This window comes from Silene latifolia, chromosome Y, assembly GCF_048544455.1.
Source record: "Silene latifolia isolate original U9 population chromosome Y, ASM4854445v1, whole genome shotgun sequence".
Taxonomy (NCBI): domain Eukaryota; kingdom Viridiplantae; phylum Streptophyta; class Magnoliopsida; order Caryophyllales; family Caryophyllaceae; genus Silene; species Silene latifolia.
Window position 1 is genome coordinate 439430044 of NC_133538.1, and position 72089 is coordinate 439502132.

The 72089-nt window shown below is 36.6% G+C and overlaps 3 protein-coding genes and 1 non-coding gene across 4 annotated transcripts; 3 read left to right on the forward strand and 1 right to left on the reverse strand.

Annotated features, from left to right (window-relative positions):
* The first annotated feature begins 1537 nt into the window (after nucleotides 1-1537).
* Nucleotides 1538-3685, forward strand: LOC141632660 (protein FAR1-RELATED SEQUENCE 5-like). The gene is made up of 2 exons (XM_074445185.1): nucleotides 1538-1655; nucleotides 1713-3685. Exons 1-2 carry the CDS (start codon nucleotides 1538-1540, stop codon nucleotides 3683-3685), a joined length of 2091 nt encoding a protein of 696 aa, XP_074301286.1.
* Nucleotides 3686-7000: 3315 nt separating this feature from the next.
* On the forward strand, nucleotides 7001-29502 carry LOC141626856 (B3 domain-containing transcription factor FUS3-like). Its single transcript, XM_074440459.1, has 6 exons — nucleotides 7001-7324; nucleotides 27850-27939; nucleotides 28102-28202; nucleotides 28612-28658; nucleotides 28745-28821; nucleotides 28908-29502. Exons 1-6 carry the CDS (start codon nucleotides 7088-7090, stop codon nucleotides 29220-29222), a joined length of 867 nt encoding a protein of 288 aa, XP_074296560.1. The 5' UTR covers nucleotides 7001-7087; the 3' UTR covers nucleotides 29223-29502.
* A 37633-nt stretch (nucleotides 29503-67135) lies between these two features.
* Nucleotides 67136-68125, forward strand: LOC141632661 (uncharacterized). Its single transcript, XM_074445186.1, has one exon. The coding sequence runs from the start codon at nucleotides 67136-67138 to the stop codon at nucleotides 68123-68125; it is 990 nt and encodes a 329-aa protein (XP_074301287.1).
* Nucleotides 68126-71777: 3652 nt separating this feature from the next.
* On the reverse strand, nucleotides 71778-71884 carry LOC141635172 (small nucleolar RNA R71). The gene has a single exon (XR_012539876.1). It is a non-coding gene; the product is annotated as a small nucleolar RNA R71 (small nucleolar RNA).
* Nucleotides 71885-72089: the final 205 nt, after the last annotated feature.

Genomic DNA, 72089 nt, shown 5'->3' on the forward strand with positions numbered 1-72089 from the left:
CTATACTATGAACGAAATATATAAGCAATAAAACTGAATAAGAACAGAGGGAATACCGAATGAAATTGCAGAGAAAGGATCCAGAACCGAATGCAAAAAAAAGTAAATTGTATTGGAGATCAGATAAACGTAAAACCCTAAATTACTGATGATAGAACTAATAAAATCTCCCTCTTTTCTCCTAATATCAAGTTACGTTATATAGGAATATAACGCAACTCTTTATTCCAAAATCTAACGTACAATGGGCTTCCTTTTCCTCGATCTTTTAATTCACGTCTGAATTACGGCTTGGTCGATCGACCATGCAAGGCAGTCGATCGACTGGACTGCAGTGTACAGTAGCTCCTGTAAGTCGTGGCTGGTCGATCGACTAAGGGTAGCGGTCGATCGACTGAAGTAGCTGATACTTGACTTCTAAGTTCTCGTGGATTTGTCTTTCGGGCCTCGGAATGCGCACCAAGCTCGTTCCTTGAGTAAATACTTCACGTCAAATGCAGTGCAAGATACTCGAGGACAGATTTAGCTCAATATCTACTCATTTCCGCATAAATCTGCAGTATTACATAAAAATGCGAAAGTAGACGAAACGGGGCAAATAGTAGCCTTAAACTACATAAATGAGCTCTGAAATGCGTGTAAAATAGGGTGTAAAATATCATATAAATGACACGCATCAGCTAGTAATCATAACAATTCTTGAATATTATTTGATCGAATTAAACATTTTACACAAGAAAGCACCATAGGTGATTTGGAATTACGCCAGTTCTAATGATATAATCCCTCTCTATCTCCCAATAGTTCCTCTATTCACCTTCTACGTCGCGATCATCAATCTCATAATAATCTAGAATAACTTGAATGTCGAGTAAGACAGTTGCTGCTTCTGAAGTAAGTTGGATACGCCCAGTAGACAATTTAGATGTCATTTTCCTTGTAAGAGGCCTTCTTGGCCTAGGAACGACTGGGTAAGTGTCACAACCAGGTAAAAAACCCAACCTAGCGCCTGCAAGATCAATAAATTTCTGACGATTGATCATCACCCTTTCCATGAACTCCTCCCCAATTAGAGCGTCGGATCTCTACTGAGCAACTTGTCATAGCTTTCTAGGATTGTTACAAATGAGGGGTCGCAATATGGTGACGACAAGACACCCATAATCTTAATATTTGAAAGATTTTGTAGTTGAAAAAAAAAAGTACAATATGAGTAAATCGTAGGGTTTTATAGGGAGTATGGATAATCGTAGGATTAGGTTGGCGGGAGAATTAGGCGGGAATTTTTCAACAAAGTTGCTTTAAATTAAAACTAATTAAAAGTAAATTAGGGAGAAAACCTTCCAACTTCCACCGTAAATAGTAGGTTTTATTTTTAAAATTAAAAATAAAATATGAGTAAAAATTAAAAATAATTAAAAGTAAATTGAGACTAACCTTTCAACTTCCACAGTCAAAGTTGTTCAACACAGCAAACTCTAAGTTATCATCAATTCCATCGCCTTCATCTTCTCAAAACAACCTTCATCATTTTAAAATGTCGAATAGTTTTGATTTAAATGCTCTGTATATCGAGGAGGAGGGAGAAAACGAAATCATTGACGAGAATGACACAACCACTGAATCGTTATGGCATGCAGCACATGTTCTGGAAGGTAATGAAGACAATCAACCAGCTATTGAGCCTACGGTTGGTGCGTAATTTGATTCAGGGAAACAGTTTGCCGCTTTCTGTTTTACTTACGCTTATAAGACGGGGTTTGAACTTCATGTTCGTAGTAGCCAACTTTTGGCTCCCTTCAAGGAGCAGGGGGTACGTCGAAACGGAGTTAGGGATAAAGAACCGCGATTCCACATGATGAACAAGATTAGGCTTATGTGTTCAGAGGGCAATACGATGAAGAAAAGCTGGTGTATAACACTATGTAAAATGTATGTGTTTGGGAAATTAAATCACGACACTGGGAAATTTGTAATTTATACTTGTGATTTGGTACATAATCACGATTTGAATCCTGAAGTTAGTCGGCATGTTGTCAATTATAGGCACATAAGCGAATATTTCAAGACCAGGTTGATGTTGAACGATAGAGCTGGCATACCAATTACCCGGAACTTCAACACATTAGTTAGGGAGGTTGCAGGGATTCATAATCCACATTTCAATGGGCAGGACGCGAGAAACTTCATCAACAGTGAACGTCGCAAAAGTAGGTTTCGTGGTGACGCTAAAGAGGTCTTAATTTATTTCGAGGGCTTGAAAGCGCAGAATCCAGATTTTTACTACACTGTTGAAAGAAACGCGGATAATAAGCTGTTGAACATTTTATGGTCTGATGCACGATGTCGTGCTATGTACAAGGCTTTTGGTGACCCATCGTCGTTCGATAGTACATTCCAAAGCAACAGGTACCAGATGCCTTTCTGTCCATTCGTTGGAGTTAATCATCATGGCAGTACAATATTATATGCAGCGGCTTTAATTTCATACGAAGACACCGAGTCATTCGAATGGGTGTTTGAGAAGTGGATGGAATGTATGGGGAGAGCTCCGATCGTCTTATTAACTGATCAATGTAAAGCAATGGAGGGGGCAATCAAGAAAATGTTCCCGGAGACTAAACATAGATTATGCCATTGGCATATTCTTCAAAACGCGGATAAGAATTTAAAAGACCACCCACAATTTCCTCAGATTGATAGATATTTGCGTACGCTTGTGCACGAGAGTATCACGGAGGAGGAACTGCAGGATATGTGGGACGATTTCATGGAAAAATACAACTTGCGACGTAACAAATGGTTGATGGGTGCATGGGATATGAGACAGCGGTGGATGCCTGGTTTTTGGAAAGGCACTTTCTGTGCGGGTATGTCTTCTACTCAGAGGAGTGAACAAACAAACAGATTTATTAAAACGTACATGAGCATAGAAACCGGCCTGATGCAGTTCATGAAGCAGTACGAGGATGCCATAGAGAAAAAGGTGGAGGACGAGAAGGTCAATAACGCCAAAGATATTAAGAGCCCACTTAAATGGGATCCCCTAATATTATTCGAGGATATCTTTAGTAAGGTCTACACAAACAGTAAATTCGGAGAGGTGAAAACTGAGGTATATGGTTGTATAAGCACCAACGTCGAAACTCTTCCAAATAGTTTGGGTTTCGTCAAGAAGTTTAGGGCCACATCAAAAGTGACAGAAGTATTTTGGAAGAAAGATCAAAGACATTTTGAAGTGAATATTGACACAATAACTGGTGAGTATAAATGTGGTTGTAAGATGTTTGAATTTAGAGGTATCTTATGTCGCCATATCATGAAGTGTCTTGATGTGTTGGACGTAAAAGGTATCCCAGACAAATACATATTGGATCGCTGGCGCAAGGATTTGGTTAGAGGATACGAAAACATTCGGGTTGGCTATTATAACTCGGATGAGTCAGAACGTGTTAAAAGGTCTCTTGAGATAACGGTGAAAAATGATTACATTAAGAGGTTGGCTATGCAAAGTGAAGGGTCTCCTGCCATTTATAATAGCAGAACCGATGAACTAATCAAAGAGTTGGAGGCTCATGCTGGGATACAGTCTATAGATTCCTTTGCGGCAGGTGGAGTTTTCTCAAAAATGTGGGGTCGTAGGAGAATACGACCTAGGGAGACTATCATAAACACACCTCAATAAGAAGGTGACATTAGAGACCCCCCCGACAAGCGAGGGAATGGCAGAAGACGTATCGTAAGACAGACAAAGAGAAGGAGAAAGTCAAATGACGATGATCCGACGACCACTACGCTCCCCCCAAATACGAACTCAACCCGACATGTTGCAAACGATGATGGTTCATCCTTTCTGAGTGGCTTTAGTGGTACACAAAATACTCCACGTTTTACAGCGTCACAAAATACTCCGACGTTCTCCCAATCACAACAGACTCCACAATTTAGGTCACAATATTCAAATTCTCAATATTCTCAATATATATATATATATATATATATATATATATATATATATATATATATATATATATATATATATATATATATAAAAAATCTGGTTGAAACGTTGTGGATGCGCCACGTGTCAACTCAACCTTAAATACACATATTAATTACAGCTGAAATTAAATACAAACATAATAAATGTTGTATAAATCTCAGCAAAATATTAATTATAATTTAATAAATTCTATTATAAAATTATATTAAATAATTACGGTGATTTGATTCTAAATTTACTAAAAAGTTATTTTGATAAAAATTCTAAAATGTAAATAATTACGTTCATTGTGAAAAATGCTTTCAATTGAGTATAATTTTCATTATATTTATTGAAATATTTATTTTGATGTATAGAGATGATTAAAGTGAGTGTCTCACAATGTTTTACATTTACGTAAAAAAATATTTTGAGAAAGTTATAAAACTTAGACTATTAAATCCATTAAGAAAAATATATTTGGAAGAGTCGTTGTATATATTAAAAACACAACTTTAAAAAACTACTAAGAGATAAGTTTTTATAGTCTGGGAATGAAAAATAATTATATTGGACAAATTGAATACATATGAGATTTTGATAGGTTTCAATAGTGTGATAACGAGTATGTGTACGAGTGTGTATGTACATAGTGATCGTGAGTGCATTTGAATAATCAAAACAAAAGTAATGATTATTAAGTAATATAGTATTGAAAAAGTAGAAAACACGTTACATTTTTCTTTAATATCTTTAATTAAATATGTATAAGTCAAATGTAAAATATTGATTATGACTAACCAAATACTCCGTATTACTTTTAGTTAAATATTTTATATATTATCTTTTAAATACTTTGAAGTTAAATATCAAAAAATAATATTTGAGAAAGTTCAACCTATTATATTTACAGGTAATAAACTCTTAAACATCATTATATATAATTGTTTAACAAAACAAAAGGTACAAATTTCTCTTAGATATGTTTGACACATATCACATGCAAGACACAATCAAAACATTTGAATAAGTTGAGGTTGAACTCTATATGTTTGATAGATAAATGTCACATGTTATACATAAAAAATTAAAAATTACATAAAATTATGTTCACATCATTGTGAATAAATATTAATTGATTTGAGACATAAAGTATCGTGAAATGATATAATTTGAGAACTTATTGTTGATTGTTGTACTATTCGAATAAATTTTATTTTGATTAATATGATATTTCACGAGTCACAAATTTATTTATAAAACGCTGATCATGCATAATTAATTATCACTTATTAGTTTTAATTAAAACTCTTATGTATTTTATTTTAAAACATTGAAATTGAACCTGAAAATATTAAATTTGAGAAAAAATTATTTATAAGAGAAAATATCGAAGGTTATATGAATTATATAATTTTTCTTCAATTATAATCATAAAATATTAAAACAGGCCGCGCGAAACGCGGGATACTACCTAGTACTAATTATAGTCATAGGTTGTAAATAGGAAGTATGAATATTTTTTTGTATATCATTTGATTTCTTTAAACAAATAATGTATGATCAATCAAAATCAATGACTATTTTTCTTAATTCATTTTCACAGTATTGAGTTTATGTTTTCAAGTATTAGAATAGCATTCGGTTAACTTGTGCAAAATTATGCCAAAAAACAAAAAGAAAAATCCACAAGAGGATTCGAACACAAGACACTTAGTAAGGAAAGCATCAACTAAACCACTACACCCCCTAACTTATCCTGTCATATGTCCATCCTATATATATATATATATATATATATATATATATATATATATATATATATATATATATATAAGGGCCTTTTCACTTCTCGTCATGGATATTAGCAAATATAAATTAAAAAAATAAAATATTAATCAATTTAATTAAAATTTTAAAATAATGTGTATTAAAAAAAACATAACTTATTCATACCCACATAAGCAAAAAAAAAAAAGTACAATGAAAATTAATCATAAAAAAAAATTAATTTAAAATTTAAAATTTTAATAAAAAAATTTAATTTAAACAAATTAAATATTAAAACCAGTGTGTATAAAACAAAACATTAAGCAAAAAAAAAATTGCAAACGAAATTTAGATATAATTTAAAATAATAAATTTTAATAAAAATGTTAAATTTTAAACAAAATTTAAATATAAGACAAAAGAAAAGGTATTATATGAAAAAATATTAATTGAAAAAATTATTAAAAAAATTAACGCAAATAATGTATTTTCGTAAATACATAAACATACATATAAGGAATAATCATACCGTATAAAGAAATTAATACATTACGTATACTAAACCGTAGCGTATACAGGAGTGTGTACGTATATTAGAGGTATACATTAATATACGAAATATTTAAGGTATATATAAATACTAAAAATAATAAAAGGTATTAGTAATAAATAAGAGTTAAAAAAAAATTAGGAGAAAAGTTTTTTTAATTAATAAAATATATGTGATTACCGAGATACAATTAATATCGAGTAATTAATGAAGGAATTGAAGGATTAATTAGATTAAATCAGATTCTTTAACTTAGATAAGTGGCGCGTTATTATTGGTGGTGTATGAGGACCTCATACACTTGGTGTAACTCTAATATCTTCTATTGTTGTAAGTCAGTTCAGTAACTTAATGTAATAAGATTATCTTTTACTGGGAAACATCACAAGGTTGATGATCAACAGCCATGCAACAAATGTCATACTTCTCCCCAGAACTTTAGTGCCATGCAACAACTGTCACTCTTCTCTCTGAATTACGCACCATTATTACATTATTTCATACACTCCCACATTTCAAAATCCATCCCAGAGCAAAAAGTAGCTACTCTCTTCCTTCCGATCATTTATTTACATATAAAAAAGAGAAATAAATGAACAGGACGGAGTTAGTGTGTTATTAGTGGATTTTTATTATAGGACATTGCTATTTTTAGCACTCAATCTTTTACTAACTTTGTAACCTTCACATTATTTTTCAGTGTTGTACTCTGTCACTCGTCTATACCCTTTCCTTCTCTCTCTAACCCTTTCTTCTCTCTCTAAAAAAAAAAAAGGAAAAAAAAAATGATGATGGTGAAGGAGGAAATAAACGGGGAGCAGGGGAAGATGGGGGGAAACGGAACTCGAAGCGAAACAAATCGGGCGAGTCGGACCGTGTTACTGGGTTGTTCATTTGGTGAGCATAAGATACAAAGGAAAAAAAGGAGTATGGCTAGACAAAGAAGGTCATCTACTACTAATCTCTTGCGATTTTCATCTCCTCTCTCGCACGTGCCGACTCCTCTTTCTCTCCCCGCACGTGTAAGCCTCCCCCCACATTTTAACTATTTCATTTTAAATTATTATTTTTTAAATTGTTTTGAGTCATATTAAATGAAGGTCCGCGAGAGCCAAACAACTTACGCAAAATCAGAACGGATATGGGCTGGATAGGGATAGGGGGGATTTTAGTTTTACTTGGTTAGTTACTTGTATGTTAGATTACCTTTAGCGTGTTGGAATTGGGTGCAGATCTTTGGTACAAGCCGCAAGGACATTTCTAGCCGTTGGGAATTTCTTTTAAGGAAAAAAATTAAATTAGTAAAAAAGTTGGTATTCATTCCATTTTAGGAATTTATAGATTTGGGTGGTGTGTTGGATTTGATACTGTACTTTTTTGGGAGGGTGATTGGTGAGAAGAGACATTTTTATTGGAAATTACCTGTCTTAACTCTTAGTTAGTAACATTTGACTAGATTAATGTCATAAATTAAATTAAGAAAAGATTTAATTGAACTTTCTTGTTTAGATTTTTATTTTCTTTATAGGATCTTGATAACAAGCACCCCGGGGCGCTCGATAGAAAGATTCGGACATTTCATTTCTGTCCAAAAGCAATAAAATAATACTTTCAACAATTAACAATAAATATTAATTCCTCCACCGCTTTGTGCATGTTATCAAATAACTAGCTGCTCACATCTCCGTTCCGATAGCACATCCATCACGGACCAGAGCCACCTACCTCCCCCCAGCATATTCCAATAACACCTTACAACCAATCTTAAAAACTGACCGTTGTCACTACTATCAGCGCACCTGAAACCACTAAATCTACCCCGGCCATCAATCTCCGACTTTCCTGAAACATACCATAAACTTCATCGGGGTGACTTTACCACTGCATCTAAAACCAACTAACACCCTAGGAAGGGAATTGTGAACCCGTTTGGGTAAATTGTCAAGTCCTTACCATCATTATTTGCTAGTGAAAACCTTCCTATAAAATGGAGATTAGAAAAAAAATTCCGATGATGGAAGAAACTGAGATAGAGCCAATGAAGGGCCAGTGTAGAAGCAAAAATGAGAGAAATGTTGGAGGCTAAGTTACCGAATTGCCAAGGAAGCGGAAGTGAACAAGTAGTCCGGTCAAAAAAAAAAATACTCCGTAATTAATTAATAATGTCGTGGTGGGGTCAGCACTTAGCAAGTCTTTAGGAAATTAGGGGCACATTCGTAAACTCGCGTTGCCTAAACAAACTCCCCAGGGCCTTGTATAACTTTTGCCTTCTTTATATACTCCGTATGTATTATCTAATTATATAAACCAAATTAGGTACAATTTCTAATCATTAGCAAGATTAGTTAATTAGATGTGATTTAATTAATTAGATTTGATCATTAATTAGATGATTTTGTTCTATGATTTTTTGCTTTTTCACTTGTTATTATCCATTTTGATTGTATTGAAAGGGTAATTAAACAGATTGGATCATAAGTTGATTGTTTTGATCGAATAGTTGTATACCACGCCACCAATACAAATTTATTTACCTTTGATTAATGTCCATCACGAAGAATTACTTAGGTGAAGTATATACTGTACTGTAATTCACAAGGATTGTAGTCGACTTTAAATTGAAAGGTAGAGAAATGACTTAAGAGTCTTAGACACGGAATAGAATAGATAAATAAATGATTGAGATTTGTGGATTACCCGAAGAGTCGTAGAGTTGTACTCCGTAGTGTTTATATCGTGTGCCGGATATTAATAAATTAATCGATATGGAAAGGATCTAGTTACATTGTACCATAAATTTGCGGGTTTGTTGTTGCAGTTTTTTTCCCCTTACATTTAAACGTATATTTATTGACGTAATAAAAGAGAAGTACAGGGTAGAAAAGTGACGTTGACCCTCAGACGGCAAGGTGTGTTTGGTAGTGGCTATTGCTTAGCTCATACTTCAGCATTGACTGTTACTCTAACTGTCTATGGCTTTCTTTTCTCTTTTAACTTTGAAACTTTTTAAATTTTCATATGTAAGGTAATTCTGACTTGTGACGGACATTATCCGGTATAACCTTGTGACGGGTCAAATAAAACTCCTTTGGGTAGATTAAAAAAAAATCATTCGTGGCTCCCTAGGCACACTAATTTTGTCTTATCTACCCATAGAGGTGGCAATCGGATCACTCAGGCCGGTTACGGGTCGGGTCGAAGCGGTTCAGGTCATATCGGGTTCGGGTTGTGCCGGGTTAGCGTCGGGTCGGTTACGGTTCATGTCGGGTAATCTTCGGGTCGGGTCATCAGCGGGTGGCAAGTCGGGTCGGGTCAGTATCGGGTCAGATTATAAGCATATATTTTCTCTTACGTATTTAGTTTTAGATGGTTAATTTTATGTTTAAACAACGCGTAGGTGTATTAATTGTAATTTTAAGTGTAAACAATTAAGATTAATGTCAATTTGGTCTTATTTTCACCATTATTAAGCTAATTCATTATCGGGTCATCTATCGGGTTGAGTCAATATCGGATCACGGGTCTGGTTTGGTCGGTTCGGGTTGGAAAAAATAAGGATGTTATCGGTTATCGGGTCGGGTTGGGTCGGGTCCGTTCGGTTTCGGGTCACCTAATTTTCAGGTTGTACCGGGTTGGGTTCGGGCGTTTCGGGTCGGGTCGGCTTTTGCCAGCTCTATCTACCCATGTGGGTAATACTTAACCCGTCACAAGGTCACGAGGAAGACTTACTGATAATATTATGTCATTAAATTGTGCTCCGTAAATTATAAAATACTATTTTTACTTCTTATTAACACGATTTTTTGACCAAAATAAAAAAGGGACATGCTGAATCTCGCGTACAATTTCACTAATAAATCCCGCGCATATAGTCACCTTATTACGAATTTACCCCTTTTATTTCTCTCACCCACCCATTCAAGAGAGAGACAAATTAAAACGAAAGAAAAAAATTCTCCGATTGACAACTGCAAGTCTGCAAATCCCTGTGTCTTTTGCAGATTCATAAATCATAATCATCATTCATGTTTTTAATTATTCAAATTCAGTTAGGATTCATAATCATCATCCACGTTCTAATTATTTGCATAAATTGACGACATGGAGGCTGTGAATGGTAATACCACAATCCGACGACCCGCGCCTACCGTGACTTCGACCACCATCGTCGCCCGCGCTGACCACCGTGCTCTCCGATCACCCTTCTCCGGCATATTCGATGATACCACAACCACCCCTTCAACAACTCAACATTAATCGTAATTGACGATCAATCAAAAACCTAATTGTAAAAAAAACCCTTTTAAAAAGAAAAACATTAATTAAATCGATTAAAAGACGGATGTTGATAAAATTGTTGATAAAACGTGGATATATACGAATTACGATTCATAATTGTCAAACTATTAACGAATTGGTTAGGTTTTGAGAGGTAAGGAGAAAAATCTTTTTAATTCTTTGTTAAGACAAAGGGTAGTTATGGAATGAGGGGTAAAATGCGTGGGATATAGTAAATTTGTGCGCGGGATTTAGCAATTACGTAAAAATATATGGGGTGTCAAATATGAATTGGCTAGTGACAGAAAAAGGAAAAAGATGATAAATCCCAAATTAGTTTGCTCGTCGATAAATAAATAAATAAACCGTGATATATCCATATAAGAGCAAGAGGATTTTTAATGAATAACAATAATTTTAAATCAAAATTTGGGACGAAAAACATCTTGAAAACTAGAATTGGTTATACGAGCTATCCTATTTATTAAAAGAACAACCATACTGCTTAGTTGTTAAGTCATCCTTAAAAAAAGGAATTTCAAAGGGACGACTTTGTTGAGGGAATTAATTAATTACTTTGTAAATAACCACTCATAAAAATTACATTGGATGTAGGAACTTGAATTCATGTGGAACTCCCACCTACCTAGGAGGGCTAGGTCAGTGACCTTCCTACATTATGTAGGAATTGGAGTTTATCTAGGAATTGGAGTTCCATAGAAGTTCTACTTCCCATGAATTGGGCAACCAAACAAACCTTCATTTACCTACTTCCCATTATTTTTCAATTTCTATGAATTTGGAAGGCAACCAAACAACCCCAAAGTATAACAATAAGCTTTACCTTGTAATTTTAATTATCATGTCACAAAAAGTAACGTCTAATTACATTATGATATTATTGTTTAAATATTCATTAGATCTATTGGCTTAATATCCAACATACATGAAAACCAAAAAAAAAATACTACAGTATTTTATTGATGATTAATAAAAAAAAAAACTTTCATTCAATATTTAATGGACCCAGAAATTTAAAAGCTCATTGTTTCGAGAAAACAGCATCATTCTTTAAAAAAATTGTAGAAAAAGACATTTAGAGGTCAGACAAAATTTGCACAAATTGCAAGTAAATTGTTGTGTGTGGTCAGAGATACATATATATAAGGAGGCTCATAAATTGCAATGGTCGGAGTAAATGAAAAACAGGTATAACAATTTGTACGAGTTTGCAACTATTTAGACCCGTTTAATTTCACTTATTTTGTATTAATTTTTATCCAAATACTTTTGTTTCATCTTATACAAGTTATTTTTTTTTGAAGCCGCTAATTAATAAGACAGGGAAGAAACTCTAGATAACATGAGGCCATAACGTGCCCATTAACGTCCTACAACGGTCTTCGTGTACTCGGCCAATTGACACATGAAAAACATTATACACTCTATCCAAAGCTGGAGGTAATGCTAAACGGTAAGCTACCTCTCCAACTCTGTCTAAGATCTCATATGGCCCAATGTACTTCTGACTCAGCTTCCCTTTCTTCCCAAACCTCATCACACCTTTCATAGGAGACACTTTGAGCAACACTTTATCTCCTACGACAAATTCTATATCACTCCTTTTCAAATCTGCATAGCTTTTCAGTCTATCCTGGGACGCACGCATCTTCTGACGAATAATGTGCACTTGCTCCACTATTTCCTGTATCATCTCAGGTCCCAACACAACTGCATCTGCCCTGTCATCCCAACACACTAGACTCCTGCACTTCCTTCCATACAGTGCCTCAAAAGGTGCCATGCCAATACTAACATGATAACTGTTATTATATGAAAACTCAATCAAATCCAACCTCTCCTCCCATAATCCACCAAACTCCATTACACAAACTCTCAACATATCCTCCAAAGTCTGAATAGTTCTCTCAGTCTGACCATCTCTAGCTGGATGAAATGATGTACTCATCTTCAACTGGGTCCCCATCAAAGATTGCAATTCTTGTCAGAACTTAGATATAAACCTTAAATCACGATCAGAAACAATATCCTTTGGCACACCATAAAGCTTCACCACATTTTTGACATAAGCTTTAGCCAACTCAGCTTTACTCCAAGTATCTTTCATAGAAAGAAGTAAGCTGACTTAGTCAATCGATCCACAATAACCCATATCATATTATTTCCTCTCTAAGTCTTAGGCAACCCCACAATGAAATCCATCGAAATGCTTTCCCACTTCCACCTAGGTACATCCATGGATTGAACTTTACCTTGTGGTCTCTTGTGCTCTCCCTTTACTCTTTGACAAACCAAACATCTAGCAACGAACTCAGAAACCTCTTTCTTCATCTTGGCCACCAAAAAGTCTTCTTCAAATCTTTATATAGCTTATCTCCTTCAGGATGAACAAAATATGGAGTAGCATGAGCTTCAGTTAAAATCTTTCTTTTTAATTCTTCATCATCAGGTACACACCATCTCCCATCAAATCTCAAACTACCATCATTGCCCACATGAAACCGCTTCCTCACGCCCTCCTCTACGGCATCACCCACGGTGCCTTGCCACCGTGCCACACGAGCATCTCCCTCTTGCTTCTCTCTGATCTCAGTATACAACTCTGGCTCAATGGTCAAATCTCCAATTGTATCTCCTTTTTTAATCATAGAAATGCCCATCTTCTCCACCTCTTCATGCAACCTCACCCTAGACATGGCAGTACACAAAGCATGGACAGATTTTCTACTAAGTGCATCTGCCACCACATTAGCCTTCCCTTCATGGTAAATGATCTCCATATCATAATCCCCAATTAACTCTATCCATCTCCTCTGTCTCATATTTAGTTCCTTCTGAGTATAGATGTACTTTAAGCTCTTGTGATCAGAAAATACCTTAAAAGTAGCTCCATAAAGATAATGGCGCCACAATTTCAAGGCAAAAATCACTTCTCCTAATTCCAAATCACTCCTTGGATAATTTGCTTCATACTGCTTTAGCTGTCTCGAGGCATAAGCTATTACTTTCCCATTCTGCATAAGCACACATCCCAAACCATTCCTCGAAGCATCTGTATAAACTTCAAAATTCTCACTCCCTTCAGGTAAGGCTAAAATAGGAGTTGTAGTCAGGCGCTCCTTTAAGGTTAGGAATGCCGTCTCACAACTCTCATCCCACTGAAACTTATTCTCCTTCCTCATCAAGGTAGTCAAAGGCTTAGCTATTTTTGATAAGTCTTTTACAAACCTCCTATAATAGCCAGCCAACCAACCCCAGAAAACTTCTAATATCCCCCGCATTCTTGGGTCTCTCCCACTTGAACACTGCCTCAATCTTGCTTGGATCCACTGACACTCTCTCCTTAGACACCACATGCCCCAGAAATGCAACTTTCTCTAACCAAAATTCACACTTGCTCAACTTAGCATAAAGATTATTTTCCCTTAAGGTTTGCAACACAATCCTCAAATGCTTCTCATGCTCTTATTTATTCTTAGAATACACCAGGATATCATCGATAAAGACAACTACAAACTGATCCAAATAGGGGCTAAACACACGGTTCATCAAGTCCATAAAGACCGCTGGTGCATTAGTTAATCCAAATGGCATAACAACAAATTCGTAGTGTCCGTATCTTGTCCTGAATGCAGTCTTAAGAATATCTTTATCCTTAATTCTCAACTGATGGTATCCCGACCTCAAATCAATCTTAGAAAATATTCCAGACCCACTTAGCTGGTTAAATAAATCATCAATCCGCGGCAAAGGGTAACGATTTTTGATAGTCACATTATTCATCTCTCTATAGTCAATACACAACCTCATGCTCCCGTCTTTCTTTTTTACAAATAACACAAGTGCTCCCCAAGGTGACACACTCGGTCTCACATAGCCCTTATCCAACAACTCCTCCAACTGCTTTTTAAGCTCCTCTAACTCCTTAGGTCTCATCCTATAAGGTGCTTTAGAAATTGGTCCTGCCCCAGGTTTTAAGTCAATACCGAAATCAATATCCCTCTGAGGTGGTAACCCTGGAATCTCATCTGGAAACACATCCTGAATGTCTTGCACAATAGGTATAGATACCGTCCCAGGCACCTCCTCCCGCGTGTCCCTCATGTGACATAAGATCAACTCACCTCCCTTCCTCAAACAAGATTTTAAGGTAACTGTTGAGATAAGTTTTATTTTTGGTTTAACCACAAATCCCTTGTAAGACACTTCTATTCCCTTAGGTACACTCAAAGTTACTTTCTTTTGATGACAATCTATAAAGGCTTTATATACACACAGCTACAAGGTATGGAATCCCCCGAAGGTATATCAACTAGGTCTTTTATTTTATTATATACTTTCAATTTTAAAGCCCTAGCATACTCACTTGAAATAAAAGAGTGGGTAGCTCCCGAATCGAATAAAATAAAGGTAGGCTCAGAATTAACAAGAAATGTACCCGTAACAACATGAGCATCCTCCTCAGCAGCTTCCTTTCCCATCATAAAAAATTTCCCACTACTCTTAGCTCCACTCTGGCTAGCTGATGCTGACCCATTCTGCTGATTTCCACCATTCATTATTTTCTGAAAATTATTGCTTTGATTGTTCTTGAAACGATTCTGATTAGAATAATTGTTGTTGTAGCTTCTCTGATAATTGCCACCTCCAGATCTTTGATTATAATTCCCATAGTTCTGCATAGGAGTGCGATAGCCTCCACTCTGGTTCACATTTACAAAACCCTTTCCCTGACTTCCCACATTAGCTCTACATTAGCTCTGCAATCAGCAATCTTATGACCCACTCTCCCACACCTGAAGCACGTGATACCGCCGCTACACATTGGCCCAACTCGACCGAAGTCTCCACGGCCCACACTCCCGTTCTGCCCACTGTTTAAGAAAAAGGATCGGTATGGATTCACATTTTGTTTCTTATTCCCAGCACTCTGACTTGCATCCTCAGTCTTTCTTTTCTCACCCTTTTCTTTCTTTTTTTCCTTGAGCATATATACAATTCTCTCAGCATGTCTAGCTCTCTGATACACATCATCCATGTTACTTGGCTGACCAGCTGCCAGCCTCTTCTTAATAGTTGTGGTCAACCCCTTCTCGAATCTAAATGCCAATATCTCATCACTGAAGTTTAAGTCTGCCACATACTCAGATAGTTCCATAAACCTATTGTAGTAGGTCTCCACTGTCATCTCATCTGTCATTTTGAAAGAGTCAAATTCTGCTCTCATTCTGCTTTTAATGTGCTCCGGAACGAATACAACTATCATAATCTTCTTGAATCTAGACCACTTCACATAATCACTCCCATTATTTGCAGCAGCCTCTCTCACAGCCTCTTTGATTCTTGTCCACCACATACCAGCTTTCCCTCTCAGATAATAAACAGCCTGATCTACTTGCATTTCCGCAGGACACTTCAGTAGCTCAAAAAGATGATCAAATTCTCGGTGTCAATCTCCTAATAAAGAAGGTGCTCCCAAACCGTCATACTTTTTCGGATTGTGCCTCGCAATAGAAGCACTCACTTTAGCTGAAACTTGCACTGACCCCTTTGCTTTCAAAGCAGCTGTCAAGGCCTCATTCATAGCAATCAGACGATCAATCTCCTCTTGAGACATAGAAGTCGGTGTAGGTGTAGATGTAGCTTTATTTGGAGGCATGGTTCTGATATTAAAGAAAAATGCACACATAAGCTTTTGCTCAGGAATTTAGGCATAAGGTTTTAAATAACACACCTGCAAACAAAACATGTGGTTGACTGGACTGGCCTAAAGCCAGCCAACCACGTAACCCACGACCGCCAAGAACCGCCACACCCCACGACTGTTAGCCGTTCTAATGACCATCACCCATAAAAAAAAATTATTTCTTTTATCGTCAAATTACTACACTAATCATGGCTCAGGGATCACATAACCGCATATCACTAGACATAATATTTGTAATTCACATAACATCCATTTATGTAATATTAATAATTCATGCTATTAATTAATTCAAACAAATTTATATAATTTCAACCAAATAATCCAATTCACTATTTGATGCATATTATCGTCCAATTTTTCAAATTAATTCCCAACAATTACTCCAATTCACACGACCCTAGGCCAAAATAATACCGTCACATATTACTTAACTCAATCCGCATCCTGCAATAAGGTTAGAAATTCTATCTTAAGACAAACAATTGACCCTTAAGACAGAAAACGCTTTCTAATTACCCTACTCGTTCAATTCTCTCAAAGGTGACCGGTTCAAAACTGAAAGGGCCAGAAGTTTGGTGTGAGGGGGCCCCTATTTCTCATCCCAAGCCTTAAGGGGGCTCCTAACAGTTTCTACCAGGGTTCATTTTATTAGACTCATCCTAAATTCATTGAGTTCATTTGTTTTAGGCCTGAGGAACCTGGCTCTGATACCACTTTGTAACATCCCCATTTATTTAAGAGCCTTTACTAGGCATTCCTAGATAAATAAAAGTGTTACCATCTCAGTTTCCTGAGGTAGTGAATACAAAGGTAAACGAAACCGCAGTACTTTAAATAAATATAATGTTTAAATGGCCTTATTACATAATCCAAAATAAATAACTTAAATTAATAAATACAACTGCAGCGGAAAACTAAATAATATGAATAAGAAATATTGTTTGTTCTTCTAAGGTGATCTAGACAGCTAAGTAAATGCCATATCCTCTCGCCCTTCAGCTCCCCTTCTAAGCCTGCTCAATTATCTAAAATCAATCTGCTCCCCAATTATTGGTTCATCACAAGTGTTTAACGAATACACGTTCAACCCAACGGTTGAGTAGGAATATCTAAACAACAAGAATATTACAACAATAAAACAAATCAATTATTCAAAAACTCAATTCCGTTCACAATTCCAATAATCACACATCCCCGAGACACCCATAAGATGGCAACTCCGAGACACCCTTGTATAAATCGCTACCCCTGGTCCGGTTTATACAGCCATAATAAACTCCGAGACACCCTTTTATATACCGCCACCCCTGGTCCGGTTCTTCTCATATAACCCGCCACCCCTGGTCCGGGTATTCAAACAACAACAATACCAATATGCAATACGGATAATAATATATTTCAACGGATAACAAATATTCATTAACCATCCAACAATCAACATCCAATTCCCTATTGTTATTCAATTAATAAATCACCAATACACATTTAAGTTGAATAGATAACCTACCTCAGCGGCAAATCCAATAAAGCAGTCCAATAAAATAATTAGAAGTACTCCACTTCAAAACCGTCACCTAAACGAGATATTATAATTTAATTATTAATTATTGAATTCAATATATTAATTTAATTAATTACAATTTAATTTAATTAATTATTTTCCCATGAAAATGATTACGTAAACCCGACTTAATAATTAAATGAAACAACCCTATGCACAACCACACAATCCCGTGGATAAAACACAAACACCAACCATACATCACGGCAAAACCGTGTTCAACCCCTCACCAAAACCCACCTATCACGACACCCCTAGCCACGGTCGGCACCACCCAAACATGCCACACCCTAGCCCGCACCATGGCCAATCCCGACGACCATTAACCACCTCCTGAACCGTCCTAACCAGGCCACAAAACCACGCCCTAAACAGTCCCCCGAAAACCCGACAGAAACCAACACAATATGCACACTCACCACTCTACCACCACCGTGACACCTTGTGGCCACCACCATGACACCTTGTGGCCACCACCGTGGTCTCCCTTGACCCACGAAGGTCCCACCACCAGCCACGACCCCACGCAACAACCCATCACCCCCCCAGAACGACACACAAATCCGTATAAAACCCACAACCCATACAAACACCATAACCCGACAACCCACCGTACCAACCACCACCTGCGGCCACCCCGACACCACCATTAGGATCGCCCTTAGCCGACTTAGCCAACTACCCAGGTCCCACGTTTATTCACCAAACATATAAGTCACAATTCTCATCTTAAATCCGCGACACCCCCCCCCCCCAGACACCAATTACGCCATCCACGGTGGTCGACAAAGTCCACGATTGGTCCCACTAGCTTCACCACGGTCAAGGGCAACTATTGAGGGTAACGACACTGTTCACGATTGTCAATACGGTGTTTAAACAATAATTTAATTGAATATGACGATATAAATATAAATTAAGACTGTCTTACCTTGAGACGATAATAATTGGATGAATTCTCTTATTTTTCTCCCTTATATTTTTCTCTCTTGCCTTAGATCAATTATTTGTGTTTTTATGTTGTTATATGATTATGGGTAGGTAGAATAGACTATTTATATAAGTGTATGGAGGAAAGAGGGAGGAAGTTTCCTTTAAAACAATTCTCTTTTATTTTTCCTTTTCTTTTAATTACTCCATATCAGTAGTATACAATTATAATTCTGACAACATACCCAATAAACACGTCTTACACGTGTAACACGGCCCAACATTATTTTCGTCTCAAGCATTATTTAATTATTTTATTTCCGTCTTACAACTTAATTATTCAATTAATTAAATTATTAAATATCATCTAAAACACATTTTAATATAATTTTACAATCTAAAATATGAGGTATTTCATAAGTACCATTTATGCTCATTGCAAGTGAAATTTATAACTCAAATCTAAAAGCTTAAGTATGACTTTACAGCTCCTTGATTACATTTGCAAATTAAAACTGTAAATTGTTACACAAAAAGTAAGGCGAGTTTACTGCTTTACTTTAAAATTTTAGTTCTTAAACTAATTAAATTTAAAAAGAGATAATTAATTAATATTTAATATACAACTTAATCCACATTATTTATATTTCCTTTTAACATAACAAATTCTTAAAGAACATACCCGTGCAATTTGCATGGGTTTAAGACTAGTTATGATCATTTATACGACCACACTTCGTAATGTAATGGTGTCCTTGTTATTTTATACAATGAAGATTGCGTCACAGAAAACAAGTCGATTCTAGATGGGCTCTATAATCGAATCCTGAACTTGGATTTAAGCTTGTGTAGGTTGATGGCTAATCTGTTAGATTTAATCCGAATAGAGACCATAACTTCATACTAAATTACTCGGTATAAACTGTAGAGCGGAAGCGTACCTGATTACATGTCGAATGGTTGGGATGAACCGCCTGAAGGGACGGTCTTCGGGGTTAAGTCTTCTAGTATACACACATACCAATATGATCTCTCTACTGATAGGATGCATGGAGATTAGGTTATTGTATGCTACTAGGGACCATAACCCAAGTGACTTATATATAGTCTCCTTAGTCTAATGCGTCCATCATGCATTAGCAAACCTAATGGGTATCTACACTTAGATAATAGACTGACCCATACTTTTTAAGACGTAAATAAGCCCGTATTTAATACACCGTAGTGGATCACTTTATATTTGGGCTTAACTTAATAGATAGCACATAAATACAATTAATACCGAATTAATAATACGTCCACATATATTATTGTATTAGGCACATATTTCTTATAATCTCCTACTTGGGCCAAATACATCCATATATGTTTGACACCTGATAATTGTATTTACAATATAACCTTATGAGCTCAAAAATGCTATCAAACATTCCAACCGTCTTAAGCAATTCGGTCCATCAATCATACCAACATAGGATCAAAGCGGCATTTGCTCCAGTTTGTCGTAGCAGGACCCTCAATGGTCACATATGTCAATATAACCAACGACATAAATCGAGCATGGGAGTGCATCATGAAAATAGCATCCGAATGTGATCCCTATATGCATATTTTCAACTGGTCCACCTTCGTGAGATCAACCAAAATAAGACAGAGTGAAATCGAATACCGAAAACCTTATTTATGCAGAACTTAATAACCGTAAACTTTAATGTGTCTAACATGACAAACTCCCACTTAAACTAAATTTCCTTAAAACCAAAACACCCATTTGAGCAATGAGCTCAAGAAAGACCGTGGGTGGTAATTCCTTAGCAAGCGGATCCGCAAAATGGAGTTTGTATCAACATGTATAATTGACCCCTTTTCACTCTGAATTGTTTCTTAAACAGTACATCACTTGTACTTTTATTAGAAACTATAATAACTGCACATTTGTCATAAATTACTTAAGTGGTCTTTCAATACCGTACCGAATCTGCAGCCTTAAGACAAATGTTCAAAACCAACTAGGAGTCGAAGTACCAAATGATCTCAACCTGAATCGACCTCCTATAAATAATGTTTTGTTCCAAATATAAATAACAAACACTATATTTGGCTGCCCTTAGTGGATCCAAGATCCTAATATGTATCACCTTAATATCTGTCAAATAAACTTTAAACTGTACGCAATATCTGAATACGTACAAACAAGTATACCATATTACTTAAACATCGCGTGAAATATTTCCTGAAATGCTTGTATTTAAGTATTATTATATTTTCTGAATAAAAATGTCTTTAGGGCATTAGTGAGACTAATTTTGTCTTCCTTACTGAAAGGGTATAAAACTAGAACAATTTTCATACTCCCACTGAATCCTTAGTATCTAAAGTCATCAACCACGTTCATCTAACACAAATAAGATGATAACATGATAGATTAAAGATTGCTTAGACGGAAAACCTTACTTTTTGCTTTATTGGATGAATTACCGTAATTTGCAAAAAAAAAAAATCTACTTTGAATCCATTGAATCAAAGTTCTAATTACTGCACTGAATATTTTTATCTATAACATTCATCCACTGTAACTGAGAAACTGAATATGCCAAATGTCCTTATAGTCAATACCGACAAGATGATCCAGACTGTCACATTACCTTCTGAATCCTTCTTGGTAACAAACAAATATTTGAAACCAATATATTTCACAACTTTAGGTAATGGAATAATGTCTAAATATCATCGTCTATCAAAAGACTTAATTTCTTTACGGCATCAAATCCACCTATATGAGTTAGGATCTTCAATGGTTTGCTAAATGGTGACTGGATCACCTTTTAACCTTCCATTATCTAACTCTTACTGCAACTTGTTAGTCCGTCATTCATTATTATTACCTTTTAACCATATAAAAAAACCGTAATTATTAATAATTGCATTAATCATTATAAGTGGATCTTTTAATGAATTGGTTATTGAGATATTTGAGTTTATTCTACCGAATTGATCTTGATCCTATATAGGGAGACTTAACAATTTCAATTATATTTTCTCCCACTCAAACTCAATATCCTCAACGAACCCTATAATTTCCGTCTTAAATAACTTGATTGTGGGATCATTACCTTATTACCCTTAAAGCTTAAGTAATATCCAATAAAATAGTCATTGACATTCCTTAAGTCCAACTATTAATCTTATGGTTTTTAAACCTCAACCTTAACTAGTTAGACATACTAGATATGTAAATAATTTACACTGTCATTAAATAGTTAATGCTATTGTTAGAACTTTATTCCAAAGATAGCTGCACTATTAAGAACTTATTACAAGAGTAATATGGAAAAGAGTATGAATAATCACACTCTTTACCAGGCCTTAGGATCTTGTTTGTTTACATACTACACCATTCATATTAAGAATCCTCATATGGTGTAATAATATCAAATACAAGATCGAACTCCTCTAGAAATTCTTAAAAATAACCTTGACGTTGTTATCCTTAATAGTCATTTGCCAAATTATTAACACTTATGATCAAAGATGACAAAACTATTCTTTTACTGAGAAATAACTCATTCAAATATTACTGAAAACGTCAAGAACTTAAAACTTCTCACAAATGAGATTTAGATATCTATACCTAAATTCCGTCTACAAATTAACATAATAATTTAAACCATTAATACTTAGAGTATAGAATGGTTCACCATTCCGTGTATATGTTAATAATGAGACATCAAAAAATAATTTTGATATCTAATCTCCCTTTAGTCTGTCTTTAACCCTTAAATATGAATTTCCGAAGTAAAGGGAGACAACAATTTCATTTTGACATAAAACTTTAATTTCCCTTTTAATGTGTCATACTGAAGAGAAATTGTAATTTCTTAACTCTTCTTTATATCCACTGAACTTTAATGCAGTTTACTTAAAATATATTGCAATCTAAACTATACAAAGCTATCAAAAAATGATAGATCCACCATTATTTGAATTAGAAAAACACAAAATTGATTATTTCTCAATAGACAATAAACCAAATTTGCCCATACGAAAAATATCTGATCTCCACCTAAGGTGGTACCAAAAGTATTTTCCAAATTCAAATAAAGGAACAAGTGATTAATGATAACTAAGTTAGTTGACTGTCAGAAACTCAGATGATAACATGCCCTAAATAGATGAATCTTTCATCATCACTTTGCTTGTAACATCTTCGTTATACTTGCATAATTATCGTTATGTGGATGAAAAAACCAAATACACCCACCATACATGGTTGGATACAAAGATTAACCTTAGACAAACCCAAGTGAGAAGCTTAACCTTACCAACACGCTGAGTGTTAAAACTGTTACTAGATTTTCCTTATGTGTCCAAACTCTTAACAACCGAAGACTAAAAAAAAACCTAACCTTATATTTGTTATTATTTCGTTTGAGTTTGACTTTTGCAGCTTCTTAATTAACTGAATTAACTGAAACAATGCCCTTAAATATTTCTTTAATGTCGCCTTAGATAATCATTAAACATGCATTCTGAATGTACTACTCCTCAAATCACGGAAATCCACACGATACTGTAATCCTTATGAGTAGCATTTATACATTCTCAGAACAAAGTTAAGATTATTGCGACCCAAAACAAGTATTTCCATTCTCTTACCTTTCATTTTCAAAAAAATGGCCTCATCCGAATTGGGAATGTAACCGAATATGACAGATATAATAACCATAAATGTCAAATTGAATGAACAAAACAATATTATCATTCTGAATAAATTCAAACATTAAAGTGTCTTTCCAAAATTAATATTTAGTTATTAGGCATAAATATTAAATAGGCACTAACACTACTCTTAAGAAATTGTAATCAAATATTGACGATAAGCTCACGTCGAATACAAAGCCTTCCTTTGGGCCGGCTTAATATACACATGAAATACCGGATAATCGTCACATATTTATTACCCAACATGTAAATGCAATTCGGCCAAATAATGGCCTTCCTTTGGGCCGACCATTATTCGCATGGACTACATACACTAGACCAAAAAATTGAATTTATTCACCTTAAAAGCTTTACGGGCATAATCCTTATGAGTGTCTTAAATATAATGACACTCCCTTAACTTGATTTTCAGATTCAATATTGGCATCCCCATCATCACAAGATACCTAGCACAACATCTAATCTCATCTTTGGACAATAATTAGACTTGTAAGTGGTACTCTTGGTGTAGTAATCAAATATTAACAATAAGATCATTTCAAATGTCAAGCCTTCCTTTGGGCCGACTTGGCACTCACACGAAAAACCGAATAACCGTTACATATTTATTACCACAAGTATAATTGAAATTCGGCCAAGTAATGACCTTGCTTTGGGCCGACCATTACCCGCATGAAATCCAATCACACACGATTGTCTTGATATTTTAAATTATTCAATCTACACAATAGCGGTCACTTTGGCGACTTATTATTTTAATTAAACAACCTAAAATATTAGACATCTCATAAAATTGAATAGCCAATATAAGTGAACCTAAAAATTAGTCCTTAAATGAGAAGTGACCTGAATATTTAATGATAGATACTATCACCATAATCGTTCCTTCATCATATAAGTCCATAAATTTAAAGACCATACTAATACAAACCTTAGTTTTCACTTGTCAATACATCAACATTCACTTATCATAAATAAGTAAGATCAATTATACCATATTCCAAATTTCAAACAAATTAATAATCCCATATTCAAATTAGTCCGTAATGGACAATCGAAGTGAAGGTGAGAAATGGCTTGCCAGGTAGAAACATGTACCACTTATCAATCGATAAATGTCAGGGCACTTAATCACCAAAATGACACTATCTATAAAATCCCATAATTTCATTACAAAAGAATAGCATCAATAGTATTGTAATGACAAAATGTCTTTATCAATTGGGTAGTTAAACTTGCCCAAAATCTTTATGAGTTAGTACTGGTGCCAACATCACATCCACAAGTTTGGTTAATAAAATCAACCCTGAATTCATGAATAATAACAGGACTTCAAAGCATATAACCTAATCCTAATTAATTATTAACCCAAATTTTGCACCACATACCAAACTCCTTTACAAAACCGAAATTTATTAGAGCACAATGACATTCGGTAAGTAATCATGCGAAGATATGTGAATGTTCAATTACCCATAAACCTTAAACAATCCTAAAGAAACAATACCTAAATTGTTTCAATTAAGTGCACATGACATGCAGTAAGTGGATTATATATTTGATGTAGTACATTAGATTGGTATAGTTTTTGAATATTAAGATAAAGTTTTTGGGTTTTAATTTAAAAAATTTGAGTTTTACTATAAAGTTTTTGAGTTCAATTGCTTAAACATTAATCTCAAAAAGTTACATTATAACTCAAAAAAATTACATATAAACTCATAAAAATTTAATTTTTGACATCATAAAACTAAAATGTAATTTATACTCTCTATAGAACTCAAAAAAATTATACAAAAACTCAAAAAGTTATTAAGTGTGAGATACATCTCATATACAATCCTTTTTCTCACATGACATGTCGACATATACCATTAACTTTATAATTCACCATGCTTAGTACGTAGCACATGGCAGTGGTAAATTTAACAGAGGTTATGCACACAATTTGGACATTAATAATCAAACATACTGGTAAATCCTTATGTGCACAAATTGGACATTCATCAATACAATTGACGTACGACGAAAACGGCACAAAAAATTTATTTAACGAAAGCATCCGTGAAGTTCACATGTACGGAGTAGATGTACAGAATATTTCATCAATAGCGTTTTAATCATGCGTCTAAATGGAACATGAACCATACATGACGAATTAAGCATAACAATTATGGCGATATCACAAAACTATACAGTCCGTATAAATTAAACCCATCCCAAATAATTTAATATAAAGATGGCTCTGATACCACTTATTAGATTTAATCCGAATAGAGACCATAACTTCATATTAAATTACTCGGTATAAACTGTAGAGCGGAAGCGTACCTGATTACATGTCGAATGTTTGGGATGAACCGCCTGAAGGGACGGCCTTCGGGATTAAGTCTTCTAGTAGACACACATACCAATAGGATCTCTCTACTGATGGGATGCGGGGAGATTAGATTATTGTGTGCTAACCAACCAAGGTGACTTATAAGTCTTATGCGCCCATCATGCATTAGCAAGCCTAATGGGTATCTACACTTAGATAATAGACTGACCCATACTTTTTAAGACGTAGCTAAGCTCGTATTTAATACACTATAGTGGATCACTTTATATTGGGCTTAACTTAATAGATAGCACATAAATACAATTAATATTGAATTAATAATACGTCCACATATATTATTGTTTTTTTTTTTGGCAGCCAGAAAAATAAGTTCCTAAAGCGAAACCAGCGCCCGTCTTGCAAGACGGTGAGCGTATTCATTACGCCTCCTGCACACATAACGAAAACAAAAACAATGGAAAGATGCCGATAATCTAGAAATGTCATCCAAAAGCCCTTTGATTTGATGATTTTTGCTCTCCGTTCCTGCCCACTGCAGCAGTAATTGTAGACTATCCGATGCCAAATCCAAGTGTAGGACCTCTTGATTGCAAGCCCATTCTATAGCCATTAAGACCCCTCGCGCCTCCGCTTGTAAAGGGGATTCCGCCCTGCATTTAACGCTCCCTTTAAAGCGAATAATCACCCTATCATCAAAAATCACCCAACCTACAGCTGCCTTGCACGTAGACTCCCAACTTGCATCAACATAATTAATAGTCGTCATCCTGCAAGAGCTAGAGTCTCCAATCCAGTAAAATGGTTACCCCTCCCTCAGCCTACACACATCATTTACACTTTCCTGGCAAACTGGAGTAGAATTATGGGTTAAGCCTTGAGGCTCGTCCTTTACATCCGCATTTCGAGAAGCCAGACTAACCAGCAGGTGACATTGATCATAAAAGACCTTGGGAATAAGAACATCACCCCTAAAGATACAGTTATTTCTCATAGTCCAAATAGAGAACAAAGTCGCCAAGAAAAAAATGATCCTTGTATTTCCATCCTCCAGCTTTCCCAGGTAGTAAATCTAGTTAATAATCCAGTCCCCAACACTTATACTGCGAGCCTGTTCCGTTTTAATACCTAGGACGGAACCAGCCCAAAGCCTTGAGAGATGTCACAATCCCTGAATAGGTGATCCAACGATTCCAAATTTTCCTTTTCCTTTTGACATAAGTGATAGTAGGGCTCCCAATCCCACTTTCTTTTGATAAATTCATAGCCTACAGGGAGGGAGTTAGTAATATATTATTGTATTAGGCCCAAAATTCTTACATAATCATCATGGAGCATATCACGTAGGCGACTGTCGTATGATCTCCTTAACGAGAAATATAATTGCGTTGTTACACTAAACGACACGCATTGACAACACTAGGACAAAAAATCGATGTTGACAAAATATCATATTGACAAGATAAACGATATAAAAATGAAATCAACACTGCGAAAACTTATTTAAATTAAGTATCGTATACCAATTGCATTTGTCGTCGTGTTCATTAATTTACTCGCGAATTTGAAAAAGTTTCCTCACACAATCTCCTTCTCATCAGAAAGATATTTTACCTGGCCTACTAAATTTGCTTATACTTACGAGTATTAATCAAGCCATTAAAATGTTATTATATTGTGTTGATTTGAAGTAATGATGAGAAGGTACAATTGTTATGAACGGAATGTGATTAGTAGCAATAATAGCATTATTATGTGTGTATTTTCTCTAATATATCAAGTGCGTATAGAGATTAACGTTCTTTCTCTTTGCAAAATCGAATAGGAAGAAGGGGAACTTAAAGTGTATAAATGTATAAAATCTTACTTCTATTAGTGCATTTAACATAACTTAATTAGGAATAATGGCGATAGACAAACGCTTGATTTAATGTCTTCTCAATTACCATGGTCGTTAACTTGAAACCTCTTTCATTATTGTAACTTTCAGGTCATTGATCCCAGAAGGCTGAGATTTTTGTTCCAAAAGCAGCTCCAGAATAGCGATGTCAGTTCCCTAAGAAGGATGGTACTTCCTAAGGTAATCTTCAAAAACATTCATCGCTCAAGTATCCTCCGTAAGGCCTATACCGATGATGATATGCTAAATTACGGACATATATATGTTGAAATGAATGTTAGGATACCGTGTCAAAATGATTAAATAGATGGATGTAAATGAAATGGTTTGTTTTAAATTCAGAAAGCAGCTGAAACACACATGCCTCCCCTCGAGACCAAGGAGGGTATTTTTATCAACATGGATGATATGGATGGGATCCATGTGTGGACCTTCAAGTACAGGTAGCTAGCTATACACCTTGCTGCCGATTTTACATGTCTAATGAATTCTACTTGGCTTTTGTAAGGATATTAATTATATTGGTTAAAATGCAGTACAATTTGGCATAAATGCTTGATTTCTCGACAATACAAGGGAAGAAGAAAATACCCTTTGAATTCTAATTAAGAACCTAGCTCTTTCCCATTTTTGCACCGAAGAAAAATATGAGCCATTTTAAAACATACTCTTTACATTCTCTACACAAAGCAAAAGTTCCATCCTGAAGAGTTTGATGTATGATACATCCAACCTCCTAGTCCCCAAGTCGTCAGCGGCAAGAGTCTCTGGAGTAATGTTATTATTGTTGTGTACTTTCTTGAAAGGTTTTCGCACTAATATGATTTCATTGAATTGAACATTCCTACTCAGGTTTTGGCCTAATAACAACAGCCGGATGTACGTTCTTGAGAACACCGGTAAGGAGACGAATGATTAAATCATATATCCACCTATCAGATTATCTCTTCTTTCCATGATATGCTTGTTAAATATTTTGGGACAGGGGACTTTGTTAGTGCACATCGCTTGGAGGTGGGAGACTTCATAATGGTCTATCAAGATTTCATAAACCTGAACTATGTAATTACTGATACAATCAACTTCTCTAATCACCTCCATTCTCTACCGTCACCACAATTTTTGACATTAATAAACTAATTACGCAGGTCATTCTAGCCAGGAAGTCTTCAGAACAAGAAATGTACACCGACTTTACTGCAAACACAGTCAGTGACTATATTCAGCTGCAAGATCTTGAGATTAATCCATACAATCAGTTAAGCTGGAGTGACCCGGGAACCATAGAGGACAACAAAAACAACACCACTTGCATGTCGTTTGTTTATGAAACCACCAGCATTTCGGGTGACTCTCCTTTCGATTTCTTTGGCGGGTCAATGTCCAACTATTGTTCGGGACTCGGACATGGGATCGAGAATTTCGGGTCCGTTGACAATTTGTCCCTTGATGACTTTTATTGAAGCCTAATAAGTCTTAAGATTTTACGAGGAGGTGTTAAAAAGAACTATTACGAGCCTTTTGTGGAATATGGCTCAGCTTGTCTTTGTTTTGCCTGGTAAAACTAACTTGACTTCTGCTAGGTAAAACATAGTTTATGGCCTTTTATTTTGTTGAAAATGTAAGAATAAATAATGGGGATAAACAGAAAAAGGGGAAGGGGTGGTTTTCTAATGTTTATACTTGATAAGTGTTTTTTTTTGTCATGAGAATTTCATGTTAAATCAAATTGGTTATTTTTGTTATTTTTTTTTTTGACAATTAGCGAGAGTGAGTTTACATATTAATGGCTCTTTGGGCTAGATTATGAGCCATTTTATTGTACTTCCTAGGAATAAAACAAAAAGAAATACAATGGAACATAGAGCATAAGTTAAGGATGTCTGTCACAAGAACTTTAGTCTTCAAGCCAATCTTCGAATTATCCATTATTTTGAACGAGCACCTGTAAGCAGTCAGAGAAGATAGTAATATGGTATATATTTCTTCCTAGCGCCCATTTAAGGGATTCCAGAATAGCCGCAGCTTCCGCTTGATCCGCTGAGAGAGAGAGAAGAGTCCACCTTTGGTACAGAAATAAGATTCAGTATTCCCACAGTTGACGTACCATCCAAGTCCCGTACTTTTATCATCCTTCCAAGCAGCGTCCACATGGATGGTAGTTTGGGAACATTTGTTGCTGATACCAATAAGCTTACACTTGTATCCTTTTCTGAGATTTAAGAGGTCACAATCAAGATCATCGTCCGAGACTATGCTAGTCAAAGACTTTGACTGATTGTTGTTGGCCGTGATGGCTTTAGATAGAGAGTCTTTATAAATGCCAATGGCACCTTTCAACGAAAAGGAATGCTCCCCCAAGGCAGCTTTATTCCTAGCACGCCAAATAGTCCACAATGTACAAAGGAACGAAACGATTACCTCATTGGGATCACTCATTTTTAGCATGAGAGAAAGCCAATTGATAATCCAATCATGGAGACATAGGTCATGTCTTTGTCTAGAGTTAATACCCAAGTGACTACCCCTCCAAATTCTTGTAGCAAAGGTACAATCCTTGAATAAACGCTCCAACGTTTCTATCTCCATATGATCACAAAGAAAACATACACAAACACCATCCAAGCTCCTTTTTTGAAATTCTTTTCCAATGGCTACAGAATTAGTAAGAATTTTCCAAAGGAGGGTAATCCAAACCTTTGGGCCAGGCAAGTGCCACAAATGTTTTTTCATAAAGCTTCTGCAAGAGGGGGAGATCCTAGTGAGATCTTTGGCCGAGGCCATACGATTCCAGTACGGCAACCAAGCTTCATAATAGCCTCGTTTAACCGAGTAATCTACCTTAGGATCTTTGGTCCAATAAGCCCAATCCTTATCAAAACTGGGGCTAATTGGGATGGCCAAAATAGTTGTAATATCATTCTCCGCGAAAAAGTTATAAATCATGTTAGTATTCCATGATCCATCACTATTGATAAGATTTTTAACTTTAAGATTCAGTAGTGACGGATTAGTATCTAATAGATTATCGCTGCTAGGAGAAGGTTTCGCTCCATTCATCCAATTCGAATTCCAAACTGAAAGCTCAGACCACCTCCAAACTTTCCAGGCCCAATCTACAGCAAAAAGAGCGATGCCCCCAAAGAACACCTTTTCCAATCCACGTCGGATTCGATCATTTATGGGAGAACTCAGCCCCACAATTATCCCAAGAGAGTTTATATTTTGAACCAATGGTACGAGCTAATAGAGAATTTTCCTTTTTAAGAATGTTCCACCCAACTTTCGCGAGGAGGGCTCAAGAAAAGTTTGCTGCACCAGTGGATACCCCCAGATTTCCTATTACCCTTCCACCAGAATTGCGACAATAAGGAATCAATCTTCTTCGTCACACTTATCGGAATTTTAAAAACCGATAGAAAGTAGGTTGAAACTGATGAAAGGATAGAAGAAATAAGCGTGATTCGTCCAGCCGGAGATAGCAGACTGCAACTGTAAAATTTGATATGGCTATTTGCAACTTTACTAGTACTTTATATCAAATTGTTGAAGGTGAAAATGCTGGCCGTGGACGACTGGCTGTATCAGTCTGAGGGCAACCACGCAAAATCACTTAATTACATGTTTGGATTTTTTTTTGATAGTTGGATAGATAAATAACCGTACCTACAATAGTCAGGCCATCTTGGCAATATTAATGCACTATATACAACCCACAAAATTATTTAGTTACAAAGAAAAATTGACAAGAAAAAGTTCAAGTACCTTGTGATAACATGTATTCAATGGTGCCAACAATGAGACCCTGCAGAAATTGCGGATGGTGGTAGGTTACTTTAATTACTCCTTCCCATCCATTTCAGAGAAATTCTTGCCTCCTTCTGGAGGACGTCCTCCCTACACCCAAAAGAGGATTTTACAATATTTAATTCCCCTTTTGGTCATCCTTTTTTGGGTGTAGGGAGGACGTCCTTTGGGAGGACGCAATAATTTCTCTCTAATCCAAAGGTAACATGGATCCACTTTTTGTGAGGGAAAAGTTGGTTCATGTTATCTTTGGATTAGATGGGAGGATATACAATTTACAAAGGTGGACAATAAAACAGTATTGGAACCTTCAACTTCCAGTACTTCAAATATAAGGGAGTAAAAATTTATGATACAAAAGAGTGAAGTTAGAAAGGCGTTAAGGAAGATGAGGTCAAAGAAAGCAGAGGGACCAGATGGTATACCCATAGAAGTTTGGAGGTGCTTCGGGGAGAAAAGAATCGAATGGGTAACCATGCTCCTCAACAAGATTTGCAGGAGCAACAAGATGTCATCATCTTGGAGGAGAAGCACTCTTGTCCCTTTGTACAAGAACAAAGGTGATGTTCAAGAGTGTTCCAATTATCGGGGAATTAAACTTATGAGTCATACGATGAAATTATGGGAGCGGATAATCGAGCAAAGGCTTAGGAGATGTGTAGACATCTCGGATAACCAATTTGGATTTATGCTCGGGAGATCGAATATGGATGCGATTTTTATCATGAGACAGTCGATGGAACACCATCGGGACAAGAAAAAGGACTTGCATATGTTTTTATTGACTTGGAAAAAACATATGATAGGGTACCAAGAGAAGTACTTTGGTGGGCTTTGGCGAGAAAGGGTGTGTCTCGAAAATATATTGACCTCATAAATGATACTCCCTCCTATTCATTTTAACCTTCCCCTTTCAAAAGGGCACGCAAATTAAGGGTAAGATTATTTTATTGTAAAGTATTGTGGTGGTGTAAGGTAATTGGAGAGAGGGAAGGTATTATTGTGGGGTAAGATGATTAAAATAAGTATTGTTGTGGCGTAAGGTGATTAAAATAAGATAAAGTATGAGTATTGTGGGGTATTGTTGTGGGGTAAGGTGATTAAAATAAGTATAAAACTTTACTAAATAAGGAAAGGGGGAGAGTTATATGAATAGATGAAAAAGGAAAGGGGGAAGGTTAAAATGAATAGGAGGGAGTATGTATGAGGGGGCTAGTGCAAGTGTTCGCACTAATGTTGGGAGAACGGAAGAATTTCCCATTACCATCGGGGTGAATCAAGGTTCCGCACTTAGTGTTTGCTATAGTTATGGATGAGTTCACAAGGGATATTTAGGACGACATCCCTTGGTGTATGATGTTTGCCGATGATATTGTGTTGATTGATGAGACGAAAGAGGGGGTGGAGAGAAAGTTGGAATTGTGGAGGCATACTTTAGAGATTCCTGGGTTTAGGCTGAGCAGGAGTAAGACCGAGTATTTGAGGTGTCAGTTCACTAAAGTGGCGGGGTCAAGATCGACAGAGGCGGGGAGTATTATTTTCGATGGGGATGTTGTTGAGGGGTCAGATTTCTTCAGATATCTAGGATCTATTATTCAAAAAGATGGGGAGTTAGACGGAGATGTGGCTCACAGAATTAAAGCGGGATGGTTGAAATGGAAGAGTGCTTCAGAGTTTTTATGCGATAAAGATATGCCCCAAAGATTAAAGGGGAAATTTTATCGCAAGGCAATTAGGCCTGCCTTACTTTACGGTTTCGAGTGTTGGGCCGTGAAACATTGTCACATTCAAAAGATGAGTGTGGCGGAGATGCGTATGTTGAGGTGGATGTGCGGACATATAAGGAAAAATCGATTAAAGAATGAGGTGATTAGGGAAAAGGTAAAAGTGGCGCCAATAGAGGACAAGATGATGGAAAATCGACTAACATGGTTTGGCCATGTGAAAAGGAGACCTATGGACGCACCATTTAGGAGGTTGGAGACTTGGAGAACAGAAAAGGTCCCTAGAGGTAGAGGGAGACCGAGACAGACATGGTTGAGAGTGATACAACACGATATGAGATTTCTGGGGCTTGAGGAGAGTATGGTGACGGAGAGGGCACAATGGAGGGAAAGGATTGGATTTTTAGTATTTGATGTTTTTTGACCATATTTAGTGTTTTTATTTAATTTTAAAAAAAAATTATTTGCTCTTCTCTCCTTTATTACACCTTTTTTACCAATCGCTTTCTTATATATTTTACTAGGTTACTTTTAAGGCATTCCGGATCCTTAGTTTATTTCGGTTTTCAAAATCGTTTTAATCTTTTCTCTCGATTTAAATTTTAAGTTTTTATAAAAGAAATCCGAAATTCGATTTTAAAACCTGTAAGTTTACCTTGACTTTGTATTACATTTTCGCTCTCCCTTTTGTTTTTCATTTTTCCCTTTTCTATTCGCATTTTGAGGTGTGCGTTCACCTAGGGACAGTTCTAAAGAATGATTCATGTCAGCCGACCCCAAATAATTTTGGGATTAAGACTCTGATGTTGTTGTTGTTGTAACAGAAGACGGGAGATAAAGGAGAAATGGTGCATGCCGAGAAGGCGAGAACCAAGGGCATGGCTTCAGTTCCACAGTGACTAAAAGCAGCATTCTTCCAGCATAAAGCAGCAACACAAAGCAGCAAAGCTGCACAAAAACATCCCAGATTGAGATATGAAACCTAGCAACTTTATCTGGTTTCCATTCTTGCTATCACGCCTGTGATATTCAGGGATGTTTCACAGTGAGACGATCTTAGTTACCCATAGTAAATGTTATTGTGCTATCATGATCATCGCACTGTGAAACGATCTCTTTCAAGACTTGCTAAATACAAAGTACACATAGGTGGCAATTAAGATCCCCATCATAACCGAACTCGTATCAGGACCTTGACTAGGAAAGGAGCAACAACAACAAAGTCTAGTTTCAAAAATACCTGGGGTCAAACAACACCCATCGCAGTATAACACTATCAGTATGAAATGGTGCCTTTTGCAGAGGAGCACATATACTAATAAATTATGCCACCTCGAATACTCTGTCTAAGATTGCCAAAAGCTGGTGATGCATAGGACAAAATGCTAATAATTATAATGATGTTTTACCGCCTTCCTGCGACCACCATTTTCACCAGGCTCAAGTCAGACAATCCGTCTTCTCCTCCCCTCAATGATCTGAGAACATCATCCTCTTCTCCTTTGTTTGACCATTGTACCCTTTTTCCTCCCAGCCCTGATATCTCCTCATTCTCATCTACCTTCCTCTCTTCTTCTTCCCCAACCCAACCTTCCTCTCATTCTCACTCCCCAACCCCTACATCAGCTCTCTTTTTTTTGGTTTGCTTCATGAAAACCTAAAATAGTTTGTCTAGGTCTAAAAACAAATTGTTCAAAACTCAACTACATAGACATCTTCCACAACCAAATACATGCCTGGTAAACAAATAAATTTTTTAGATCTACTCAGATGTCGCTTTGTCATATGAAAGACTTTGTAAAAACATGGCAACAAGATGATATAGTAGATGAGATGAAAGGATAACTCGAATGATCCACTTGACATTATGATACTGTATAATGATTCCCTCCCTCATCATACGCCACCCATCCAATCGCCGCGTCGTATGAGCTGCGCCAGCCAGCATCCACCTTTATCCTTTTCGCTTGGCAAGTCCCTGACTGACCAATTATATAGTAAGGTAACCCGTCCCGGATCAAGCGCTGGGTGTTCTCATCCCTTGCCCCCTGCCGACTAGGCAGATCATTTTTCCCCCTCTGTTTCCTATTATGACCGCTCATCGCCAGTTGGACCGTTAGCGACCACGTTTTATAGTGTTTAAAGGAGGCGCGAAGATGAGAGGGGAGTCGGCTTTGCAAGCAGAGGCTTTGGGAATTAGGAATGTTCTCATATGGGCATGTGACAATGGCTTTCTACATCTGAAAGTGTACACTGACTGTCTTCAACTCGTGGCGCAAATTATAGGAGCGGAACGGGGAAATCATTTAATCAAAGGAATTACGGAGGATATATCTTCCCTCTTTGCTTACTTCCAATGTTCCAATGTTTAAGCATTAGTTACTTACCTAGAGGTTTAAATAAAATAGCTCAGGACCTCGCTAAGGAGGCCATGATAATGTAGTATTGCTTTCTTTCATGTCGCCAAAAAAAAAAGGGACGATATCCATCTCCAATGCAAATAAGGACTGTAAAAAGGAAAGCATCTCCTCTAGAATGGTTTCTACTTTCTACCAAAACATAAAGTCGATTGACTATTCCTCAAAATATGATAGAGAACCTTCCTTGTGAATATTTTTTAAGTAAATCCACATGTTACCCTTAACTGACAGACTGTAGGCTGTAGCTTCGTTGATTCAACACATCTACTCGTATGAGCAGCAGTGGCACTAGAAAACGTAGAGTAAGTAATGACAGAAGCACACTAGATTCTATAGAGACAAACATAAAAAACTGTCGAACAATGAGCAAACAACCGTAGAGCACTTTAAAGATGTAAAGGCACAATGGACAAGGAAAAAAAATGAGAGAGAATCTAGAGAGAGAAAAGCTCTGAAATCAAGGAAAAAAGCGAAAAAAAAGAAAAAACAGAAATCCTAGATTTGTGTGCGCAGTCATGGCGATTGCTGCTCGATCTTCAACGTCCCTTCATCGTACTGTCACCAAATCACCCCAAATTCTAAAAAAAAAAAATGCTACTTCATCCTCTTCTTCTAACCCAATTAATAAACCTTGGGAAGACGAAAAATGTGAATGAGATAACTGTTGGAATATGTGTCCTCCGACAATAATGCGATCACAACTGTCGATCATGATGATCATATGTTTAAGTCTCATTTTAAGAATACATGTGGGAAGTAATATTTTACTGTCAACTGGTCCACACATATTGGTAATGATTGGTAACTAGAGTTTGATTCATTACCGTGCGACGGTGGTGATCAGTTGATCCCCTTAGGTCATACCTAAAGGGTAACACTCTTAATTGATTATTTAATTGATCGTATGACGATACGGGTTGACTAAATTACTTAAAATTGACGGACGATTTTGGAAGTAATATTTACGTGTCTCATTGTAATTTGATTAAATAAGATACGGTCTAAGTGATCGAATTGTTTTATTACTTAGATGAAATTATTGTTTACGGAAACAATTAAAACTGAATGAATAATTTATTATAAATACAAGATGTTGTGATTTATAATTGGTAAACCGTTTTGGTACAAGTAATTGTGAATTACTAAGTCGATTTTGTACATGACGTATTTTTATTAATACGTGGATTTTTAATATGTTAAAAATGCATGACAATTTTACATGACTTGTGACATGACAAATTGATAAATTGACAAAGATAAAATGGAATCCATTTTATCTTAAATGGACCGAAATGAAGGGCGTATTAGGCTAAATATTGTGTTGATTATTTTAAGTGCAAAGCATAATCATTAACCTAATGGATAGCCATGCAAACCTAGTTGTTTTTGTGAAGAGCACCTTGATCATGCATTGGCCATTACCACCCCACCCCATCCGGTTTTGTCATAGAGCAAGGCCAAGGGTTTTTTTCTCTATAATTTACCTAATATAAACTACATGCAAAACTAGTGTATTATTTCATTCTCTAACACATCTAAAATATAGAGTTTTTAGAGAGAATATTACTCCTTCTTCTCCCATCTCTTAACCGAAAAAGAAGAGACAAAATTCAATATTTTGGGTCAATTTTATTAAGATTAATATTGTTCTAGTATTAATAATATTAATCTTTTGAGAGGTTATCTTGGGTATAATTCCTTGGGAGGGATTCTAAGCTTGAATTCTTGTTCATCCAATATTAGGAAGCTCAAGAACAAGTGAGTAGGAGAACTCATTTGTGTCCATATATCCGAAATCTCAATGTAAGGATGACGATTTCTTCTTTATCCTTATTCTTGTTTCCATGCATAAGATCAAAATTAATTTAGTGACAAAATTAATTATAACATATTTGAATATGTTGAGTATTATGAAATATAGATAACTAACAATAACTGGCGTTGCTCCTTTTAATTTGGATTCTATTGAAATTGATGAGTCTGGGGAAGGATGGTATGTTCAGGGCAAAAAGAAAGCTGTCCTGGAACGAATTGATGAGGAGCCTGAGGGTTTGATGCAATTTACCATTGAAGATGTACATGAAGATCTTAATTACTGGAAATCTTCTGTGTATTACTTCATTCTGGGGGCAAATCCACCCTGGGAAATCATCGAAGGTTTTGTTCGACAAATCTGGGCAAACTATCCAATTGACAAGGTATCCTTCTTGCCAAACGTTATTGTTTTGGTTCGTTTTATTTCCGAAACTAGTAAGTTGGCTGTGCTTAAGCAAGGGCATTATTTGTTTGATAATAAGCCACTGATAGTTAGGAGTTGGGATTCTAATGTTCAACTTAACAAGGATGATGTGAAGAAGGTGCCTGTGTGGGTAAGAATTCTAGACCTACCTTTGAAATACTGGGGTAAATGTTTACCTCGAATTTCTGGCTTGATAGGTAAATTTTTAAGGTGTGACCCGTTCACTGAAGGGAAGACAAGATTAGGTTTTCTAGGGTTTTACTGGAAGTTACTTTTGGTGAAAGCTTACCTAATTTTGTTAAATTTTTGGATGAGGATGGTCATGTTGTTAAGCTGGCTGTTGAATGTGAATGGCAACTCATTCTGTGTGGTGTTTGTGGAGGAACTGGTCATGCTAGTGAACAATGCAGGAAGCCAAAACCAAAAACTCAGAAACCTGCTGCTCAACCACGACAAAAATGGGTCCAAAAGAAACCTGTTCTGGCTAAGGCTGTGTCTCAACCTGTTGCTCATATTGGGATTGACCCTGTCATTCGGCCTGTTCCATTGCCCACACCTAAGCCTGTTTCCCGTGTAGTTGGGTCTGCTGGCCCCTCTGGTGTGACACCCCTCGATGAGGCATCAAAAGAACTATTAAATCTGAGCGGAAAATACGAGATTTTTAAAACCTTTAAAAGTTTAACGTACGAAATCTACCATAAGTGATCAAACTAAAATGAAAAGAAAGATAATTAAGTTTTACAATTAAAAACAAGTGCATTGGGGGAAAAGATATCCCACGAATAAGCACAAGTCTAAAGATAGGTGAGTCTATGAAAACGATAACTAAGGTCCAAGGGTCAACGTTCTCGCTAGCTCACACGTCTTCCCCATAATCTGCATCACAAACCTGTCATTCATGTAAACATGAACGCCACAGTCAGTGGGGAGTAACTTAGGGTTCTCCCAGCCACAATATGTCAAAATACACATAGGCAAGAACTTAATTAAACATATTGATCATACATCATACTTGAATAATAATGAACAAGGAAATATAACAATAATCATAACGAGATAGGCATATTGCATTATTAGTGAGATAGGCTTGGTACATTATATTAAACATGCATTCAAGGGAACAAAACATGTATGTGAGATTAGGCATCGAATCATATGAAGAGAGTAAATATCGGATCAATTAAATAGAAAATACATGGATGGAAACCAATAGCCATTACTTTGAAAACCTCTTAACAACCATAGCATGGGACGTGGCTACTAATGTCACATTCATACTTATGGCTTGCGTCTCACCATAAGAACGGATGGGAACATCAATCCCGGCGATCATATCGCAACTAGGGACTTGCATCTCACCACTAGTATCCGATAGGACCAAGACTCTCACAAAGAATCATAGAAGACGTGCATTCTCATATATAAGAACACGCCAATGACCGTAACAAGCAAGACATTTACAAAGGATTGATTCAAAACAAGACAAACCCCTAGACTCCAACCTCCTGGTAGGACGACGATCATAATACGGTCCTAGTCTAAATCTGGCCAGACTCCCGGGATGGACGTCACCCGATTCGACATGCGGTGACCTATCCGCATCCAAGACTCGATACATGGAACACAGTTCGCTACCAAAGGTCGAGTAACCCCAAATCGGAACAATGGCACCTAGCCGTACCCCAAGGTCCGAAGAGGCGGAAGGAAGATAGCCCAACTCGGAAACAATGGCACCTAATCGTGACCCAAGGTCCGAGGGCAAAATAAATAAGGAATGTCGAGTAGTCACACAATGTAAAACATCACACTTGGGTCACAAAAAGAATAAGAACGATCATGTGAGTATAAACACGAGAGAATGTCATATGACACGGGGTCACTAATACGAGTAAAAATGATTAAATAAACATAACGTAAACAATTCATGTGAAGCATGCATAAGTACGAGAGTATAACAAATATCAAGTACTCCCATGATAAAAGAGTCTCAACACACCATACACAAGTGTTAGAACCAAGGTTAAGATGCATACCCAAAAAGAAACCCAAAACCCAATCTATAACAACAAGTTTAGTACTCGACTACAACAAGGGTCAATTTCAAACGGTCATAACTTGAGTTCTAAATATCTAAATAAGGTGAAACCAATTGGAGATGATAGCTTATCCTCTTACGGTTCTAACGGTAGGTCATAAGCCTCCAACAAACAAGTAACGAAGAAGTTATTGCCATTTTACGAAAACTAAACAGGCTTAAACCGCAGCCTGCGATAGTGGCCGGAGCCTGCGGTGGGTGCCGGAGCCTGCGGTTTTCCCCTGCCACCGGACTGTTTGCACGACAATTTCCTGCACTTTTCCAAAGTCGATTTCTACAAATTTTTCATCCCAAATTCCTCTTAAATATACATGTTACAACAATAATACCTAATAGAAACCACAAGAATGTAATTATCACACATCTTGATGGATTCAAGCACAAGATTTTGACCCAAAATCAAACAATTAATTCATCCAAATATCACAACTTTACCCAATTGAAAATCAATGTAACAACATGCTTAAAACTCTTCAACCAACCATGAGATGGTTTCTCATACAAACTCATTCAACAACAAACATGTGAAACAAGAAAAGATTTAAACTTTAACATACATATGAACAAACTACAACATATAAACACACAAATTTGATATAATATCAAGTAACCCATCACCGTTACCTTTTTGCACTTAATTCCACAATATACTCATCTACCTTTCAAGAATCCAATTCCGGGTCAACTAAACCTTCTCCTAAACATAAGAAAACACAAATTAAGACTAAGAATCGAAATTAGAAAAAGGGTACCGTGTGTAATATGGGTCGACAGCCCTAAATAAGGAGGAAAGTCGGTTCTTTTCTTACCTAGAAAGATGGAGGGCGATGAGAGGAAGAGATAGACGCGAAAATCACTTGATTCGGATAAGAATTGAGCAAGTTATGGTGTTTTAAAGATTTGTAAGAGGAAAGTGTAAAAATGGTGTTTGTTGTTGAGGATGAATGCTGAAAAATTGCGGAGGGAGGTGTAGTTAGGGTTTCCCTCATTATTTTTATGAGGAGGAAGGAGTAGTAGGTGAGTCCATTGGTCATACTAGGCCCAACAAGCAAAATTGAGTCGATATACACTAGAATTTACGTCTCCAGCCCACTACAACTCCAGACGGAAAATATTATTATTATTATTATCATTATTATCCGACCAAAATATTCATTTTGTATAACTTAAGCTTTAAAAATATAATATTTATAAAAATCATGTTTAGTAATGAAATTAATTAAATTAAATAATTTAAAATATAAATGAGACAATAGAACGGTTAATTAAATTATAATTGCCAAAATGGAAAATTCGTGGGTGTTACAATCACCCCATCTTTTAAAAAGTTTCGTCCTCGAAACTTGAAAATAGAAATGAAAAGTCATATAAAAAAAAACCGAAGTTTTGAAATCGGTAACCAAAACATTAAAAGGTTACTTATCGTAAGAATCGAAATCCCTTCAAAAGTTCCAAATAAAATTTTCCGACAGAACCAGATTCTCACTAAAGGAACGGAAGTGCTCTTGTTGCGCATTCAAGAACATCACATTTCAAATCCAAGATAAGGTCAAAATCAAATCATTTGTATAAATCGAAAATCAAAATACTTTCAAAAACATTAATGAAGAGTTTTTAAAAGTATAAGTCTCATTCATGGAACGAAATTGCTCTTGTCGTGCACACAAGAAAGTTAACTTTCCAAGTCAAAGACAAATTTAAAACACAATCATTCGCCGATAAGCGTAGAACAAGTTATCAAACGTCTCTAATAACGAGTTCTGACATCCGATCAACGTCAAAATCGAAAGAAAAAGGTAATTCACTCAAATTTTCTTTTGCAAAAGCCAAAATAGAGATAGAGGTTTCACTTTTAAACTCGAAAGGGAGTCAAATTTCTGAAAATGTAATATTAAACTCTGACAAAGAAATCACAAATAGATCAAAGTTAGGTAGAAATTGAGCAAAGTTAAAAGTCACTCGGGTTTAGCAATTAAAAATTAATAAAAAGAAGTTATACTCATAGAACAAAGGAGAACTAAATCAAATTTCCATTTTCAAACCTTTAAAATAGGTAGGGTTTGTAAAAGTAACATAAACTTTTAACAATGGATCAAAATTGGTAGCTTGAAATGTTTAGAAATAGTACGAAATGGAAAGAACTTAAATATCATGAAAACAAGGTGCGCTAAGAGGGTTCAAACTTAACTAATCAAAAGAGCTATGATGAATTTCATAGGGCAAGGATTGAAGTCAGGTTAACAAGGATGTCAAAGATAGAGTTTCACAGGTTACGAGTATCAAGTTTAAAGGAGGAGCATGGTGAAGCGAAGAAGAGAGGTATAAACGGTAATGCTTATGGTCTAAGAAGAAGGGAAATTAGGAAACAAGGAAACGTCGGTATTCAAATCCCAAACAACAACATCAACCTAAGCGGTTCCGAAAACTTCCTAACCACAAAACTCATAACCACATAACTCCCAAGGATTTCCTCAAAATACTTACACACTTTACTCCTATGCTATCCCGTGGGTCAAGTCACTCCACCGCAATAATGATTCCATAATTCTCAAATATAAATCATCTACAAACGATTTCCACGAAACAAGATCAAAACTATTAAAAGAGTTACACTCATAACCAACTATTGACCACTAGGAGTTATCACTATGGTAAAATCCTTAATCAAAGATCATAATCCCAAGTTCTTTATACTTTCTAACACTCCAAACAAAATCTTATTCACACTCGAATTCACAAGCATAGATGATCACATTCCCCAAATTATAAAGATCATTAACCAAAAAGGTAAATAGGTATCTCACACAACTTTTACTACTCAACTTAAGTTAAGTTCCACAAATCCAACTTCGACGAAAACAAGGCTCACAAAGAATCCTCAAAGAGCATCTCACTCACTCTACAACATAGCCAACCACGCCATCACTCCACTAAGGAAACAAAGAGTAATAACCAGGTCAGGAAATGATATGAAATTTCAAAGGGATACGTGAACATGACGAGGTGTGAGATTAAAGGAGTCAATAATTAAGGTAACTAGTTAACACCAGTAAGAGATATTAGAATTAGGGAGGTATTCAAGACAAGGAAATGACAAGTAAACTTTTATACTTAGGAATTAAATCCAACCAAGGTATGAGCGAAGGGAAGGAAAACGATTAATGACACGAAGGAGGATTTCAAGGTTTAATCCATACGCTTCCTAAAATTTAAGGTTCTCTCCAACAAGGTCACTCCTATTAAGGTATTGTACCTCCATAACAAAACAACCAAATTCCAAAACGAGGGTGGAGGCAATTCATCTTATTCCTCATATGCAAGTCTCTCTTAAAGGATTACACTTCTGTGACTGGTCAAAGTAAAACAAACGCTCATTTAAGGGTTGATAAATTGGTTAGACTCCTCGTTCACCTATCCTATCACATATTAGGATTTCCCTAAAGTAAATCTACCCCTCAAGTATAACAACATCTCTTTATCTCAAGTACTCGACACAACCTCAATGTTTTAAAAACCAAAAAATGAATTTACAAAGACATCTTAACAAAATTCTCAAGGGACAACTAATATCAAATCACATCACATTTCTATACTGGATCATTAACATCTAAAAATGAGTTTTCTTCCAAGCTCATATCACGAGCCTTACTCCATGATTACTCCTAAGGTAACAACGCTCAACCTACTAAGCTTTCAAATTCCAAGCATAGACAACAAAGCCAAGTTCCATAGCCTCAGTAACATATACAACTCACACTTACACAAGGAATTCCACCAATTAATCAGCCTCACTTTATCAACGAGCTAGGTATAAGAATTGTTAGGCATGTCTCATCACACTACCTAAGTCTTTCTAACATCACAACCTCTCAAAACCAGGATTAAGGGTCAAACACAAACAATCTCCTCAAAAGTCAAATTTCCCAACCAAGGTCAACATTCCTTAAAAGAAAGAGTAATATAAAAAAGGCGTTAAGGGAGGATAAGCAAGGAACAAAGCTCAAGTTAGGAGGGTACAAGAGTAATTCCCAAGGAAAATGAAACGAGAGTTTAGAAGGAGAAGTAAACATTAAGAAGTAAAGAATAAGGCAAGGTACACAAAGAATATGAAGTATCTTCGAGGAAGTAGAAGCATTCTTCAAAGGAGGAACAAATCTTCAATTCCCGGCAATAGGTACCAAATCTTGATCTTCACATTCACAGTTATCGATCCAAGGGCACAACAATTATTAAATGACAATCAACAAACATGTTAGAACCTAATAAAGAGCAAACACACTACAGGCTACCACCTTAGGTCCTTAAGTCTGCCCATCTCTTATTTATTATTCATGGTCAAGTTCAACTTAAATTCGGGGTACACGTGTGTGCGTCGGGAGCAACATATGCTCTGATACCAACTGTGACACCCCTCGATGAGGCATCAAAAGAACTATTAAATCTGAGTGGAAAATACGAGATTTTTAAGACCTTTAAAAGTTTAACGTACGAAATCCACCATAAATGATCAAACTAAAATGAAAAGAAAGATAATTAAGTTTTACAATTCAAAACAAGTGCATTGGGGAAAAGATATCCCATGAATAAGCACAAGTCTAAAGATAGGTGAGTCTATGAAAACGATAACTAAGGTCCAAGGGTCAACGTTCTCGCTAGCTCACACGTCTTCCCCATAATCTGCATCACAAACCTGTCATTCATGTAAACATGAACGCCACAGTCTGTGGGGAGTAACTCAGGGTTCTCCCAGCCACAATATGTCAAAATACACATAGGCAAGAACTTAATTAAACATATTGATCATACATCATACTTGAATAATAATGAACAAGGGAATATAACGATAATCATAACGAGATAGGCATATTGCATTCTTAGTGAGATAGGCATGGTACATTATATTAAACATGCATTCAAGGGAACAAAACATGGATGTGAGATTAGGCATAGATCATATGAAGAGGGTAAATATCGGATCAATTAAATAGAAAATACATGGATGGAAACCAATAGCCATTACTTTGAAAACCTCTTAACAACTATAGCACGGGACGTGGCTACTAATGTCACATTCATACTTATGGCTTGCATCTCACCATAAGAACGGATGGGAACATCAATCCCGGGGATCATATCGCAACTAGGGGCTTGCATCTCACCACTAGTATCCGATAGGACCAAGACTCTCACAAACAATCATAGAAGACGTGCACTCTTGTATATAAGAACACGCCAATGATCGTAACAAGCAAGACATTTACAAAGGATTGACTCAAAACAAGACAAACCCCTAGACTCCAACCTCCTGGTAGGACGACGATCATAATACGGTCCTAGTCTAAATCTGGCTAGACTGTCGGTATGGACGTCACCCGATTCGACATGCGGTGACCTATCCGCATCCAAGACTCGATACATGGCACACAGTCCGCTACCAAAGGTCGAGTAACCCCAAATCGGAACAATGGTACCTAGCCGTACCCCAAGGTCCGAAGAGGCGGAAGGAAGATAGTCCAACTCGGAAACAATGGCACCTAATCGTGACCCAAGGTCCGAGGGCAAAATAAATAAGGAATGTCGAGTAGTCACACAATGTAAAACATCACACTCGGGTCACAAAAAGAATAAGAACGATCATGTGAGTATAAACACGATAGAATGTCATATGACACGGGATCACTAATACGAGTAAAAATGATTAAATAAACATAACGTAAACAATTCATGTGAAGCATGCATAAGTACGAGAGTATAATAAATATCAAGTACTCCCATGATAAAAGAGTCTCAACACACCATACATAAGTGTTAGAACCAAGGTTAAGATGCATACCCAACAAGAAACTCAAAACCCAATCTATAACAACAAGTTTAGTACTCGACTACAACAAGGGTCAACTTCAAACGGTCATAACTTGAGTTTTAAATATCTAAATAAGGTGAAACTAATTGGAGATGATTGCTTATCCTCTTACGGTTCTAACGGTAGGTCATAAGCCTCAAACAAACAAGTAACGAAGAAGTTATGGCCATTTTACAAAAACTGGTCAGGCATAAACCGCAGCCTGCGATAGTGGCCGGAACCTGCGGTGTCGGCCGGAGCCTGCGGTGGGTGCCGGAGCCTGCGGTTTTCCCCTCCCATCGGACTGTTTGCGCGACAATTTCCTGCACTTTCCCAAAGTCGATTTCTACAAATTTTTCATCCCAAATTCCTCTTAACTATACATGTTACAACAATAATACCTAATAGAAACCACAAGAATGTAATTATCACACATCTTGATGGATTCAAGCACAAGATTTTGACCCAAAATGAAACAATTAATTCATCCAAACATCACAACTTTACCCAATTGAAAATCAATGTAACAACATGCTTAAAACTCTTCAACCAACCATGAGATGGTTTCTCATTCAAACTCATTCAACAACAAACATGTGAAACAAGAAAAGATTCAAACTTTAACATACATATGAACAAACTACAACATATAAACACACAAATTTGACATAATTTGGAGTAACCCATCACCGTTACCTTTTTGCACTTATTTCCACAATATACTCATCTACCTTTCTAGAATCCACTTCCGGGTCAACTAAACCTTCTCCTAAACATAAGAAAACATAAATTAAGGCTAAGAATCGAAATTAGAAAAAGGGTACCGTGTGTAATATGGGTCGACAGCCCTAAATAAGGAGGAAAGTCGGTTCTTTTCTTACCTAGAAAGATGGAGGGCGATGAGAGGAAGAGATAGACGCGAAAATCACTTGATTCGGATAAGAATTGAGCAAGTTATGGTGTTTTGAAGATTTGTAAGAGGAAAGTGTAAAAATGGTGTTTGTTGTTGAGGATGAATGCTGAAAAATTGCGGAGGGAGGTGTAGTTAGGGTTTCCCTCATTACTTTTATGAGGGGGAAGGAATAGTAGGTGAGTCCATTGGTCATACTAGGCCCAACAAGCAAAATTGAGTCGATATACACTAGAACTTACGTCTCGAGCCAACTACAACTCCAGACGGAAAATATTATTATTATTATCATTACTATCCGACCAAAATATTTATTTTGTATAACTTAAGCTTTAAAAATATATTATTTATAAAAATCATGCTTGGTAATGAAATTAATGAAATTAAATAATTTAAAATATAAATGAGACAATAGAACGGTTAATTAAATTATAATAGCCAAAATGGAAAATTCGCGGGTGTTACAATCACCCCATATTTTAAAAAGTTTCGTCCTCGAAACTTGAAAATAGAAATGAAAAGTCATATAAAAATAAAACCGGAGTTTTGAAATCGGCAACCAAAACATTAAAAGGTTACTTATCGTAAGAATCGAAATCCCTTCAAAAGTTTCAAATAAAATTTTCCGACAGAACCAGATTCTCATCAAAGGAACGGAAGTGCTCTCGTTGCGCATTCAAGAACATCACATTCCAAATCCAAGATAAGGTCAAAAGCAAATCATTTGTATAAATCGAAAATCAAAATACTTTCAAAAACATTAATGAAGAGTTTTAAAAAGTATAAGTCTCATTCATGGAAGGAAATTCCTCTTGTCGTGCACACAAGAACGTTAACTTTCCAAGTCAAAGACAAATTTAAAATACAATCATTCGCCGATAAGCGTAGAACAAGTTATCAAACGTCTCCAATAACGAGTTCTAACATCCGATCAATGTCAAAATCGAAAGAAAAAGGTAATTCACTCAAATTTTCTTTTGCAAAAGCCAAAATAGAGATAGAGGTTTCACTTTTAAACTCGAAAGGGAGTCAAATTTCTGAAAATGTAATATTAAACTCGGACAAAGAAATCACAAATAGATCAAAGTTAGTTAGAAATTGAGCAAAGTTAAAAGTCACTCGGGTTTAGCAATTAAAAATCAATAAAAAGAAGTTATACTCATAGAACAAAGGAGAACTAAATCAAATTTCCATTTTCAAACCTTTAAAATAGGTAGGGTTTGTAAAAGTAACATAAACTTTTAACAATGGATCAAAATTGGTAGCTTGAAATGTTTAGAAATAGTACGAAATGGAAAGAACTTAGATATCATGAAAACAAGGTACACTTAGAGGGTTCAAACTTAACTAATCAAAAGAGCTATAATGAATTTCATAGGGCAAGGATTGAAGTCAGGTTAACAAGGATGTCAAAGATAGAGTTTCAAAGGTTACGAGTATCAAGTTTAAAGGAGGAGCATGGTGAAGCGAAGAAGAGAGGTATAAACGGTAATGCTTATTGATGCGTGTCTTTTATATGATGTTTTACACCCTATTTTACACGCATTTCACAGCTCATTTATGTAGTTTACGCAACTATTCTCCCTATTTCCGTCTACTTTCGTGTTTTTGTACACTATTGCAGAAATGTGAAGAATCCAGCGGAAATCAAGCTAAATCCGTCCCCCGAGTACCTTGCATTGCATTTGAGATGAAGTATTTACACAAGAAATAAACTTAGTGCGCATTTCGAGGCCTGAAAGATAATTTTATGAAGAATTAGAAGCGAACTACCAGCTACAGTGGTCGATCGACTGACCTCCATAAACGATTGACCAGAGCACGACTTACAGAAGCTACTGTTCGGTGCAGACCAGTCGATCGACTGCCTTGCATGGTCGATCGACCATCACACGAGCTGATGCGCAAATTAAAGAAATAGAACGAGAATTTCAAAGCCCATTGTAAATTAGGTTTAGGAATAAGTGTTACGTGATATTTCTATATAACGTAACCTGCTCATTCAGATACATGGATTCAGTTTTTAGATTATCATCAGTAATTAGGGTTCTCAAGATTATTGTTCTTTCATTAATAAAGTTTCTATTTGCATTCGGTTTTGATCTTTCCTTTACAATTCCTTTATACGGTATTCTTCTGTTCTAATATTCAGTTTTATTGCTTTCGTTCGTAGTATATGCTAGGTTAGATCTCCCGAAGCCAAATTATCGTTTTATGCTAGTCTTTTGTTCAGTTAATTTAAGCATGAATTCGAATGTTTTAATTGTTAAGTTTATTGTTGTTATTATTTCCAGTATGAGTAGCTAAACCCCTTGTGCTAGGATGTAGGGAATCTGTAGTATAGGCGGCATTAGAATAGAAGACCTAGAACGCGCCATGGTCGATCGTCTGGGTTCCCTGGTCGATCGACTGGCCACGTGAGATATGCTTCGTTTTAATTAATTTAATTTCCATATTTGACGAATCGAGTGCACGCGACTAGTTGAATGTTTAGGAATTGACCGACCCAATAAAGATCAAAAGACAGGGAAGGGAGATAGCCTACCTAATTAAGACGACTAGATTAATGAGATCGAAAGATGAGTTAATTTAGCCTTTTAAATCACTTTTCAGGACGAAAGTTAGCATTAGTGATATTAGGGACCTGTAGCGAGATCGAAACATGCTACCTGTTGAGAATGGACCGAGAGGACTTCTTATTTTCCCGTCTCACGTGTTTGTTTTAGACCTACCTAGGATGCTGCCGCCGAAACTATAGTGAACCGACCATCTTAGCACCCTTTTTATATTTGATTTCATCTACTAGCTTAGTTTACTTTTCATTTCATTGCCATTAGTATAAACCAACTCAAATCAAATCCCCCTCACATTTGTTACCTTAGACTTAAATAAAACAACTATTAATTGCATCGCCTCCCTGTGGTTCGACCCTGACTGCCACTAGCTATAGTGGTAGTTTGGACTATAAATATTATTTTTGGTGCATACACCGACATGCATCAAATTTTGGCGCCGTTGCCGGGGAGGCAATTGTTTAAAATTTTTAGTTGTTTCTAATTTTAGTCTTTCTCTTAGTTTAAGGGACATCTGTTCCTTAAACTATTCTCATATTCTACTTGTAGTTTCTTCTTATGCGCAGGTCACAGGGTGGTGAATTTCTACCGTTCAATCCTGAGATTGAGAAGACTTTGCGTGAGTTGAGATGATCATCTAGAGTATTGCCGACAGAGGAAGAGCTGAGTACTCTGTCTAGTTACTACGAGAACGAGCTGTTTGAGGAGGATCCACCTTCGTCACCTATTTCTACTTCCTCAGCTGAAACCGTCACATCTCCAGACATGGCTGAAAAAGCGAGTATAGCCAGTCACTCTGAGCCGACAGCTGAGAATCTATATAAGGGATTCGCATTACCAGGGACGGATAGGAAATTCGAGCCGAAACCGTCCTACATCAACTTGGTTGAGAGAAACCAATTCGGGGGAGCTGCAAATGAAGATACAGCCAAACATATGGAGACATTCATTGATTATTGCTGTTCCATACCCCCACTAACCGGTGTGACCCAGGACCAGGTGAAGGAGACTATGTTCATATTCTCTCTTCGTGATGATGCAAGGGAGTGGTAACGAGACCTGGATTGAGCTGCTAATGGGATCACGGATTGGAATTCGCTGGCCTTGGCATTCTACAAGAAATATTTCTCTGCCTCGAAGACCAATGCCATTAGAGCTCAGATCACGAGCTTTAAACAGGGTCCTGATGAGAATTTTCATGAGGCATGGGTCCGTTTCAAGAAGCTGGTGCGAACTATTACGCACCATGGGCTTGAGAAGTGGAGCCTATGCAATCAATTTTATAATGGGCTTTATGACGATCAGAGGGCTATCCTAGATGCAGCAGCTAATGGCAGATTCCAGGAGAATGTTGGAGAAACTAAGGGGTGGAAAATTATTGATGATTTGGCCACCCATAAAGCTGAGTATGGAAATTCCAGGGGAAATCAAAGGAGTAGTGGTGAATCCCCTTCTGTAGCTGCATTAGAGGCTCTTACGGCGAGATTTGATAAGTACGAGTTGGGAGGAGCTTCAAAAGGAGGGATCTATCATGTGAATGCTGTTTCAGATGGTCCTTTCGTCTGCAAGAGATGTGGAGGAGAAGGACATGTTTCAGACAACTGCAGCATTCCCTATGAGTCTTGTGCTGCTTTTCAACATTATAGGCAGACAAACACCTATTTTGAGCCGAATGTCCATCCGAACTTGAGGTGGAGTATCCAAAATGTCCTAAATCCGACTCCACCCCCACAGAAGCAGCAGCAAAGTTATGTGCCCCCTCATAAGCAGCAGCAGCCATATCAAAAGCCTCCGTATGTCCCTCAGCAGCAGCAGTCCCATGGCTCCGATTTTGCCGAGTTGAAAAATTTGTTGCTGAAAGAGTCTCAAGCTATAGAGGCCAGGATGAAAATGTTGGAGAGCCAAATCGTTCAATTGGCTAGCAAGAGTGAAACTCGAGCTCCGGGGCATTTACCGTCGCAGACGGATCAAAAGGACACCCTTAATGCTATTACTTTGAGGAGTGGGTCCACCCTTGAGGGGCCCGCTATGGTCGAGGATGTCACTGAAAAAGATGAGGCGGAACCAAGTAAGAAGAAGGCTGTAACGAATAATAGCAAAAAAAAGACGATTAGCAGGTATGTCAGTCGATCGACTGACAGATCGACCAGTCCGCAAAGTGACACAACTACTGTTGCTGTAGAAGTCAGTCGATCGACTGACATTCATGGTCGATTGACTGACTGCGCTGCTGATATTGAACCTTTTAGTCCTCTAATGCCAAATAACTTGAGGGACCACTTGTTTCGGGGTACGACTACTCCGAAAATATTGAGGCAAGACCCAAATGCTGATGGGTCAGTCCCGGTTCCAAAATATGACCCGATGACGATTAGTGGTTCATTTTTGAGACGGTCTGAAGAAGGGTCAAGCTACAACAAGGAGAAGGTAGTGGATTTTCAGCCTAAATCCACCGATGCCGGTATGCGAGACCTAGAGGAGAGGGCTAAGTTACTTCTTACAGCCCCCTATCCGGAGAGATTAGTGCCGACGAAGGAACAAATATCATTCAACAAATTTGAAAATGTTATTCGTAGCTTAAATGTACAAGTTCCTTTTCTTGAGTTAGTTAATCAAGTGCCTGCTTACATGAAATTTATGAAGCAACTTTTGTCTAAAAAGAAGTCACTTGAAACTGTGCAATCTGTCGCACTAACTAAGGAATCATGTTCTTATCTGACCCATACTGCACCTCATAAGCTAGAAGACCCAGGTAGCTTTTCAGTCCCATGTAATATTGGCACCTTTTCTATTGAGAAGGCATTGTGTGACCTAGGAGCCAGTATTAGTGTCATTTATTTGAGTCTTGCTAGGAAGTTGAAATTGACTAGGTTTGCAGTTACCAACATGACAGTACAGATGGCTGATCGTTCTGCGGTCCAGCCTATAGGAGTCTTAGAGGACATTCTTGTGCAAATAGGAAAGTTCTTTTTCCCTGTTGACTTCGTTGTACTAGATATGCCCGAGGATGCTCACATTCCTATCATTTTGGGTAGACCATTTCTGCATACTGCTGGTGCAGTTATAGATGTTGGTTCAGGGACATTGACCTTCAAAGTGGGGAAACATTCCATTGTCTTTGTCCAGACAGCTAAGAAGAAAGACCCCATGTGGCCAGTCACTTGTAATAAGGTTTCTGAAAAGAGATCCTATTTTGTGCTTCCTGATATGCCTGTCTTTATGCCTGTTTCTGCTCTAACACCTCCGCCTCAGATTGGGAGCAAATTGGAGGAAGATTCTTCTGTTTTGGATGTTGCAGGAGCTGGTTTGGGGAAGGAAGAGCCGCATGTTGCTCCAGCTGTGAAGGAGCCAATCGTTCAAAGAGGCGGCCTAGGATGTCTTAGCTATGGCACAGATGAGGAGCCTGATGAGGAGCCAGTCAAAGTGAGGGAGTCCGACTTGGATTTTGATGAGCCAGAAGAGGTCATTGCTTGGGAAGATGTTGAGGCGTTTGATCCATTGAGTTCTGCGGATGAGGCTACTTCTTGTAGCCAGAAGCCGAGCAAGTGGGCCATTCTGTGGCCGTTCTTGATCAATTATTAGTTGATTAAGACTTTACAAACACTTTATTGCTTTCGTTAAACTTTTTATTTATTGCTTTTGTGTGCGCGAGACTTCGCATTTTAATAAGTTTGCTTAGGATTTTTAATACTTTAGACTGTTACTTTCGGTTTTGCGCAATTTTGGGCGCGTTATTATGTTTATTTGCAGGTTTATAGACCATGTTGGCTCGATTTATTGAGCCAATTCGAAGAAAATCAGAACTTACAGCAGGTTTTCCGGTCGATCGACTGTCTTCTATGATCGATCGACTGAGCTGCGACTTCGAGAGCTTCATCCTGTTCACTCGATCGATCGATCAGGTGATGTGGTCGATCGACCATGTTCATTCTTTGTACTGTTTTCGATCATTTCCCTATTGTGTTTGGTCGATTTGCGGAGTTGAGGGAGTCTTTTCTCCACTTTATTCTCCGACTCATTTCTGTTTTCTTCCGTTTATTTATTTTACACATAATGTTGCGTTTAGTAAATTGTTTTCTCGGATTTATGCATGGTACTTTTGCTTCTTTTCAGGTACTTTATGGTAGCACTGCTGGCTACTAAAACCTCCTAGCTCACGCTGGTTTGGAGAGGTTTCCTTTTGATGCGCTTAAAGTCTTGTAAGTTCTCAAGTCACCTTCATGTCTTGTTTAGTTAATTTATCGCAAATTCCCGTTTTCCTTTTATTTCATTACATGATTTTGCACAATGGGGACATTGGGGAAGAGTTTTGCGTTGCATTTCATTTGCTTGCACTCACGTTTACATTTTTGTCTTGGATTGTTGTTTATTTTCTCTTATATATAAAGAAAATTCAAAAAAAAAATTGAAAAATTTCAAAAACTTCAAAAAAATTGCACGCTTATTTTAGCATGTAGGTCGAGTCGGAACGGTAGTATTTCAATTATGACATTGCATTTTCAGCTGTTTTATGCCTAAGCCTTGCTAATTGACATGTTATTAGTAGAATCATATGCATAATCTACGAGTTTTCGTTAATTATTTGCTGAACTTGAAACTTGACTTATATTTTTGGCAAACTACATCATTTTCTGAGATTTAGAGCCTATAACTGGTGTCATTCATGACCAGTTTATCTGGGATTGTGAGTAGTTACTCCTTATGAGACATGTTACATCAATTTGCATAAATATGAACTTAATCTGCTTAATACCTGTATGCATTCGGTTTGTGGTTAGTTGACACATGTGGAAGAGGTCACCCCTTTATTCATGTTGCCCATAAGCTTCACACTGCCAAAAATAGCCTTTTTGTCCCGTTAACCACATCCTACATATAGCCTGCCCTTGTCAAGCTAGTAGTTTATGTTCTTGGGATTATTACTTCATTTTTGATAACTAATGCTCATTTTGAGATGTTGTTGGGAAGATGAAAAAGGAAGGAAAGAAAGAAGAAAAAAATAGAATTGAAAAAAAAAAGAAGAAAGATGATTCGAAAAAGGAAAAAAACGCATGCTATACTGTAGAGGACGGTCGATCGACTGCCCATCTTGGTCAATCGACTGAAACCCGAGAAAAATAGAAAAATCAAAATCACGTGGTTGGAGTTTTGATCAGTTGGTGATTTTATTCCCATGCTTTATTATCATCATTTGGAGAATTACAATTATTTCGGAGATTGTGAGTTTTGTGCTTGCTATTAGCACCGGGTTTATTGTTGAATTTTGAGCAAGAAGTTGGATGTTGTTAGAATTTGGTTCCCTTAGTTACTAGCTTGGCTTTTAACTCTGTTTTTATCCAAATTTATTTTAGCCTCTTCTTACCCATACCTCACATATCCATTTTTACCTCGGCATGTGTCATGGTCATCTGTTTGGTTGGAATGCATATGTACGGTTGTAGAGATTATTTTCATATTAGATTGAAGGCATGTTCTTATAGGTCGTAGTTAGGTGAGTGTCACTACAAAATGAATTCTTTCTATCTTATACATTATTCACCTGTGCTTATGAGTGATTTGAGCGACCCGCGAGAGTCCAATTTTAAAAGTCTTGTAAGGTTGACGGTTCAACAGTTTTTAATGACTACATAACTCGTTTGCATGATTCATATTGCTAATTGATTGTTAGTTGTTGTATTAAATTGGTTTAGGCTATTCAGTTTGCATTTCGCTCTGAGATTGAACTCGTTCCATTAGGTTTTAGGATCGAGTCTAGTTCTTGCTCGGGGACAAGCAAGGGTTTGGTTTGGGGAAGTTTGATGCGTGTCTTTTATATGATGTTTTACACCCTATTTTACACGCATTTCAGAGCTCATTTATGTAGTTTATGCTACTATTCTCCCTATTTCCGTCTACTTTCGTGTTTTTGTACACTATTGCAGAAATGTGAAGAATCCAGCGGAAATCAAGCTAAATCCGTCCCCCGAGTACCTTGCTTTCACTACTACAAAAATCGACAAAGAGGACGGTTCAAAACCGTCCTTATTACTTAAACAAACCGTCCTTAATTCACCCGTCCTCGTTGCCTAAGAGGACGGTTAAAATAAAGTCAAACCGTCTTCTTTTATTTCTAAAAGCAGGACGGTTGTCTATATGAACCGTCTTCTTTGTATTTTCTAAGAGGACGGGTGCACGTTAGAACCGTCTTGTTTTGTTAAAATGGCGTGCGGAGTTTTTGAGCCGCTTAATGACGCTTTGTCAACGAACCGTCTTCTACACATTTTTGCGCCAATTTTTAAAATCAATTTCACGCCAATTTCAGATTTTTTGCGCCAATTTTTTAAATCAATTTCGCGCCAATTTTTAAATCAATTTCATGTCAATTTACAAATATAGCCTGCACAATATTGGCACAGATCCATACGCTTTCACACAACCACATTTTTGAAAACGAAATTGTTCCATTCATACCTTATACGACAATAGTCGCTTAATATTATATTCGGCTACATTTCAAAAAATCCAGCAAATCTTACAATTATACTCTAAAATCCAACCAAATAAAACCAAATAAGTTTGAACCTCTGAAATACAAGCTATCGACGATTGATTTTTGAACACACACACACTAGCACAAGTTTCTCCATCCACAAACCATCACAAAAACTATCCGATCAGCCTAATTACTTTAGACGTTGCCATCAAATACTTGCGCCTTGAACTCCAATGCATACTTAGCCCAAATTTCCCAAACCTCATCAATTTGCTCAACGGAGTATGTCTTCGGAGCTTTAATCATGAACTACATACAAAGTAACAAAAAAACACAATTATAATTATTTACATACCAACATGTTTAATTTATATAAAATGAAGTAAATATTGAAACATAACCTTTTTAAGTAGCTATCAAAGTTAATACACAAGTTTTGCATTCTCAATAATAAATCAATGCTTCATACAAACGAGGGATAAATGGCTCAGTCACATAATTACAATGATGACCTATGTTTTACCAACCATGCATCATGTCTTATTATTCCCATCTCTGTTAAACAACTAGGTATGCAATTAACTCGGCAAATAACAATTGATTACGCTTGAGCAGCTCACAAATTTCCAGGAGAATAGGATTAATCCTTATTTTAAGTCTTGTGATTTCCATTGAAAAATAGAAGTGCTCACGCTGAGAAAAAATATATATTTATTGATGTATGGTCTTAATGGGAGTTTGAATGGGAGAGGAGAGTTGGGGTGGGAGTTAAGGTGGAGGATTGTGTTTCATGGTAGTGGGATGGGTGGTGGTAAATATAAAATTGGCGGAATTTCTAAAATAAATCGAGTAAATTTGAACATAGTTTGGGGTCAATTTGTTACTTATACTAGAAAACTATCTTCGCTTGGGGCTTAAAGGATAGGATGAGCTTTGGCTAAGGGACTCTCTAATATATAGAGCTTAGTTGTGTACTATATGGGACTATTAAAGTGTACTAACTAAATTCAAAACAAATTTAAGAAAATTGTATAAAACATTTTCGAAGATTAAAAATCAAATCTTATGAACACAAAGAATGTGAGAGGCACTTATCCCTTCTTCGTCACACCAATGAATAAGGTCTTGAGCTAAGCATGCATTTACGATCGTGGTGTAGTATATGCTCTTTTATATCCACGGTGATCATCGTTGCACTTGTCTTTAACACACGAGCCTCATTTATTAACTTCTTCAAGGACATGGTTCTCCATTTTGCCTGAACTCAAGGCTAACTTCAAGCATTCACCGTAATTGAATATCCGTGTAATCACCATTAATTGGATTATTCATTTAAGAGTATGATGGTAGGATAATAAGGTGATTGATTAGTTTAATTTATCACCATTATAAATGAAGAGGTGAATATGGATGCTTTAGTCTAAGACAAATAAATCAAACATGTGAATGCTTCAAACATTGGTCAGTATCTATCTACTCATGAATTTTGCTTCTTTGATCAGTCTATGGTATTAATTTTGTTTGATTAGCATCGTCACTTTACAGTATGCTTATTATTATAATATTTTCTGTTTTATCAAACGCATTCAGTCTGTTGGTCATAATTCTCACATAGATTGCTGAAACCTTGGACATTTGGTACAGTGTTTAAGATATATTTATGTATTATTCCCTCCGCCCCATTCATTTGTTTACTTTTTTTTATTATTTCTGAGGAGTATTTAAACAAGGGTAAACAAATGATTGAGACGAAGGAAGTAAACATTTAATTTCTTTGTATGAATCTCTGTCTTTGAGCAGAATTAAGAGCCAGTTTTTTTTGTCTATTAGGCCAGTTTATGCAGTCTTTTTTTTTATAATAGATTTTATATCGGGTTATAGAATATGGTTGGAACTGCAATAAAAGCACACATTGTTGTCTGGCAAGAATAATTGACTTCTACTTTGACAAAAATTGAATTAAATCAACAGGTTCTGATATATGCCTGTCAAGTAATTTGTACTAGCAAATATCATATTCTTTTTGTGCACTCTAAAGACTCGGATGAGAAGAAAATGTAGCCTCTTTACTCCTTGACTGATAATTTTGGTTTATGTAACCTCCAACTACCTGTCTACCTTGGTTTTGATTTTTTTCCCCATATGTTTGTACTTCCATTGATTAGTTGATTATTTTTTATTTGCATAGGTTATTACTTATTACTAAGTATCTGTTTTCCTCTTTTTAAATTGATTAGTTGGGTGTCTTTAGGTTTTTTATGATGCTTAATTTCTTTGTTTCCGATTGATTTAAGCCTTTACGCTGCTCTTAGATTTACTGATTCCTGACAGACTGAATAAAGTTAGGATTTATGAAGACGATTTTTTTGCCTAATTGACTGAACATTAGGCCACAAATTTGAATATTTTATATGTAATCTAAGAACTATTTCTCGATGATGCTTAAATGAGTAAATCTTAATTGAGAGAACATATTACTAAGTTACTATGGGTTTTGCTGCAATTTTATTGAGTACAAGTTGATTGTCCTTGGATACTAAGATGGAATATTATACTAAATACCTAGTATGGAGTAGTAATTTTAATTCTCGCTTGGTTTCTATGAAGATTTTTAGATCTGAAGTCTCATAAGGCTATGAAGGTACTCTATTGTTTCAATTCAAGATTCTTCGTAGAAGATACTCCATCAGACTTTAAACATTGGTTGTTACTCTTGATTTAGTGTCCTGCGCATCGTAAAATTTTGTGATTCATTTGCTTTTCCATGTGACATAAAACTTTATGACCAACAAGTTCCTTAAAATGTAGTATAAGGTATAATTATACTTAGCTATTAGGATTTCACCACCTCATTCGAGGGAGTTAAAGTGGCTATTTGAGTAAAATAGATGAAGTATATTGTTGGTTTATTTCAATTGCCCAGGTTTTTTACTTCTTTTCGGCACCAAATTTTTAGATCATCGACTAACTCAAATACAGCCTTTTAGATAGTGTGCATTACATATTATTTGAGTTACATATTGTTACAAAAATTTTCTTATCTTTCAATTGCCTTACTCTTTTTATTCTTTATATGTGAACTTTACACTGTTTCTTTCGAGTATATTTTATTAAGAATTTGTTTACTTTGAAGTTAATAAGTTAGATGGGCATGAATCAAAAGGGTGTGCAGGCCACTATGGCAAACACATTTCTTGAAAAATGAAGTTCACAGGAATTGGGAAACAAATGAGTGGTTAGCAATTAGCTGATCAATATCGTAGTTTTGGCTTCATTACTTAAACATTGTTGGTGCAGCTGACATGGAGGCATGGAAAAAATGAATTAGTTGAAGTAGATAATGATTAAGGGAGTCAGCGAGATACTATTCCATCAGCTTTGTTCCCACATGTTGGCTTCAGTTTAGTGATACCGACAATCAAGACTGTGACAGACAATGTAGTAAATGCGGGCAGAATATGAGTTGAAAAGCTAGTGCTTGAACATACTCTCTTAAAGAGGAGCAACCTCGGCAGTATGGTACAATTTGCTCATTTATGGTTTACCCTACTTCTTTTATTGATGATGAAGAACTAAGTTCATCGGATCACAAGTCACTAAATGCTTCTCATTCATTGAAATTGTCTATAAGTTATTAGCAGATTGCCGTTCATTTTGATTTGTTCAAATGACTTATTTTGTGTGGTAGACCCAGATCTACTTGTGACCTATCCAAAGTAGTTACTTATATTATATACATATTGCAAACCTCTTCCAAAGAATTTATTTCTACCCTTTTACCCAAGGCACATCAATAATCTAACAGTTTCCCATTACAAGGGTCCGTCTCATCATAATCTAACTATAAAACCGTCTTACGAAAGAGCGTGGAGTAAGAAAGCTTGATAAATTCAGCAAATCAACAATTACACATATAAGCACGAGCAGATTAAGGGGATTGGGATAGCAATATGTAAGAAAAAAAATGGATGAGCAGCAAAATAGAATATACGATTCTGGGCATTGTATCAATAAGTTAAATAAACAAATTATCAGGAATTAAAACAAGAATATGATATGCATAATTCATATCATTGTTCAATTATGCTATTTACGAAATCAATTTGTACTCAATAAATGATTTATCAGGTACTAAATAAAAAATATGACAATTGATACACACCTCGGTAAGGAGATGAACGGCAGGCGGTGAAAGGTGCTACGTTGTTGCGTTAGGGCGATGAACGACAGGCGCGCTAGGGGTCAGGGCAAGTGATGGTGGCCCGGAAACGAGAAACGGTGACAGTGGTTTATGCTTTAGGGTATAACATGTGTATTGTGTTTGAATGAATTAGAGGATGAGGTAACGAAGTGTACGTGGGAATAAGGAATTTAGATCATCGCTATTAAAATCAAATAAGACGGGTCTAGTAAATAACCGCCCTGTAAATTACAAAGAAGACGGTTTTATTGACCAACCGTCCTTGTTATTTTTACAACGAGGACGGGTGTCCCTATTAACCGTCCTAAGTATGTAATCACTAATTGCGCCAAAATTATTGACAGATATAAGACGGTTCCGTTACCAACCGTACTCTAAGGGGCGTCCTCTTAGAGTAAAATTGTAGTAGTGTTTGCATTTGACATGAAGTATTTACACAAGAAATGAACTTGGTGCGCATTTCGAGGCCTGAAAGATAATTTTATGAAGAATTAGAAGCGAACTACCAGCTACAGTGGTCGATCGACTGACCTCCATAGTCGATCGACCAGAGCACGACTTATAGAAGCTCTTTTTCGGTCACGGACCGATCGATCGATCACCTTGCATGGTCGATCGACCATCACACGAGCTGATGCGCAAATTAAAGAAATAGAACGAGAATTTCAAAGCCCATTTTAAATTAGGTTTAGGAATAAGTGTTACGTGATATTTCTATATAACGTAACCTGCTCATTCAGATCCATGGATTCAGTTTTTAGATTATCATCAGTAATTAGGGTTCTCAAGATTATTGTTCTTTCATTAATAAAGTTTTTATTTGCATTCGGTTTTTATCTTTCCTTTACAATTCCTTTATACGGTATTCTTCTGTTCTAATATTCAGTTTTATTGCTTTCGTTCGTAGTATAGAATTGCTAGGTTAGATCTCCCGAAGCCAAATTATCGTTTTATGCTAGTCTTTTGTTCAGTTAATTTAAGCATGAATTCGAATGTTTTAATTGTTAAGTTTATTGTTGTTATTATTTCCAGTATGAGTAGCTAAACCCCTTGTGCTAGGATGTAGGGAATCTGTAGTATAGGCGGCATTAGAATAGAAGACCTAGAACGCGCCATGGTCGATCGACTGGGTTCCCTGGTCGATCGACTGGCCACGTGAGATATGCTTCGTTTTAATTAATTTAATTTCCATATTTGACGAATCGAGTGCACGCGACTAGTTGAATGTTTAGGAATTGACCGAACCAATAAAGATCGAAAGATAGGGAAGGGAGATAGCCTACCTAATTAAGACGACTAGAGTAATGAGATCGAAAGATGAGTTAATTTAGCCATTTAAATCACTTTTCAGGACGAAAGTTAGCATTAGTGATATTAGGGACCTGTAGGGAGATCGAAAGATGCTACCTGTTGAGAATGGACCGAGAGGACTTCTTATTTTCCCGTCTCACGTGTTTGTTTTACACCTACCTAGGATGCTGCCGCCGAAACTATAGTGAACCGACCATCTTAGCACCCTTTTTATATTTGATTTCATCTACTAGCTTAGTTTACTTTTCATTTCATTGCCATTAGTATAAACCAACTCAAATCAAATCCCCCTCACATTTGTTACCTTAGACTTAAATAAAACAACTATTAATTGCATCGCCTCCCTGTGGTTTGACCCTGACTGCCACTAGCTATAGTAGTAGTTTGGACTATAAATATTATTTTTGGCGCATACAACGACAGGCATCACTTATGGTCTAATAAGAAGGGAAATTAGGCAACAAGGAAACGTCGGTATTCAAATCCCAAACAACAACATCAACCTAAGCGGTTCCGAAAACTTCCTAACCACAAAACTCATAACCACATAACTCCCAAGGATTTCCTCAAAATACTTACACACTTTACTCCTATGCTATCCCGTGGGTCAAGTCACTCCACCGCAATAGTGATTCCATAATTCTCAAATATAAATCATCTACAAACGATTTCCACGAAACAAGGTCAAAACTATTAAAAGAGTTACACTCATAACCAACTATCGACCACTAGGAGTTCTCACTATGGTAAAATCTTATTCACACTCGAATTCACAAGCATAGATGATCACATTCCCCAAATTATAAAGATCATTAACCAAAAAGGTAAATAGGTATCTCACACAACTTTTCCTACTCAATTTAAGTTAAGTTCCACAAATCCAACTTCGACGAAAACAAGGCTCACAAAGAATCCTCAAAGAGCATCTCACTCACTCTACAACGTAGCTAACCACGCCATCACTCCACTAAGGAAACAAAGAGTAATAACCAGGTCAGAAAATGATATGCAATTTCAAAGGGATACGTGAACATGACGAGGTGTGAGATTAAAGGAGTCAATAATAAAGGTAACTAGTTAACACCAGTAAGAGATATTAGAATTAGGGAGGTATTCAAGACAAGGAAATGACAAGTAAACTTTTATACTTAGGAATTAAATCCAACCAAGGTATGAACGAAGGGAAGGAAAACGATTAATGACACGAAGGAGGATTTCAAGGTTTAATCCATACGCTTCCTAAAACTTAAGGTTCTCTCCAACAAGGTCACTCCTATTAAGGTATTGTACCTCCATAACAAAACAACCAAATCCCAAAACGAGGGTGGAGGCAATTCATCTCATTCCTCATATGCAAGTCTCTCTTAAAGGATTACACTTCTATGACTGATCAAAGTAAAATAAACGCTCATTTAAGGGTTGATAAATTGGTTAGACTCCTCGTTCACCTATCCTATCACATATTAGGATTTACCTAAAGTAAATCTACCCCTCAAGTATAACAACATCTCTTTATCTCAAGTACTCGACACAACCTCAATGTTTTAAAAACCAAAGAATGAATTAACAAAGACTTCTTAACAAAATTCTCAAGGGACAACTAATATCAAATCACATCACCAATCTATACGGGATCATTAACATCTAAAAATGGGTTTTCTTCCAAGCTCATATCATGAGCCTTACTCCATGATTACTCCTAAGGTAACAACGCTCAACCTACTAAGCTTTCAAATTCCAAGCATAGACAACAAAGCCAAGTTCCATAGCCTAAGTAACATATACAACTCACACTTACACAAGGAATTCCACCAATCAATCAGCCTCACTTTATCAAGGAACTAGGTATAAGAATTGCTAGGCATGTCTCATCACACTACCTAAGTCTTTCTAACATCACAACCTCTCAAAACCAGGGTTAAGGGTCAAACACAAACAATCTCCTCAAAAGTCAAATTTCCCAACCAAGGTCAACATTCCTCAAAAGAAAGAGTAATATAAAAAAGGCGTTAAGGGAGGATAAGCAAGGAACAAAGCACAAGTTAGGAGGGTACAAGATTAATTCCCAAGGAAAAAGAAAAGAGAGTTTAGAAAGAGAAGTAAACATTAAGAAGTAAAGAATAAGGCAAGGTACACAAAGAATAGGAAGTATCTTCGAGGAAGTAGAAGCATTCTTCAAAGGTTGAACAAATCTTCAATTCCCGGCAATAGGTACCAAATTTTGATCTTCACATAGGTAAGCTCACAGTTGTCGATCCAAGGGCACAACAATTATTAAATGACAATCAACAAATATGTTAGAACCTAACAAAGAGCAAACACACTACAGGGTACCACCTTAGGTCCTTAAGTCTACCCATCTCTCATTTATTATTCAAGGTCAAGTTCAACTTAAATTTAGGGTACACGTGTATGCGTCGGGAGGAACATATGCTCTGATACCAACTGTGACACCCCTCGATGAGGCATCAAAAGAACTATGAAATCTGAGCGGAAAATACGAGATTTTTAAAACCTTTAAAAGTTTAACATACGAAATCCACCATAAATGATCAAACTAAAATGAAAAGAAAGATAATTAAGTTTTACAATCAAAAACAAGTGCATTGGGGGAAAAGATATCCCATGAATAAGCACAAGTCTAAAGATAGGCGAGTCTATGAAAACGATAACTAAGGTCCAACGGTCAATGTTCTCGCTAGCTCACACGTCTTCCCCATAATCTGCATCACAAACCTGTCATTCATGTAAACATGAACGCCACAGTCAGTGGGGAGTAACTCAGGGTTCTCCCAGCCACAATATGTCAAAATACACATAGGCAAGAACTTAATTAAACATATTGATCATACATCATACTTGAATAATAATGAACAAGGGAATATAACGATAATCATAACGAGATAGGCATATTGCATTCTTAGTGAGATAGGCATGGTACATTATATTAAACATGCATTCAAGGGAACAAAACATGGATGTGAGATTAGGCATCGAATCATATGAAGAGGGTAAATATCGGATCAATTAAATAGAAAATACATGGATGGAAACCAATAGCCATTACTTTGAAAACCTCTTAACAACCATAGCACGGGACGTGGCTACTAATGTCACATTCATACTTATGGCTTGCATCTCACCATAGAACGGATGGGAACATCAATCCCGGCGATCATATCGCAACTAGGGGCTTGCATCTCACCACTAGTGTCCGATAGGACCAAGACTCTCACAAACAATAATAGAAAACGTGCACTCTCGTATATAAGAACACGCCAATGACCGTAACAAGCAAGACATTTACAAAGGATTGACTCAAAACAAGACAAACCCCTAGACTCCAACCTTCTGGTAGGACGACGATCATAATACGGTCCTAGTTTAAATCTGGCTAGACTCTCGGGACGGACGTCACCCGATTCGACATGCGGTGACCTATACGCATCCAAGACTCGATACATGGAACACAGTCCGCTACCAATGGTCGAGTAACCCCAAATCAGAACAATGGTACCTAGCCGTACCCCAAGGTCCGAAGAGGCGGAAGGAAGATAGCCCAACTCGGAAACAATGGCACCTAATCGTGACCCAAGGTCCGAGGGCAAAATAAATAAGGAATGTCAAGTAGTCACACAATGTAAAACGTCACACTCGGGTCACAAAAAGAATAAGAACGATCATGTGAGTATAAACACGATAGAATGTCATATGACACGGGGTCACTAATACAAGTAAAAATGATTATATAAACATAACGTAAACAATTCATGTGAAGCATGCATAAGTACGAGAGTATAACAAATATTAAGTACTCCCATGATAAAAGAGTCTCAACACACTATACACAAGTGTTAGAACCAAGGTTAAGATGCATACCCAACAAGAAACTCAAAACCCAATCTATAACAACAAGTTTAGTACTCGACTACAATAAGGGTCAACTTCAAACGATCATAACTTGAGTTCTAAATATCTAAATAAGTTGAAACTAATTGGAGATGATAGCTTATCCTCTTACGGTTCTAACGGTAGGTCATAAGCCTCAAACAAACAAGTAACGAAGAAGTTATGGCCATTTTACGAAAACTGGTCAGGCTTAAACCGCAGCCTGCGATAGTGGCCGGAGCCTGCGGTGGGTGCCTGAGCCTGCGGTTTTCCCCTGCCACCGGACTGTTTGCACGACAATTTCCTGCACTTTCCCAAAGTCGATTTCTACAAATTTTTCATCCCAAATTCCTCTTAAATATACATGTTACAACAATAATACCTAATAGAAACCACAAGAATGTAATTATCACACATCTTGATGGATTCAAGCGCAAGATTTTGACCCAAAATCAAACAATTAATTCATCCAAACATCACAACTTTACCCAATTGAAAATCAATGTAACAACATGCTTAAAACTCTTCAACCAACCATGAGATGGTTTCTCATACAAACTCATTCAACAACAAACATGTGAAACAAGAAAAGATTCAAACTTTAACATACATATGAACAAACTACAACATATAAACACACAAATTTGACATAATGTCGAGTAACCCATCACTGTTACCTTTTTGAACTTAATTCCACAATATACTCATCTACCTTTCAAGAATCCACTTCCGGGTCAACTAAACCTTCTCCTAAACATAAGAAAACACAAATTAAGACTAGAATCGAAATTAGAAAAAGGGTACCGTGTGTAATATGGGTCTACAGCCCTAAATAAGGAGGAAAGTCGGTTCTTTTCTTACCTAGAAAGATGGAGGGCGATGAGAGGAAGTGATAGACGCGAAAATCACTTGATTCGGATAAGAATTGAGCAAGTTATGGTGTTTTGAAGATTTGTAAGAGGAAAGTGTAAAAATGGTGTTTGTTGTTGAGGATGAATGCTGAAAAATTGCAGAGGGAGGTGTATTTAGGGTTTCCCTCATTATTTTTATGAGGAGGAAGGAGTAGTAGGTGAGTCCATTGGTCATACTAGGCCCAACAAGCAAAATTGAGTCGATATACACTAGAATTTACGTCTCGAGCCCACTACAACTCCAGATGGAAAATATTATTTATTATTTTCATTATTATCCGACCAAAATATTTATTTTGTTTAACTTAAGCTTTAAAAATGTAATATTTATAAAAATCATGTTTAATAACGAAATTAATTAAATTAAATAATTTAAAATATAAATGAGACAATAGAACGGTTAATTAAATTATAATTGCCAAAATGGAAAATTCGCGGGTGTTACATCTGGTGCTGTTAAAACCCCTGAGGAGGTTCAACATAAGCTAAAGGTGACATGGAATAAAAATGGAACTTATCAACAAGTCAACACCCCTGCCCCAGCTAATACTCCTGCCAAACCTCTTGCTATTAGTAGGAGGGACATCATAGTTGCTTGGAAATCTTCGTCTAACTTTAGGGAGTATACTTTTATTGATGCTTTGAACAATGCTACCCCTAAAGTTGGTATAGGTACAAATGGTAGTGCATTACTCCCCTTGGGAGTAATGCATAGCTTTGGTTTTTGGAATATTAGGGGGCTAAACAACTTATCTAAGCAAGAACATATCAAGTGGTTCTTACATTCTCAACAGGTAAGTTTGTTTGGTCTCCTTGAGACAAAGGTAAAGCCTTTGTCTCTAAATGCTATAAGAAATAATATGTGTGATGGATGGTATATTTCTACCAATACTTCTTGCCATCCTGGAGGGAGAATCTGGGTGCTCTGGAAACCAAACTTTTATCATGTTAATTTCCTTTAATATAGTGCTCAAGCAATACATATGAAGATTACTGAGATAAACACTGCTTTCCAATTTCATTGCACTATGGTTTATGCTTTCAATGATACTATTGCTAGGAAGGATTTATGGTCTGATGTATCTACTTATTCTGCTAATATTACTGGTCCTTGGTTATTATGTGGAGATTGTAATTGTGTGCTTACCCCTACTGAAATACTTGGGGGTCAAACTACTATTGAGGAAATGGAAGACTTTCAAGCTTGTGTTGATCACTGTGCCCTACTAGATAGTCCTGCTACTGGTTCCTTTTACACCTGGAACAAAAAGCAGGATCCATCTACTAGGGTTTATTCACGTCTGGATAGAGTGTTGGTAAATCAGGAGTGGCTACAGGCCAGACCTGATGCATATGCTAATTTTTTTAATGAAGGATATTTTGATCATTCCCCTTGTATTATACAAGATTCTACTACTTCTTTTGCTGGGAGAAAGAGCTTCAAATTTTTTAACATGTGGAGTAAAGTTCCTGAATTCTTACCCTGTGTTCAACACATTTGGAATACTAAGTGGCAGGGTACCAAAATGTTTCAAGTGGGTACCAAAATGTTTCAAGTAGTCATGAAATTGAATAGTTTGAAACAACCCTTGAAAAATTTGAACAAGTATTTGTTTGCTGACATTGAAAATAGCACAACTCATGCTTGGAAGGTCCTGGATGCCATTCAAACTGCCCTGCATATGAACCCTACTGATTCTGTTCTTATTTATCAGGAAAGAGAAGCTCTCAAAACTTATAGAGATCTTCAAACAGCCTGTGATAGCTTCCTCCTTCAGAAATCTAAGGCAACCTGGGTTAATCAAGGGGACAATAATACCAAATATTTTCATAGTATCCTGAAGAATAGACATGTCCAATCAAAAATTTTCAGGATTACTGATGCTGAGGGGCATACTCATACTGATAGGGATAAAATTCAACAAGCTTTTCTCAGTTATTATCACCATTTGCTTGGAACTACTGCTCACTAGTAGAAAAAACACCTATTGCATCAGTTGATTTACGTCGATTTTACAAAAACTGACGCAAAAAGTACTTAGTTTCGGCGGAAATGCAATCTCGCAAACTATGTGCTCCAAACCATTTGGGGACTTTTTACATTCATTTCAAGGTACATTTTCTACTTTTCATTTCATTGTATTCAATATTTATGCATTTTTGTGTCTGTTGTGGAATGCTTGTACTGCATTAGCTTACTCTTTTGATAGAAGGCTACATATTTCAGTACTCGATTCATCTTTAGCTTTCACCCTGCCCTTGCTTAAAGTTGTCTTTGGTCCAATGAATATTCGACAAATTGTTTATGTGCTCGATATTTTGTCTGTCTCATTTCTAACCAATCGTCTACTTTTTCATGTTGGGTAAGTAATGATAAATAAAAGTAAATTACTATTACTCTTGGTACGATGGGTGATATCACTGATGGAGTTCACTAATTGAGACGAAACTGACTCAGTGAGGATGAAAGGGCGTAGAAATTAACTAGTTGCATTGAAATTCCCACTTGTATGTGGTCAAACACGACCCACAAGCAAATGTGAACAATGTGTGCCGAGACTCGAGAGTTTATATAGGGGTACTACTTTTTCTGATAGATGGTTGAGATTTATAAGATTTATCAGTGATCAGCCATAAATAATTCTACGAAATTTTTGTTACGAGTGTACTTATCTGCTTTTCCTGAGTGACTGAGATTTTTTGGTTACAGAATTGTAGAGGTCATGAAAGCATATGAGATGAACCCGTTCCTACATTTTTCGGTTTTATGTCTATGGATACCGCTGCTGCTGGCATATGGCTTGGTATAACTCCGAACTGACAAAGTGTGTTTTTTTGTGAGACCGTCTTAGACGTCAAATCAACCAAAATATCTTTACTTCAGTTTTATGCTAGTTTTTTCAATCATATGTTCATGTTATTCAGTTGTGTTGATGAGGGCGTTAAGGCTTGTAATTTTTCTGTTTCCCGACACTTTTTTTTTTCTTTTGCAACTGTCAAGGGAATTCGCCGTGTGATGCGGGGTCGAGAGTGTATTTTTGATGTCTAAAAATCATGGTAACATTCTTCTGCCTTGCTTTTGATCAACCCAACACCGTATTTTTTATGTATATTTGATGGCAGGTTTGATATACAAGCACCGTATAGGGCCGTGAGTAGTGTTGTACAAAGATGCAGCTTATTATTGATGCTACTGTTTGATTTATCGCGTCGTATCCTTGTATTTAGTTCACTTAGTGCATAGGATATTGTGTTGCTTTTATGTGTTCGCTTCCCAACTCCTAATCTAGCTACATAGTCGTCGTCTTCTTCACACTTGATCAACTATTGCACCTCTATTTAGCAAGTTTTTAGCCTTTTTGATATGTTCATTTTATATATATACTTTTACTCCTCATTTTAGCTCGGTTTCTATTATTTTTCATACTTTAATTAGTATATTTTTGAGCTAATTTTGTGTTCTAGGTGTATTGTTGTGTTTGTTACGGTTTTGTAGGAATCTAAGCATTTAGAGGCTTTTTCCTATGATTTTGTACACCAAGTTCACTAAGCTAAACAAGGCCAAATATTGGACTAAGTGTGTGAAGGTTGCTTGGGTTTTGCATGAAGATTAGTGGATTGAAGTAAGGAATTACAAATGAAGCCAAATGTAAAGTCAAGCCCAAAATGAAGGTCCATATTAAGGTGCAAGCATTGGATGCCAAAAGAGCTTAGGATGCTAGGAATTTAGAGCATTACCGGGTGATTAAGGAGCATTAAAACACGAGCATAGAGATTCCTCACGTAATTAATCAAGAATTAAGGCGATTAACCGAGGAACACACGACCCCGATCGGGGCCGCCCAACCCCGATCGGGGCCATATGCTCATTGAATTCTTACGTTTTGCTCTTCCTCTCCTATAAATAGGAGAGGTATTCCAAGGTTTTAGGCATCCAATTTTACGTCCAAGTTTACTTACAATAAGCCTCAAGCATTATATTTTCTCTCATTAGTTTTCATTTTAATTTATAAGTTGTTAAGCATTCCATAGTTAATATTTCAACATTTTGTACTACAAACTATTGTTCAAGCATTTGATATTCAAGCTTTTGGTTAATTGTTCTTCCATATAAGTTCTCCTTTATAAGGTATTTTCAATTCCAAGTTTACAATTTACATTATTGTTTCAGTTATCACATAGTTATTATAATCAAGTATCTCATTTTACATTAGCATTGTTCTTTTCACATGTTATATCATCTAATTAATATAAATCATATAACCATACTTAATATTTCTTATAATTTAGTTTGCAATTCACATTTTAGTATGAGTAGCTAAATTTCCTAGTTTAAAGGCTAGGGGAGCCATGCAAAATCAAATATATAACATGATTAAATAAGTTCATAATAATATTGTTCAATTGTTTCCATCACATGTTTGCTTTGTTACGCTTAATCTTTGATTATCGGCCGTAGTCGTAGATTAAATTTGTTCATTCGTTCTAAAGTCAAGAGGCACAGAATTGAATTAGACTAAGCATGTGTGGTAGGACGACCTAGTCATGAACGAGAGTTTTTCTAGGGCCCGGTCTATGGTTGATACTAATGCCGTAAGGTGGGTATCTTTAAGCCTAAGCAATTGACAAAATTATTAGTATCAAGTTTATCATGTTCATATGTTTACCTTTGCATGAGTGACCCGAACCCTTTAGACTATCTTTTATCATATTATTTACATTGCATTTTTATTAATCATCAACCAAACAAACCAAACCCAAATCGTAATCGACCTTGATAAAAATCTACCCATAGCAATTCACGATGTAACTCCCGTTTCCTTGTGTTCGACCCCTATTACTACATTAATTTGTGTCTAGGGAAATTATCTTTGCATAGGTACGCGATAAACCTATCAAATTTTGGCGCCGTTGCCGGGGAAACGGTTTTATTGCATTTTGAATTGTCGATTTTTATCTTGTTTTCCTTTGTCTTGGGGAACACTTGTTCCTTGAGACCGTTACTTATCACTTCTCTAGAAATTGTTGTCTTATGCCCAGTTCCTCACGCAAGGGAGAATTGCTTTCACCGGATTCCGATCCCGAGAGAACCTTTTGGAGAAGACGACAGTTTTGGAAGGGAGTGAAACAAGCCTCTTCTCCCGTACAAGCCGAAAGTGCTAGAAAGTCTTACTTAGACGATCTAGAAGCCCTAGAAGAGGAGGAGGTTTCAAGTTCATCATCTCCACCACCATCACCATATACTACCAAAAAGATGATGAAACTTTCCGATCACTCAAAGCCCACCGCGGCCATGCTTCCGGCCGGAATCACAACCACTCAAATCACCGCACCGGACTTCGAGATCAAACCGGCTTTCATTAGACCTGTGGAGAGGAAGCAATTTGAGGGAAGTCCTTTGGAGGATCCCAATTTGCATGTGCAAAACTTTTGTGACTATTGCTCCATGATCCGTCAAACGGGCGTCAGCCAAGCCCAATAAGGGAAATACTTCTCCCTTTCTCTTTGAAGGACAAGGCCAAGTTTTGGATCAATAGCCTTGACCGCACCGCCATGGGAATCACCAATTGGGAGACTTTGGCTCTAGCCTTCTATCAAAAGTTTTTTCCACCGGAGAAAACTCAAACTTTGAGGAGCCAAATTACCGGATTCTGTCAACAAGCTCTTGAGAGCTTATATGAGGCTTGGGAGAGATACAAAGAGCTTCAAAGACAATGCCCACATTATGGGCTAGATGATTGGTTTATAGCAATAACATTCTAAAATGGATGTTGTGCCGAGTCCCAAAGGATTCTTGATTCCGCCAACAATGGGCCGTTTGATCAAATTGACACCGACCTTGCTCATGCCACGATCGAATATATGGCGGTCAATTATGCCCAATATGTCAATTCTCGAGTTGTGCCATCCAAAGGTAAAGAAGAATCCTCTAACAAC

Bases quoted from the DNA above. Each gene is read 5' to 3' on its own strand.
- LOC141632660 (XM_074445185.1), top strand. From the start codon at position 1,538: ATGTCGAATAGTTTTGATTTAAATGCTCTGTATATCGAGGAGGAGGGA. The intron at 1,656-1,712 runs GTAATGAAGACA...AATTTGATTCAG, and splicing joins TGCAGCACATGTTCTGGAAG to GGAAACAGTTTGCCGCTTTC.
- LOC141626856 (XM_074440459.1), top strand. From the start codon at position 7,088: ATGATGATGGTGAAGGAGGAAATAAACGGGGAGCAGGGGAAGATGGGG. The intron at 28,659-28,744 runs GTAAGGAGACGA...ATTTTGGGACAG, and splicing joins GTACGTTCTTGAGAACACCG to GGGACTTTGTTAGTGCACAT. The intron at 28,822-28,907 runs GTAATTACTGAT...CTAATTACGCAG, and splicing joins ATTTCATAAACCTGAACTAT to GTCATTCTAGCCAGGAAGTC.
- LOC141632661 (XM_074445186.1), top strand. From the start codon at position 67,136: ATGAAGATTACTGAGATAAACACTGCTTTCCAATTTCATTGCACTATG.